Source organism: Epinephelus moara, chromosome 18 (assembly GCF_006386435.1).
Source record: "Epinephelus moara isolate mb chromosome 18, YSFRI_EMoa_1.0, whole genome shotgun sequence".
NCBI lineage: Eukaryota > Metazoa > Chordata > Actinopteri > Perciformes > Serranidae > Epinephelus > Epinephelus moara.
This window is the reverse complement of record NC_065523.1, coordinates 31,547,412-31,602,314: the sequence shown is the minus strand read 5'-3', so window position 1 is coordinate 31,602,314 and position 54,903 is coordinate 31,547,412. Positions and strand designations below refer to the sequence as shown.

General features: G+C 43.7%; 1 protein-coding gene across 1 annotated transcript; it reads left to right on the top strand.

Moving 5' to 3' along the window:
* The first annotated feature begins 4,766 nt into the window (after window positions 1-4,766).
* On the top strand, window positions 4,767-42,167 carry prr36b (proline rich 36b). The gene is made up of 5 exons (XM_050068303.1): window positions 4,767-5,032; window positions 21,845-22,574; window positions 23,671-23,749; window positions 37,524-37,750; window positions 37,957-42,167. Exons 2-5 carry the CDS (start codon window positions 21,947-21,949, stop codon window positions 41,079-41,081), a joined length of 4,059 nt encoding a protein of 1,352 aa, XP_049924260.1. The 5' UTR covers window positions 4,767-5,032; window positions 21,845-21,946; the 3' UTR covers window positions 41,082-42,167.
* The last annotated feature ends 12,736 nt before the right edge of the window (window positions 42,168-54,903 follow it).

Sequence of the window (54,903 nt, the reverse complement as noted above, 5' to 3'; positions counted from 1 at the left end):
CATGTTTTTATGCAGTCAGGTGCATAGTTTTGGTTTTGTGCCACACATTTCCACCCCGAGCTCAAACAAATCTCCCCTCTCCAGAACTTGGAAAGAGAAGAGTGCACCACGGGCTCGACATGAAAAGAAGCCCATCCACAACAGACCAGTGCACAAAAGCCTGGCTCATGTAGACAAGGGCAGGCGGCTGCTGGGAGCTGAGCAGCAGCGCAGCAGACAGACAGACAGGCAGACAGGCGGCATGCCCACCCAGACTGTCTCTGATGAAAAGCCCCGTTCTGTTGAGGAGCACGGCGCGCAGAAACAAAAGCTTGCGAGCCATGAAACAACGCCCTTCGGTGTCTAACTGTGACTGAGGGAAAACATGACCAAAAGGAAGGAATACTGTGTCTGCTGCTCCTCGCTGTCTGTATTTTCTGCTGCCGAGCTCACCTCTTTTCCTCCGATTCCAGCTCTGTTTGCTCAGGATGTGACAGACTGAAATGGCAGACAGGTGCACGTGTTCAGCTGCAGCCAGTTTTGTAGGTCTGTTGCATGAAGGAAATTTGACTTTTCAGACAAAGAAACAAAAAAAGATAGCAAAACCTTAAACTTTGTGTACATATGCAGAGCAGGATTACATCATAATTTGTAAATAACTTCAATACAATCAACAGGTCTGAGATGTGTTCAGGCTTTTAAATTCTTGATGCAACAGTCACATTGAAGGCAGACAATGCTTGCTACTTGATGCATGTGGGGCAGCAGTAATGCACCGTTAAAGTGTGTGCGTGTGTGTGTGTGTGTGTGTGTGCGTGTGTGTGCAGCGGGGCATGGAGAAAGGAAGAAAAGGGTTTGAAGAGGAGAGAGAAAGGGGGAGCAGGGGCCTAAGAGGGAGGAGGGCAACAGACAACTGGGAAGAACTCGGGCAAGAGAGTAGGGTGACTTGCAAGAGGTGACATCATCCTTAATTTGAATAATCCCCCAGCCTGGGTGGTGATTGGCCGTGCTTAGAGAAAGCAGAGTTCCCCTGCTATTCGCTATTCACCCCTTTCAATTTCAGCATGGCGCGCTGTCGTGGTGAATGCTGCATTCAAGGGCCCGGAGAAGCCTCCTGTTTCTGAGATGGGGAGTTGTAAAAAGAAATGTTTTTTCCTGATTCTGATATAAAACAAATTTGCTTTTCATTATGTAATTCACGTCGTTACACCAGAAATAATAAGCTAAACAAAACAACACAGGGAAGGGAGTAGGACCCACCCTTTATTAAAATATTGCACATGATAGGAGTGTATGCACATTTAACAGGACTAACAAAATTTGTTTTGATATCCCTCTGATGAAATTTATGACTGACCGGCTTGGCAGGGTGGATCCCGACTCTTTACAAAGACATCTTTAATGGAAATTAAGGCTTGTCAAACAGGTGTAATAACTATTTAATAGCCTTCTATTTATGTATGACAATACCTGTGGGCATCCTGCTATGGACGCCCAGTGATTAACACCCTGTCCTTACACTCTGTGCTTTACTGTAGTATACACACGGCATCTTCACCATACTTTCCTAAAGCTCCAGATACCAGCTGGCTACTCCAAGCAGTGGTGATCCTAGACTCTGGGGGGGCCTCGGGCAAAGAAGCCCATCAAGGTCCCCAACACCCCCCAGTGTCATGTTCCCCTCACTTCAGAAAGGTATGCTTGTTTCATTGTGCTAAAAGTTAAATGAGACTTCTGTGTCAAATCGATGCTGTACCTACACCATAGCCTGACGTGCACCTCCCCAGAAATATAACTACACATTGCGGCAACGCAGAAGTCCTGCCTATTTTTGTGAGCTGAAACCATTTCCTTTGGTGGAAACAAAGCTTTTATTTCACAGATAAGAAATAATAAATTGTGAAGACAATAAAGCCTCCACAAAATAGCATTTTAAGTCTTGTGTGTGAAATCTCCGCTAGTTGCTAGGGTAATTTATACAATGTAAAATGCCATAGGCTTGTGCTAATAACGTTAGCATGTTATATTTGTTTGGAAAACATGTTTAGTATAAGACAGTTGTTTTGTCAGTGAACCTTGTGAGTTGTAATGGAGCCGAATTTTGTAACATTACCTTTGTTAAATGTTGCTGTTGTCCCTGGCTTTATATGAGTAGAAGAAAAGTCAGCTAGCCACTAGGCTAATTTCTACAATGTAAAATGCCATAGGCTTCTGCTAAAAACATTAGCATGTTGTATTGTGTGTTTGTCTGTGAATGCTGTGAGTTATAGTGAAGCCAGTGTGTGTACTTGTGTTTAAATTGTCATTATAGTTAGCATATAATAGCACATATTTTTTATATCTTTATGTATTTCTCATTTTTACAGTTCTTATTTTTACTTTCTTATAATTCTTTATGCTAAATATCAAAGCAACTGTGACATATCACACTTTGCACCTGGGGATCAATAAAGTATTTCTAATTTCTCATGAGATGATTAGTGATACTTTACTGTATGAACTGGCATGTGTTTCCACCAGCAGTATGTTTGTATGAGTACATATGTGACTTACTGTTTATTCTATAATGTTTTTGTTGTTTTTCTGCTTCTTTAAAATATAAAGTATAAAGAAGATGCTAGAGAATAATGAAAATAGGCTGTTTCTTGGCCAGGACCAGTAACTTCCTGCAGTCTCCTTTGGTTACTTAGCAACTGCTCCCAGCCAGGAAATAGTCCGGAACAAAAACCCTCATAAAACGGCAAATTGTGGCTTTTGATTAAACGCATAATTGTTAATTACTGAGCTTTAGAGGTGCTGGCAGGTTGATTTGGTTACTTTTGGACAGGGCTAACTGTTTCAGTCACTGTCAGTGTTAGGGAGTCACTAGCGAGGCTACATGTCACATTAAGTAATTTACAAAATAAATGTATTTGTTATCAGATACAGTTACTGAGAAAAATGTGTATTAAATTACAGTTACTAATCAAATTGTTGGTGATTACAAAGGAGTTACATTATTATGCTAGGCTAATTTAACTGGCTAAGGCTGTAACGTCATATGTAGCTTAGGTTATTACTGTGACATCGGTATCAGTCTTCTTAGCTTTAACTCTGCAAGAAGACAAATAGACATATTTCTCTGAATGTTGAGCTATTCCATTACATTATTTATCAAGTGTCAAGTTATTCTGCTTCTTTTTCTGTACAACCACAAATTAATTAATTAACACTGACTGTTACGTCTGCAACTGACACAAAGAGAACCAGATCCCACTTTAGCTGTAGGACCCTGCTTTTGTGCATCCTCATTCATTTTTTCTTCTTCTTTTAAACAGCTCAAAATGATTACTGGTAGAAGAAATGCACTTTAAAATTTGGAATAATATTTACTCATCCAATGAACTGCTGAGACTGAGACTTAATGTTGATCACAATAACTGCATCTTTTGTGACACTGAAACTGAAACCACCAGTCATCTGTTTTTCCACTGTACAGCCTATACACTGAGGCATTCTGGGTAGGATTTACAGGACTGGTTGTCAACCAGAAACCAACTACTTGCTCCTCTCACAAAAGAAAATATTTGAGGACTCTGAGAGTAACCATCCATTTTATTTATTTCATTGTACTTTATGTTATGTTGTGTTAGGATTTTAATGTAATTCCTTACCTAATGTGCCTTATATGTGGACATGTGCTCTCTGTGGTTATGGTTTCTATGCCTATGCCTGACTAATTTTGAATAATAGAAAGAGATAACTGGATTCATACACAGATACTGGTCATTTCGAACACTGACTTATCATTAGATCCATTGTTTTTTTTTCATTTTAAGAGCAATCCCTGATGGAGCAATGGATAAGAACAATACTTACTAGCTGCATATTCTTACTCTATCTTAGCTGAAGCTAGCTAGCTGCCTCCCACCCACCCTGAAAGTGTAGTCAATGGAAATAATAACAGCATGTAAAGATGGATCGGTTTTTGAGTCTATGGGCTCCTGTAATTACCAATGTGATAAGGTGCTGGACTGATTTTATTGTGAAATTGCCCAAAACTGATATTGACTGGGCACCTGGTGGTTTAGTGGGGGCTTGGTGGGTAGCTCTCCCGTTTTCATGTTTAGACTAGGCACTTTAAAAAAAAAGAAAACAAAAAAAAAAAAACGAAATGCATCATACAAATTAAATAAAAGTAAACAATAAAGGTTATAAAAATGTTTTTTAAATGTAAATAAATAAATGAAATAAAAAATAAGGCAAAAGACAAAAAATAATCAAATAAAATAATAAAAAAACAACAACAGATATTGACTTATTTTAATTTTTATTTTATTTTATTTCATTTTATTTTTTTTATTTTATTTCATTTTATTTTATCTTAACTTATTTTATTTTGTTTTGCTTTGTTTAGTTTTATTTTATTTTAATTTAATTTAAGGTTGTTGTTTTTTTATATATTTATTTATAACTGTGTTTATAAATGTTTTTTCTTTCTGTTTCCTGACGTAGTAGCAGTGTATAATTCAAATTTGAATAAACATTTAAAATAAATCAATAAATAAAACAAGATTATCGGTATTTTATATGTAAACCTTTCGTTATTCCGACATTTCCTGTAGCACCTGAAGGCAGCAGCTCTCCTCTCCTCCGCCTGTCCATCCATCCGTTCACCGGTTTACTATCGTGTGTGTGTGTGTGTGTGTGTGTGTGTGTGTGTGTGTGTGTAACAGTGTGGGTTTAGCAGAGAGTGTCTATGTGTGTGTGTGTGTGTGTGTGTGTGTGTGTGTGTGTGTAACAGAGAGTGTGTGTGTGAGCAGACTGGAGCGTCATTCTCCTCCTTTCTTCCTTTCAGTGAACGCGCATCACTTGTGAGGAGAAACGGCGCTCGAGACCCAGAAGTTTCTTGTCTGTCGGCTCGTTTCGCGCAGCTCCGGTGATTTTCCTCCCGGTTTTTCATTCTTATCCTCCTTTTTTCCCTCTGACTCCAGGAGCCAGTCGGGGTTGTGCGGTACTGCAAACACTGGGCGTAGCTGGAGAGGATCTTGCTAGCTCGCCGCTGCACCGACTGGTAAGGGCGAGATTGTTTTAGCTGTTAGCTAGCATGCTAACTACTGTCAAGCTAATTAACGTCTATCGGAACCGAACCTTTAAAATGAACGTTAGGTCTGTTGGCCGTTACAGCCGTTGGAGTCATAACGTGTACTTAGCGTGTTATTACTTGTGTTTCCACATTTTTATTACCAAACAGTGTATCTGAATAAAGGTGGCTCTTTGTGTGAATGAATATTTGTGTTAAATTCGCAGTTAAAAACGTTTAAAATGTTGTGTTTCGGTGTCAGTTGGTGTTTCAGTCGATGAGCCGCTGTGCTTCAGATTCCTGTTGAAAGGGGCTGATGGGGCGGTGGCAGGCTGCATGGTCGCTGGAAGTGCTCAACAGATCTGTTAGGCAAACCTAAACCACATATATTGTTTTAATTTTTCCTCTTTTCCATTATCATGAATGCTTCTTTGTGTATGTGACCATTTTGTCTGCCTTTTCCCTCCCTAAACTTTTTGTTCTCCTCTCCCCTCCTTCTCCATCCTCCATCGCGGATGCCCATTGTTCTGTGATGGGCCAAGTGGTGCGAGTGCTGAGAAATGTTTCAGTCGCCTCTGGGGGAGAAGCCGGCAAATTTAGCGCTAATAATTTAGCAGATGCCCACTCAGTTTTCACGTCAACCAAACCGGATAACTTAGGGGCATTTGTGGCATGTGAAAAGCAACAATTTCCCCAGACCTCGGAGGGAGTGTGTGAAGCTGAAACATCCTCTGAGATGGTTGTGCACGGACTCAAGCTGGCATGTAATCAGAGGTGATTAATGTCACCCCCAAAAGTGATCGGCTATTGTGGTGTGAGAGTTAAGGCTGCAGGGCCCCGTAGCTGCTCCTTCACTGACTCTTTTCGGTGTGAGTGAGTGCAACAAGACAGATTACACTCCCTTTTGTAGAACAATGGGGAGGAGAGAACACTGCCAGCTCCCAAAGCCTGGCCAAAAGCATTTAATAAACTGCAAGCATGCAAGCATTGAAAATCTTTATCCTCAGCCCACAACTCTATTCTCCTCCCCTGATGTGCTGCAGACAGCGACATAAATTGTCTCAAGCTTTGTGGCCACTGTGGGCATGGATCGGTCAGTAATGTGTGGCGATCAACCATGAGGTATTGATGTCATCCTCAGTAAATGGCATCCTGGGGCGACTAATATGAGCACTTTTAAGGCTCTGCCACGCAGGGCTTGGAGACACTCCAGGGCTCTTAAGTCAGAGGTGGGCTAAGCCATCAACTAGTCCACCTCCCCTGGTGCATGGATGAGAGAATGGCTGACTCACAGTGTTGGTGGATGAGGCAGGGAAATGGAGGACAGACAGGCGGCCTAATGCAATCATGTGAAAATTAAATTTAGCTGCCATTATAAACCACACTCTGTTTTTATGAAGTTATTTAACATGGTCTTAAAAAGATTATTGGAGGATGTAGATGGAGGATGTGGATTAGTGCCTGGGGCGCTTTGTTTGTGGGAAGAAAACAGAAACTATACTGTTTAATAAATAAAGCAGATTATTGTATAATTGCAAAAGCAAAACACACACACATACGCACGTACACACATATATATTTAAAAAAAATTGAGCACAATTTTCTTGCCATTATCGAGTAGACCATTGTTACATCTTTCTCAATCCTAGTTAGTTTATTTATTTTAATTGGGTGCATTACTTTGTCTCTTGCAGCAGATCTGTGCTCTGTTGGATGAGACACAAAGGTGTGAGTGTCTACAGTGTTAGCTACCCATAGCAATAAGAATAAGAGTGCGTAACCAGTGTCTGAAACAATTCACAGAGCTGGAATGATAAATTGATTAGTTGTTAAAGTAATATCCAACTTATTTAATGATCAATTTATCGGTTTGAGTAATTTTTTTAAAGAAAAAAAGTCAAAATGCTCTGATTCCAGCTTCATAGATGTGAATATTTTCTTGTTTCTTTAGTCCTCTATGACGTCAAACTGAATCTCTTTGTGTTGTGGACAAAACAAGACACTTGAGGACGCCATCTTGACATTTTTCCACATTTTATAGACCAAATAACTAGTTGATTAATTGAGAAAATGATCGGCAGATTAATCGGCAGTAAAAAAAAAAATCATGAGCTGAAGCCTGATCCTCCATACGCAGAGGGAGCAGACATTTGAAAATATGGCTGCTTATTATGAAATGTCTATTGAATTAATTAATGAGCGGCTTGACAACCTATTAAATAGTTGTTATTTTGATAATGATTAATAATCGGTTAATTAGTAAATGTAAATCAAAGTGAAAATATTTGCTGTGGGTCTGCTTACAGGTTCACAAATGCAAAAATATGTTTTCTTTTAATTTTTATGTGTATATTTCCAAGGAGGTACTTCAGCTGTGTTAAGCCATTGGTTTGGGCATTATTTGTTAACATTTTCAAATAATTTATTGATTCAGCTAGAGATGAAACAGTTAGCCAGTTAACCAGCTTATCAATCAAAAGAGAAATGATCACCAACAATTTAATAATTGTTTAAGTTAGGGATGTTCTGATACCGATACCAGTATCTGAAATGTCTCAAATACTGCCTCAAATGTTGTATTCGGTGTAGAGGAGTACGTGAGTCTGGGCACATACTCCATACCACGTAATTTATTGATGAACTTTTAAGTAATTTCACCCGTTTATAAAATGGCAGTTTTCACAGAAATCAATTCGTCATCGCTCTGAAACAGTAACATATTTGAAGAGTTGCGCTGTGCAGCCACTGGCAACTATCGGAACATCTCTAGTTTCAGTAATTTCTTATTTCCAGAAAATGCCAAACATCCACTGGTTCCAGCCTATAAAGTATTTACTGCTTTTCTTTGTCGTTTGATAGTAACCTGACTATCTTTGCAATTTGAATTTGCCACCTTGGATTCTGGAAAGTTATTATGGGAATTTTTCACAATTTTCTGACATTTTATAGACAAAATGATAAATGAAGTAAATGAGAAAATGGTTTGCAGATGAATAGATAATTAAAATGTGTTTTAATTGGCCCCTAAACTCACTTAATTGATAATGATAATGACACTTGTTAGTTGTATTTCTAACAGCAACATGAGACTGAGAGCCACTTAACAACCCAGAGAAAAATCTTAGTGCACCATTGATGTGACTCTTCTGATGAGATTATTCTTTGCAAAACATAATGAAAAATGGTCACAGAAAATTTTCACATTGGATGTCTTTCATGAGCTTGTATTTTAGGAGAATTTAAATTCTAATAACCTATTTTGCCCCCAGCTGGCCTCCTGACCTGTGCCTCCATCCTGAGAGGGTTGTCGCATTAATAGACCAATGTGTCGGCTTGCCCTTAGCCTAAGGACTGGTGTTTGGTGGGTGTGTGACTCAAATTGAACCCCCCCAGCTCTGAACTTCTCAATTGTGACAAGGGCAAGCCTGTGCCTCTAGTCATCAGGTTTTTTTCAGACTGAACCCGTGACCCTTGCACTTTTTTTTGCATCTTTAAAAATGACCACCATCACCTCCAGCCCTGTTTTATCCATGGCAACAACAGCACAATAGTTTCTTGTTTCGAGATTATCAAAACACCAACAGACACTGTGTTTCCCTCTGTGTTTTCGGGGTGATTGAGGCTCGAGGAAACTGCCATGGGCTCTGCAGTGAATTTGTGCTGTGAAGATAAAGTGGAGATAAACGCTGCTGTCGTCTGTGCTCCCAGTCATGATAGCAGCCTTGGTTGTCACAGTTGTCAGGGCATGCAGTTGGCAACTGCCGGTGCGGTTTTGAGGCTGTATTTGCCAGCAGCTGCAGTAATTTGCTGTGTTTGGACGCTCTGAATTCCTCTGGTGGGAGGATGGATAATAGACGTGGTTCACAGCCTTGTTGCTAGGCTTCAAGACCAAATTTTTCATGGCCCAATGTGTGAGTGGCGCCTGGTTGCTTGGTGTGATTCAGCATTGGACATGTTAAAAATGGGGCCAAAACGGTGGTTGCTCTGTCAGTCACTATGCTGCTCTGCTACCTGTGGCTGTGGCAGATATTTGTGTCAGTGGGTCCCTCTTTACATCGACATTGCTGTATGTGTGCTTCTCTGGCTGAGTGCCTGATGTGGTCAAGGTTATGTCAGAGGCTACCCAGCCTGCCCTCAACATCGCCACCACGTGTGGAATGATAGGCATTTGTGCCAGGCACTGGTGCTGACAGAATGATTTACTCCCTTTACCATAGGCAGCTGTAGGGGCCCATTTATTTCTCTGTCATATCAGTTTCTCCTGGTGACACTTAAATCTGGCTATGCCCTGTCTCAGTGTATTAGTTAACTGCTGTAAAGTTACATCATCAACTCTGTGAAGTGCTTAACGTATGTTTATGGGTGTTGTGGATGTGGTAAAAACAGTGTATGGCAGTAGGTTGGCAGATGTTGTGGTATTTCGAGTCCATTTGTGTGGTGGATGTTTTGTTCTTAGAAAGCTGTAGTTAGCAGGCACTGATCTGGTCAACCGTCCAACCTGTCCGCCATCCTGCGAGGGATCAGATTCCATCTGGAACGTGCCTTGTTCCACTTCAAACAGGAGGACATAATCCTCTTATGGACACGGTCGTTCCACTTGTACTTTGCGTGCGTGTGTCCGTGTCCCTGGGCGAAACCTCCAGAGAACGCCAAAGCCTCTCGGGCATGTTTCTGCCATCCTGTCCAGATGCCTCGGTTCTGCCCTCTTCCTCCATCTCTATATCTGTTCTATCTGGTGTCATTGATCCAAGCCACCAGCTGGTCCCAGGCTGGCCTGATCTCATTTACCCCCAAAGAGGAGCTTGTTTGTGGGCAGACGGCCCATTATGGAGATGATCCAGCAGCTCTTCAAGTTACAAATTAGCCTTAGTTTCTCTGTTGCCTCTCAGTTGGGTCCTCAGTCTCTCTCCTCGCGTTCCTGTTTCTTTCTTGCCCACACTCCCTCTGTCCCTTTTTACCCCCCACCACCAATCCCTCCTTTTATTGTCCTCTCTTAAAACCCTTGTCACTGCTATCCCTCTTATCTCCCAGGGGAGAGAGCTAACAGCATCAGAGGAACCTAATGCACTTCCTCTGTCTGTCTCCGTCTCTTTCTCCGGCCTTCCCATCTGTGGAGCTGCTAGCGTGGCTCCCCATTTCTCCTGTGTGATCAATATCCACACAGTCGAGCTCTGTGCTGCCCTGCTGGTCGTCCCTGCAGGCGGTGGAGCTCAGCCAGGCTGTAGTAGGGCCCTCACCGTTGTTTGCAGTCGGGCTCTGTCTCTGCCCCTTTTTGTTTTAGGGCTGACGGACCCTCTAGCCCTGCCTCCCCACAGTATTGTCTAGTTTCTGGGACATACTGAGGCCTCTGTTACTGCTGCGTATCCCTCCCTCGTTCTTTCTCATCTTTCTTGGGCTTCCCTCTGTCCCTCTCTCTCACTTTCCCCGTAGCTGTGTCTGTGTACTGTTTTAGGACAGTCGAGGCCGACTGTACAAGATTAGCATCTCTCTTTGTCCAGGGTTAACAAGCTCTGTCATGTGTTAATCTGCCCGTCCCCAGGGGGCCGAGTTTCTCCAAGCCTGAACGCACCATGGGAAGGACAGGGTTCGAGTGTTTGTATGTGTGTTTTGTGTGCATCAGCTTGTTTGGTGTTCGTAGGAGGGAGGGGGGTGGTGTGAACATACACAATGTACAGCCCTAAACTGTGACGACAACGGTATTCTCTGCCATTTGTGGCAGTTATACTCGCCTTGATGCTGATTTGCTGTATTGTTTTATTACAGTTAGATGTTTTTTTATAGTCCTGTAATCCCTTAAATGCAGTTAAGTTTTCACTTGAGGACAGTTTGAAATCTTAGTGCGACTCTCCACAGAGTCCTCAGGATTAGTGCCACCCTTTCCGGTCACATGTTTCTGTGATCCAGGTGTCTGTCGCACAATCTGCTGCTCTATCTCACACACGCTAGCAGCAGCCAAGTAAACAAGGAGACAGAAAAAAAACTTGTTCCTTCCTCCCAGCAAGGCCTTTGTTCTGGCTCAGTTGGTCTTATTGAGCATCGCAGCAGCTCTTTGACTCACTGGAAATCAATTGATGGGAACGACTGTGCTGTACGCCTTTAAGGAGCTCACTTGACCAATCAGCAGGGGAGGAGACTGGTGTGTTTGTTTGTTGTGGCTCTGCCGCTGTGTGCAAGAGGTAGGTCTGGTTAACTAATGGCATCAGACACATTTGTCCTCACAGCTTTACTTTGTTGTCTACATCCATAAGTAGCTGTTCATCCACATGTTTTTATGTGTATTTTGAATTAGCACATAAAGAAAAAATGCTGTCCAGCTTCTGGGGTTCAGATGATAGAAGATCTGAGTTGATAAAAATATTGATCTGAGTTGCCTTCAATTATCACCGCATGCTGACAGCAATCAATAAGCAGCAGTGAGCGCTTTTGCTCCTGGCTTTGCCTCCAAGGCTACATACAGGTTGCCCTACCTTATTGGTGAAGGTTGATGGGGGCCTAAAGAGAAGACTCGCAGACGGTAGTTGAAAGAAGGTTCCCTGCGCATCATCCAACACCATGCGGCCAAATCAGGTGCCTCTCAGGACTTGCAGACACTACTTGGGGCTGACAAAAGTACCTTCCCTTCTCTATTTGTCTTGTGGGAAAAAAATAATAATCTGTGTGATGTCAGACTATGTATTACAGTTAATAGACTCCTAAAAAGACGTTAGATGAGAACAAGGTAGTAAAACAAAAGGCTGTTTAATAAAGATGCAAATACAACATTATATATCATAAATCACTGTCAAGAAACTATACATGATTTTAAGTAGGGTTTGTGCATTAAAAATGAACACCATTAAAAACACAATAGCCTATTTCAATGTAACTGCAACTAAAAATACAGGTAAAATAATGTATTTCTTTACCCTAAACATGCAGAAAAAAGTGCAGAGATTAACAATAATGTACCATGATGTTACAGAAAAGTTAGGACAAAACAAAACTTGCATCAATAACAGTGTTGTGAAGACATTTGGTTGCATAATTTGCCTGATTTTTTTTCTTACTCACGCTTTTCACAACATTTTGATGGAAGCCTACCCTCTGTCTGTCTCTCCCCCTCCATGTTGCTTCCTCCCTTTCTCCCTCCTCCCTGCCTGCTCAGCCCTCCCACAGTCTTTGGGGAATGCCATGCAGAGCAGCGTGCTTTGTTTGGAGTTTATTTGTGTGCAGGACAGAGGCGGTTTCCTGACCTCAGGTCGGGGGTGTTTGGGGAATGTGTGAGTTGTGATTAGTATCAAGTTGATGGAGGCAGTGGCAGCACCCGTCACCTGACTCCCCCACCTATAGTTTCTATTCGTCCATCCCTGTGCACATCCTCATCAGGGATGTGTTTGGTAATAATCAGCCTCTTGTCTCATGGATGCGTTTGGTGTCCTCCGGAGATCTGCAGCAAGCTGTAGTGATGTGTGCTGAAGCTGAGAACGAGGCGGTGACATGCACAGAAACCATCCCACTAAGTGTCATGAGATGGAGAGTCAGCGGTTGCAGTGATGGTGGGTAGAAGTGGCTTTGAAAGGTTTTGCTGTGATCCTGGACCGCTGTTACATAACTCCTTGACAAAGATGAGTCCTAAAGCGAGAGTTTATTTTATAGGCAGGATGGGATTATCTGACAGTTTAATATAAATGGGTTCATTGACTGTGGAGGTAACTCTTTATTTCTTGTGCTCTACCTGTACAAACAGTGTTAGCCTGTGACTGATGAGAGCTGTTGCAGCTGTTAGTCTGTTACTAGTGTTCTGCCAAGATTTGGCTGAGAGTAAATGAAAGATTCAGTGGCTGGGCATCTTTGCTTAGGATTTTTACTTTGATTCAGTTCAAGTTAAGATGGATCTCTCTCCATGTCACTCCCCTGCAGCACTCATCTTCTTTTCGTTACCATTTTTCCGTTATCCATCAATAATTTTCTTAAATTAATTGATCAGTGGCAGATCTCCTGGCACAACTTCTGTTCAAAACAAGCATCCGTTTTGTTATCCTCTTTTTCTACTTCATGGCAAACCAGTTTAAGGTGCATACATCACCAACACTACTGGAGTGTGGAATAAGAGATTATATTGTGTAACTGGAGCATGCACAGTCACCACGCTTGCTATGCGTACAGTTTATGCGGTCACAAAAAATGGACTGCATGCGGACATCCACATGGGGTTTGCTTGGACCTTTGCTGGCATGGTGGGATGATACCATTTACGTCACACTAGGGCTGCGCAATTGGTCAAATATTAATCAAGATCACGATTTTGGCTTCCCACAATAAAATGAACATGATCGACTATGATATTGACATTTAAAATGCGTGCTGTGCTCATAGAAAACTCTTTCCTGAATGTTGATGCAGAGATTAGTGAATTAGCAGAATGTAGCACAGCATGGAAGTCAAAGCACTGCTCTGTTTATTTAAATGTGAAAATGCAGTAAAATGTTTTGTCCCTAAAACAATGAATAATGGTGATAAATAATCGTGATCTCAATATTGATCAGAATAATCCAGATTATCATTTTGAACATCATCATGCAGCCCTACATCACACAAACCAAAGAGGACCCCTGCAGACATGCCGACACAGAAAGAATAAAGCAGGCTTAAGTTGCCCTAAATGGTAAGAAGTGTTGACTGAGACTACTGTTGTGATTTGGAGTAGGTTGAATGGACAATCTCAGGCCCCATGCCAGTGTGTGGCGTCTTGATTCTGACATTCTCCCCCTTGCAAAAAGGAGGAGTGATACACACACTCACATTCCACCTTATTTGGTAACTTTTGGCCACAGTCACAAGTAAAACAGCGTCAAATCAGAGGCCACTTGCATCAGCCTGCTCGCCTATGTGCAGCAGCACTGTAAGCAAAAGAGCAGTAAATTATTGAAGCAGAGCTGCTTACGGTAGATCGAAATCCTGCAGAGTTGAGCTCCTCGAAGAGACAAGTTTGGAGCTGTTGTTTGTAGCTGGTAGCAAGAAAGGAAGAAGTAAAAGGGTAAACTGATGTCCAGTATATGGATATGTATGATATTAATGAGAGACATTTTGACGTATTTTTAAAAGAAACTGAATATCAAGACATGTTTTTGTTCATTGTCCTCCAAATAAAGACTGAAAAAGATGAATTTCTTACAAACTATTATTGATGTGAAGAGCATTTCAAAAATCAGTGCTCACAATTTCTTACATCGACATTTGTGATTTGACGAGATGTGCTTTGTAAATGCTACCGTGGCTGTGTCAGAGGAAATAGGATGGTTTATTAGCAGTGTCAAAGAGCAAGCATAGCACTTAAGTATCTTCTGTTTGCTGCTTGTTGAGATAAAAGCATGTCAATTACAGGGTCAGAGGCCGCTGACTGCTCGTTAAAAATGCCTTCAAAAACCAGACCCGACCCACTGACATCCTCTCCCTCACCGCTGATGTCTTTCCTTCAACCCTCTATCTTCTTATGGAGGCAGTAGTTACGCCTTGAAGGATGTTATCAAGCTTGCACGAGTTTGTGTCGGCGTTAGCGGCGTGTTACATCGGCCACAAAAGCTCACTTTCTTTTTGCATCTTCTCTACCGTCTCCGCCACCCCACCCCCACCACCGCTGCCTCCTTCCCCCACAATCCCTCTCTTTGACTACTATTTAGAGTAGGCCCCGGGGATAGAAGAAGGCTCACAGAATACATGTGTGTGTGTGTACACAGTTGTGTACTGTGAAGCACAGCCGACTTTCTACCACGGCGATTCATGCACAGATACATGCTGGGATGGTTGGTTGGCTAAAGAGAGTGAATGAGCAGGGGACTGTGATTTTGGCCTTTGTGTGGAGAAGACGAAGAGCCCCGTGTTTCTCAGCGACAGTGGATGTGATTAGACATGAACACGCACCGCAGCCAGAGAGCAGATTTGACATTAACTTAACATTTAGCTTACTAACCCTGCAGCTTCCTAATTTGAATGTGCATAATGAATCACAGCTACCCTTAGCACTACTTTCTTTTTCCAGATTCAGAAATGTATTTTTCTGTCAGTGGGTCTTTGAATGTAACCTTCAGCTGTATTTTAAACAGGCATGTATAGTGCATGCACACGCCCCCCTCCCTCCTCCCATGCACACAGTAGTAGATTGTACTTGAAGCAAAAAGGGGGTCAAAGTACCAGTTTACTGTTAAAATATGCTGATGACCTGATTATTCAAGAAGAGTTTATGTCTAGACAGTCAGAAAAGCTTAGATCCCTCAGCGGAGCTGGATGCCTTCCAGATATTGACAGTATAGGCCCGAACACTGTTATGTGTCAGGGATACACACAAGAGTGTGAGCACACACACACGTTTTGTTTGTGTCCCAGTGTGGGTATTAGGAAGGGATGATGCCTAGGAGGATGATCTCACCTTGCAGAGCTGGCTTGCCCATCATTAGCTTAGTGCTTGAGGCCTATTAAGTGCAATAATAATGACAACAACAGAAATAAAACAATGTTTGCCTAAAAGCAAATTTTACACAATGTCATACAAAATCCTTTTAAAAATAATGATGTAAAAACAAGGAAGGGGCTGTGTATGAGATAAAATTAAAACTTCATGTATTAAAACATGTAAAGTGCAGTTATACTTAAACAATATCCACTGTTATATACTGTGTCTACTTACAGTGTGCACAAATGCAAATGTAATAACGAGATAGATAGACTTGCGCACAAAAGCTGTTACACTGAAGCTAGTCGATAAAAGTGCATTTAAGACATTAGAGAAGAGCTGGTTGATGATCAGACCAAGCATGTGACTCATTCATCATAATACAAAGAATGTAAACAGTGTGTTTTTTGTGGAGGGTGAGGATGGGCTAAAAGCAGTCCTTCACTGGTCTTTTCTGATCCTCTGCTTCGACCAGTACTGCTTTTGGTGTGGGTTTCCTTTGTTCTCGGTTTCTGGAGCTCATCATTGAGGCTTGCAGGGAATTTGGAGTGGGATGCTGCTTGGAAGCTGCAACCACATGATTTAGACACATTGTGAAGGCCAACAAACACATTTTTGCAAAGTCAACTACATTCAGAAGTTTACAGTCAAAAATCTGCCAAATCCAGAGGATACCAGCGCGAGACTCCCACTTCACTTTTAGTTCTGTCTCCAGCTATTGTTGTTAGCTGAATACCAAGAACAACAACCACAGCCTGTTGAAGTAGTTCTTCTCCTACAGATCCTTTGTGTGTCGCTCAGGCCACAGGAGGTCAGGACAGCTGACCGGCTGTCCGGTTAATAATATCTTGAACAGCGATTCTCTTCAGATTAAGCCATTTTATGTTCTAAGTGTTTCACATGGTGCACTGTTCCTAAATGTTTTGAAATGGACCCAGTGTAGCTGACATAGCCATCTGTCTGGAATCAGCTGCTGGAAATGTGCTCTAACTGACAAGCCATTATGTTTCAGGTCATTGAATACATTCTGTCCCTTATGGGTTTAAAATGCCAGCTTGTGTGTTACAGCCCAGGTTGTAGCCTTGGCGGGACTGAAGATGCTGTTAGAGAGCAGCCAGTCTGGGTTTTCTTTGGTTCTTGGAGGAATGCCTAATAATAATATAAGTGTTAAGACAGTTGGAATATGATCCAACTTTATTCACATCTTATTAGTAGACTACAGGTAAAACAGAGACTTTTGAAAATGCTGCTGACCTCGTTTAAGTTGGAAAACTTGTTACAGTCTGGAGGGTGAGAAACTTTTGGAAACAATGACGCAGGCACCTACACCTCTGGTGGTCCAAGCAAATAAATCTCTAGTCCTACTTTTCACCATCTTTGTAGTATTTTCTGTAACAAAGCCACCAACCATAGAGTGGACTATCTGCTTCCTGTTTGCATCCTGCATGTGCATGCTCAGTGTACATGAATGGTATTACAATATGGGTTTGCAGGTATGCACGTATGGACAGAGATTATTTCTGAAATGATGCCAAAATACTCATGTGGACGGAGGTTGTATTAGTTTTAAAAACAAAAACATATTAGTGTGGATGTGGGCTGAATCGATACCCCAGTCCATATTATAATTGGAGAGAGAACTTAAGCAATGTAACCCCAGTGAAATATTGTGTAATGCAATGTATGGTAATGTTATCTCACCGTAACCCATTTGAGCAACGAAAATCCACCATCAGCAGCAGCTCTGGTAGAAGTGCCAGTCAACCAGCAACGCATTTAATCCCCAGTTCCTGTAGTGAAGCTGCTTAGTCGTAAATGGAGAAAGCTAGAGTATGCCACAAAGTGCCCCAGTCCTAATATGTGTTGTATGAATGTGAAGCAGGAGGTTGTAGAAAGAAGGATTTCTTAGCAAAACCGCTCATTGATAAATAGAATTAAACGATTACTGAGACATTTAACTTGCTCATTTAGATGTTTGTAACCAGCTGTTTGAAGCCATGGTTGAACTTTACCTCATTTCCTTACATTACCATCTAAGCAAACATTTTACAGCTTCTGCATAGGCTCTCACCAGATGTGTTCCCTTGTAACAAAAGCTCACTCAGTCCGTTTGAAAGGCAATAACTCTCCACAATCTAATTAGGTTTAATGAAAACCCGTAATAGCCTTAATGGGTTCGATGTTTCAGTTGGGAGTGCTGCAGTAGTTAGGGCTGAAATTCAAGATAATATAAAGCTGTCGCAGCACATTGACGAAACAATTACATGTCAGTCCAAAGTCTTACAAATGGAAAAATACGCACTTATAAATGAGTTCAGATTTCCGCATGGTGGTCACAGTTACTGAAGTCTGAACGTTTAGTAGGGAATTGGTGAGGAGGATGCTGTAAGAAAGGTAGAATCATGAGAAATTTAATTACAGTGGGGTGTAAAGAGGCGAGAGCCAGGGTGGGATAACTGTCATCTCTGTTTATTTGGCTGCTGACATAGTGAAAGTGTCGTGATGTGTCTTAAATCCCTCCGTACCTCCAGTTTCTGTGGAGAGTAGATAAAAAGTCTGTTTCTGAAGTGTGTTCCTGCCCTAGTTGCTAACCTGTTTATGCTTCCCGCTGACTGATGGTCCTAATGACGTAAGGCCAGGCGAGTGAGCAATAGAGCCAGAGAGAGAAGTGCAATATCACAGCTGTCTGGAGACTTGCAGGAGAAAGAGAAATGTTCCTCTGGCTGTGGCCGTGCAATGAGGATTTATCACTCTCTCTCACACACACACACACACACACACACACACACACACACACACACACACCAGCAGTGTAGGGTAGCAGTGAAATGCACAGCCAGGCCAGATGCTTTAGTTTACTGTGGGAAGAGCAGAACACCAAAGTCTGACATAGAGAGGAGGGATTGGTGATTGGACACAGTCTTATTTCCTGGTTCACTGCTTGGTCGAATTAGGTCACAGTGTTGATAGATATGCCACGTCTTAGTCAAACTTTGTTTCTCACAGGTCTGAAATATACTTGTGGTTATGATGTAGTTAGCCCCAGTGCTGGATACTGTCAGACATTGGTTAGTCCTAGTCCTTAAAATATTTTCTTTTGTAATGTTATGTTTCCATGCCTTCTACATACATCGTCAGCTGGTGAGGATGCTGACTTTGTGCCTGGGACACAAAATCATTTGACTCGATAGCATGAATGTAACCGTCAAGTGCATATGAGACCCCTTTTACAGGGCTCTTATAATTTTAAAACGAGTCAGCTAAAAACATTAAAACGTTAGCCAGTGACGGCATTTTTGGAGCTAACATTAGCTTAATCAACATCAGCAGCAGTTGACGTTTCAGCCAAGAGGCAACTTCCAGGGTTGAAAAGTGAAGCCAACCCAGAAGTGCCAAAACTCCCAATTCATTTAATGGCTACTTGAGGCTGACTCCAAGAGTGAGTCAGTCCCCACAGACTCCCATGTTAAAGTGCCCAACTTTATTTAATAATTGACAACAGCCTTGATAGCAGCGTCTATAGCGCTAGCCATTGTTGTTATCACTCTTCATTGGTTATCACTGCTTGACAACGACATTAGTCCCATCGGTTGTTTTTTATTTCAACTGAGAAACAGCTGTTTCATGTCAAGATGCAAGATGAATCAGAACCTCAAACTCTGTGGAGTGGGTGGATTCAAAGATCTGGATCCTTGCAATTAGCCACCTCAAAGTTAAGTCAAATATGAGTGCAGGTTAGAAATAAAAGACAGTCTGAACCACAGGTTCTGAAACAAAAATGAAAACAGTCTGGGATTTAAATGTCTTTATTCCCCCTCACTCACTCCCACCAGTGTCCACCCTCTCTCCTAAAAGCTGCGACTGGTTGTAGTTAGTCACATAATTAAGCCAGCTGTCCACATTTTGGAGCCTCACTGGCATTTAAAAACCCCTGTGACAGAAGGGTGTGGCATGACTGGTTCTTCGCTACTACCCGTCGTCTCCCTCTCAGCCTCTTCGGTTGTTTTGGGTGGCGGCCTGTTGCACTAGCTGTGTGTATCTCTTCTTATGTGTTGTTTGGGATACATGGATATTTTTTTCTCAGTTTCTCCCCCTCTGGCCCTGCTCAGCTGCTCCGGCCATCTGTGCAAAGGCAAACAGAGAACAGAGGGATGGAAGGAGAGCGGTAGTGGTGGGGGAGGAAAGAAATCGAGGAGGGGAAAATGTTTGAGAGAAAAGGAGGATCATTGGAGAATGAAAGAAGGCCTTTTTTGACATGTGAGATTTAGTTTAGAAGATGAGTAAAGGATGACGGAAGAGGGAAAGAAAGACGAGGAAGAGTGTGCGGGAATTGTTTCCAGGAAGCTCGCGGCATAAAGATGATGTCTGTCCTCTAGAAATAGGACAGTGAGTGTGTGCACGTTTAGGTCAGTGGAAACTGGGATGACTAGTGTTGTCTGGATTTTAGAGTTGGACCAGCAAATATCAGCCAATAGTGAGCTCATTTTACATCTTGTTTTTCCCCTGTCTCTTTTCTCCCTCCGTCCCACCTTCTCTGACTGTTCCCATGCTCCACAGGCCAAGCCTCTTCCTCTGGGCCGGCCTCTGTGTTGCCTCAGAGTTTGTCTCACCACTTAGCCTCCTGCGCAGCCGGCTCCTCGCTCTGTTTGTAAACTTTGACAAGCCAGTTTCCTGCCGCTACTCCCCCCCTCACTTCCCTCACTGCTTCTCTCAGACTTGTAAAAACCTTTCCGTTTCCTCTCATCCTTCCATTTGCAAGTAGCTGAGGAAACCAAATAAGAGACAGTTGTTTAATATTGATGCAGACAATGTATGACAGCTCGTATTACAGATGGTTGCCCTTCATCAGGCCTCATATGCTTCACGTCCCACTTCTTGTCCTCAGTTGCTCATGTCGCTGACTGCTCCGTTTGCAGCCCATGAGTCAAACTCTCTGCCTATCTTTGGGTTTATTGTACATGCCTTGACCCACTTAGCAAATACACTCCAGCCTTTTTCCCACCTCAGCCTACTTTTCTTTTTATAACCATTTTAACCTAATAGTGTGAAGCAGGCTGTCTTAGCTTTTCTCATGCATGTGCAGATTCCAAACATGCGTGTCTTAACATTACTACAGGTGGCATATACATGTGTGTGTGTGTGTGTGTCCAGTTTGCGTGCTAAAGCTTTTTGCGCTCCCTTAAGTGTACTATCCCGTAAAACTAGTCTTCCACACTAGTGACTCTGATGCCATTTTGTACCAAGGAAAAAAAAGAAGCCAACCCGTAGCAGCCACCCTGGCCAAGTGTGTCACTGAGCTTTTTAGTGGCACAGAGGGGACCATTTGCCTCTGCACTGCAGTTGGCATGAACTTAATTAAGGCTATTTGTAGAATGTGTTGTTTTTGCAGTAGCAGACATATTCTCCTCTGCTCCTCCTCCTGTGGTCCCTGAGACAGAAAACATAACATGAAATGTGTTGATCTAATTGCTTCCCTCCGAGCACGACTTATGAAGCTGTGATTTGTTTTTGTATGACCGCCTTTTTTGTGCTTGTGTCTTTCTCTGTGTATTGCATTGTCCTAGCTAGGCTTCAGTCCTCTCCTGGATGATGCAACAGTTCAATTTTCAATAAATTATAATGGCATGTCGTGTTCCATTTATGTCCTACAGTCACTTTGCCTGCTAACTAGGGTTGGGTACCTTTCACTTTTGAACTGATACGGTACCATTTCTTGTACCTGTAATCCGATACTTGTACCCAGTGACCCCTTTTTACTTGGCTTTCTACTACTTGTGTGCTCCTCTAGCAGTGACACAAGCCTATAGCTAAAATAATTCGGAAAACAAAATAGACAAGATGTCGAAAATATTGCTGCAGATCAGTAGTTTTAGTTGCTAGGAAGCTGACGGATGAGCAGTGGAGCGCTGTGGCTGGCTTCCCAGCTTTGGGGGGCTTCTGTTTCCTGGCTGAAGTTGACCCCTGCAGCTCTGCAGAGCTTCCTTGTTCATAGCCGGCTTAGGGGCGCTTTGCAGCACTTCCATCTCTTATCTAAATCCGTGCTTTCACCCAGATGTGCTTTCAGGTACCAAAATTTGGCACAGATGGATTTAACGAGAATCAGTACTCTGTTGTACTTCTGTAATTTGGTCGGTACTTTTAGAAGTACGAAGTTCGGTACCCAACCGTACTTCTAGCACTTGGACACTTGTATAAAAATATTTCTGTGTGTGTGTGATGCTGAAGCTGTAAGGAGATACAGTCCATCTCTTTATCTGATTCCTGGAGCTGACAACATTCCTGGTGCTCTGTGTACTGATAGTAGAGACAACACACTGCTTTTCATGTCTGGTCTTGCTGTTGACTGTGTTGTACTGTATTCTGTCTCTTCATAGACCAGACCGTGCTGTCTCAGAAAGCCTGTAGACCTGTGGCCATCCTGTGAGATCTAAGTCAGCCCTGCCCTGCAGAGACGGACCACTACCACTCAAGGGGAGATGAAGCCGGATGGGGTTGCCACGGCGGCGCTGGAGCCAATGGAAACATTGGAATCCAACCCAGTAAATGAGGCAGCACCAGCCGCGGGACTGGAGCCCAACGAGGCAGCCAGTCCGGCGGAGGAGGAGATGCCACAGCAACCTGCAGGAGAAACAGGCCAGGAGGAACCCCAGCCAGACCAGGCCAAGGAAACTCCAGCTGATAAGCCCAGCAATAAGACTTCAGGAGACTCCAAAGCCAAGGCTGCCAACAAGACCACAACCAAGACGAAACCTGGCGCCACCAGCGCAACCAAGACCACATCTGGGTCACGGCCCAACGCATCCCAGAGCCGCCTGTCGAATGGCGTGTCTAAGCCCCAGACCAATGGAGTGGCTAAGAAGACAGCACCTGCTGCGGCCAAAAAGACCACCCCTACCCCAGCTCCCTCCAAAAAACCAACAGCTCCGGCCGCAGCCCCAGCCTCCAAGAGCAAAGTGGGTGAGAAGAAAGCCACAGGGCCTGCCCCTGCCACCAATGGCGCAAAGTCGATGACCGGAACGACAGCAGCCAAAAAGACACCATCCACAACAACTGCTAATGGTGTCAAAACCAGCACCACTGCAGCTGCTGCTAAAAAGCCCCCAGGTTGGTGAAAATGTCATCACAAAACATAAAGTTGCAAAGTGTGATTCAGAATGTAGGCTATGAGGGAAAAAACACATCCACAGGAAGTGTAGCATGAAATGTTTTCTCAGCTCTGCTCTAATGAGGAGTGTTGACTGTAATGTGATGACACGCGGATACATGCACATAGGATGGATTGAGCACACATATTACACATGCCACAGTGACTGCTGGTAATCTAGAAATGCATTTGCCCCAGATCCTTATGACATGACCTATATCTGTGATATATGTTACTATATATACTGTCATATACAATACTGCTCTGATGGGTCTGATGTTTCTTTACTTTCTCCTCTCCTCTCCTCTCCTCTCCTCTCCTCTCCTCTCCTCTCCTCTCCTCTCCTCTCCTCTCCTCTCCTCTCCTCTCCTTCCTTGTTTCCTCCCCTCTCTTCTTTACTCTTACCTTGCCTCCTCTCCTCTCCTTCCTTGTTTCCTCTTCTCTCTTCTCCCTTGTTTCCTCTCCTCTCTTCTATCCTACCTTGCCTCCTCTCCTCTTCACTCCTCCCTTGTTTCCTCTTCTCTCTTCACTCCTCCCTTGTTTCCGCTCATCTCCTCTTCTCTCCTACCTTGCCTCATCTTCACTCCTCCCTTGTTTCCTCTCCTCTCCTCTCTCCTCCCTTGTTTCCTCTCCTCTCCTCTTCTCTCCTACCTTGCCTCCTCTCCTCTCCACTCCTCCCTTGTTTCTTCTTCTGTCTTCTCTTCTCCATTGTTTCCTCTCTCTTCTCCTACCTTGCCTCCTCTTATCTACACTCCTCCCTTGTTTCCTCTCCTCTCTTCTCTCCTCCCTTGTTTCCTCTCCTCTCTTCTCTCCTCCCTTGTTTCCTCTCCTCTTCTTTCCTACCTTTCTTCTTCTTTTGTCTCCTCTCCTCTCCTCCCTTGTTTTCCTCTGCTCCTCCTCTCTCCTCCTCTCTCCTCCCTCATCTCGTCTTGTCTCATCTCGTCTCCTTTCCTCTCCTCTCTCCATTTTTCTTTCTTCTTCTCTACCCCCTTGTTTCCTCTTCTCTTCTCTACTCCATTGTTTCCTCTCCTCTCTTACTCCTCTTCACTTCACCAGCTTCCAAGACTGCGTCTGCAACTCCCACCAAGCCTAGCTCTACTGCCTCACCCAAGCCCCCTGTTTCCAAGACAACCAGGTAGGTGTGACATTTGTGTAGAATCGAAGCGTCACTTTGCTGGAGTGTGTGTCTGAAAGAGATTTTCTGTGTGTCTTTAGACAGCACAGACAGCCGTCTATAATTGGTCCTCTTCTCAGGCATCCTTCAGGCTAAAATTTTCTGAGCAGGCTCCTTTTGTTAAAAGCCTTTCCAGTGATTTGCTAGCACATAAGCAAATTTGCTCCATGAGATAAATCTGAATAAGTTGCCAAATAGATAAGAATTGCTGGAGACTAAATTCAGCATTATAAATCTGCTCAGTGCCAAGAAGAGGAGCCGTTGGTTCAAAAGGCTTCACTTGGCTGCAGGTTCAAAGGAGACCCTGTTAAAGAAAAAACACCCTGGAGGAATGAGGGACAATGATCCCCCACATAGAGGCTTGGAAGGGCCGGGTATAAGTAGGCCAGCAACCAGCCAATGTCAGAACAAGCCTTAGAGGAATGCCTCGCAGGGATTCACCAGAGCAAGCATTATACAGCAGCATTATTAATAAACCAAGTTTTGGGGAGGAGTGGGGTTCGGAGCAGGGAGGGGGGGGCAGTTGGAAGAATAAATTGAGAACAAGAGAAAGCTCCTAATGTTTCTTTAGAGTGAGCGTTTGCGTGCGTTTTTGTACATAAGCGTGTGTTGCGAGTGTTTGTGTTCATTCAGGTCAGCATGTGTTCCTCACCTGAGTCACACTGTGTGCATGGTGTTGGGTCCGGAGGTGACTTGGCGACAGACCAGGAGACGAGACTGAAGGAGTCCTTTGTCTGAGACAGTGATGATCGTGATCAGATAGAGCCTGTGGGAGTCTGTTCTTTTTATTTCTTTTTTTTTTTACAGCGGCTCATCCCGCTGCCTTCACTTCTTGTTTGTTTGTTTCTTAGAGCAATGGCGTCTTTCTTCCTCACTATTAAGCCACCATGGTGTGCGGTATGATGTGTTATGTCACCATGTCGGTACGTCTGTGAAGACACATTGTTTAGTCTGAAACTCTTGCGTCAAACAGACTTGACCACTTGTAGAAAACCTATTGTAATATATAGAAACCGGAAAACAACCACACACTGCAAGCAAGATGCTTAAAGGGATAGTTTAGTTTTCAACCATCTTTGTTTCACAACAGTGTGGGTAGTATGTGTAAATGGACTGTGGTGAACTTCCTTTATCTTACCAGTGCCCAGATCTCCCTTCTCATCTCTTAGCTCAATCTGCTGGATGATTTAAGATGGCTCTGGGGCTGTTGCTCAAATTACAGATTGTACTTCCACTTATTCGTATGCCCTTCCTGTCACCACGGACACAAAGAGTCTCTTTCTCTCAAACTCAGACTAAACTCAGATTAAACAGTAAAACATGCAGTGCTGATAAAAGATAACCAAGATTCTGTTACTTTATTGCCTGTTTCTCACCCTAAATGTTTTCTGAAACATATTTTTGTACACTGTGTAGTTGTAATATGAAAGTTTGTGAACAGGAATATGGCGCCATACTCTTTGCTGCATGAAAATGGAGGCTGATTATACTGTGATTAAACTAAATCTAAGCAGTGCTGTTCAAATATGAACCAAGATTCTGTGACTGTGTTGCCAATTTCTCTCCTGAAATATTTTCAGAAACATATTTTAGTGTATTTTTTAACGTTAATACAAGATTGTCTGTCACTAGCATACCGTTATATTGTCAGAACAGCCAAGCTTGCATTATGTCACCCAGTAGCGGGAGCATTTATTGGTCCGATGTGGTGCAGTGCATTTTTCTACCTCTTGAGCAAAAGCAAATGCTACTGCCCTTTTTTTTGTTTCCTCTGGTCCTGTAGCACCTATTTCAAAAGTATCTATATTTCTACTGCATAGACAGCGTGTTTTGGTAGCATGTTGAACAACCAACATATGTACATAACACAGCTCCGACTGCACAGGGAGCAGCTCCGGTCTCCTTCTCATCTGTCTGTGGCACGGTAGCCTTCAGGTTTGATAGGATATGACTCATGACGAGTAACCTATTAGATAGTGCTGTGGGTGAGACATTAAGCAAAGCTACAGAGCGGGAGATGGCAGAGAGGGGGGCTGCATCAGAGCCAAAGAACTGCATTTTTAATACATTTATTATATCAGCTCAAAGTGGTTATGACGGTGATAACCTCATCACTGGGTAGTATCACTTGATAATGCTGGTAATGCTGTTCTTGTCACAGCTGTATTTGACATTTTCGGAAATACTCTAATTACTCTAGTTACCTGTTTTTAGGGGAAAAAAATATATCTGCTGAAATTTTGTCAAATATGATAATTGATGTTGGCTTCAGAAATCCAATAGAGCAGATGACAGCTCTGATCGAGGTGCGGAATACGTACATAACACAAAAGATGCGATCACAAGTGCAATTAATTTCTCTTCTCTATTTAGTCAGTGCCAACAGACTCACATGACCTATACCTACACGCTAAGTTGCCAGGCACTTCCTTCCACCTGACAGCAAGGTGTTTCACATGAAAATCCCTGAGGTCACCACACACACACACACACACACACACACACACACACACACACACACACACACACACACACCACGTGCTTTGGGTAGCAGTTGGATTGCTGAGATTACACTCAGATTAAAGCTTGATGTGCAAACATCTAATTAAAAAGTATTACACAAGGGCATGTTGGTAATCACCACTGTGGTACAGAACGCTCATTGTGCGACCTTTGTGAACTTTCAGGGTGGTTTTGTTCAAAACTACTGACACACTAAATGCTCACCCAGTTCTCTGTGGATTGAGTAATTATTAATCTATCATAACATTTACATTTCACACTCCTCAACACCTTTGTGTGAAATGAGTCTCTCACAATATTTTTTCATGGCCTATAGACACAGGCATGAAGTGGTGAATGGAATGAAAGATGTGACTAAAGTTGCAAAAATATGCGTGATCTCTTTCACACCTGTCCTCTACCTTTGGATATGTTTCATACAGCAGGGCTTTAGGGAGATGAACCTTGTGTAGGACCCTGAACTGGATGAGTCTAAAGCCCCGTTTCCACCAAACACTTTCAGTACGGTACCTTTGGAACTAAAAGTAACCCTTCAGACATGGTACCTAGAACCTAGCGTTTCCACTGCAAACAGCACTCTTAAATGTTGGTTGTTGTCACTCACTGCTTCGTCCAGCACTCACTGTATTTCCTCCTTTATCAGTCTGCACCTCGTTTATCGTCCACAGAACGAGGCTGCATGCCGACATTTTCAGAACAAAGTAAAACAGGCTGCAGTGAGAGTCTCTCTCCATGGGATATTTAAAAATGTTGGGTTTGTGCATTTAGTCCTTCTCAGGCAAGCTCAGGGGTTTAGTGTTGCTGCAACCCACAGCAACAACGCTCTGTGACCCTTTTTTTTCTCTGAATGAGGATTAGAATATATGCAGTTCACATAAGCCAGTCGAAATTAATACATATAATCCTCCATGCACATATAAAGATCCACTTATTATTATAAGTGTATATCATATAAAAACTAAATTAATGGTCAAAGTTAATGTTAGTTAATGTTCCAACTTAAGAGTTGGCGGCAGTCAGCGTGGTGAATTAAGTTATTTTTCTCCAGCTGCTGTGAGAGGCAGCAAAACATCCTTTCATTTTATAGTTACAGTTCACTAATAAAACTCTCCACAGTATGAACAGTGGTTACATGAGCCTCAAAACCAGTCACAACTCAGCCCTGAGCAGAGTGACCGTCCTCTATTGACCAATCAGACTGCAGTGTTCACAGCTCCACCTTTTAGTACCAGATCTGTGTGCTAGGTACCCCAACAGAGGGGGGACCAAACATGGGGACGGCACAGAACAGCTCTATTGGTACCATCCACAACTTTTCACAGTGGAAATGGAAGAAAAGTGACCAAGCAGTGTTGTACCTTACAATACTGCTTGGTGGAAACAGAGCTTAAGTCCAGCATTTGAGGAGCTTGTATGGTTCCTATCAATCGCCCCTTTTCACCCCTCATCAGCAAAGTCAATACCCAGCTTGTGCTCCCACGCAGCCATTGTTTTACTCATAGAACAGTCATCAAGTGACAGGCTGGGCTTTTAAATAACAAGACTAATGAGAGACTGAGCTGAAATCTAGCCGAGGCTAATGTTGGAATCAGGTTAATATTGGATTAATAGTGTGTATTTAAGTGCGCTTTAGATGCAGTATTTTCTGCTGTTAGTGTATGAGTGAGTAAAGTGTGTACACACAGTAGATGTGTAGCCCAAAGAAGGATTTATCTGCAGTAGACCTACATATGAATCCCCATGAGAGAGGTATAACCATTACTGATGATGGGCTCTTCTGACAGCACCACGTACCCTTGTAGGCAAAGTGTGTGTGCGTGTGACTGTGCACGTCAGCATTTGTATGTATGATGTGCTTCGACAGGGCCATAAATTTCTGCTTTAATTATATTTTGCCCTTTTCTAACCTCACTCAATCCTTTACTCAGACCTGCTATCAGCAGAGTGGTGGAGAGAGACGGACACATTAATTGCTACATCAGACACACCCTGCCTCTGCTGTCACGCACACACACCGGCAGTGGTTCTCTCAACTTACTCAGTGTTACTCTCCAGGCTCAATTGATTTAATTCAATCTGCAGCAGGTTCCAGTTATCAGATAAATAAGAGTGCAGAGCAAATGCAGGTTCACTAAGTGACATCAGTCTGATTTAAGGCCACTCAAGTGTTTGATCCTCCTGCTCAGCTGGAGGTTTTAGCAAAATTAAATTAGGTTCTTTAGCTGTTGATGCGGATGACTCTTAATTACGGCGCAATCTTTGTCTGGTTGTTTTTGTGACACAGTAAACCTTTTAAAACTTTTGACTCATTTGAAAGCTCATGTAAATAAAAAAAGTTTTAGTTATCCACTTTTAGTTGTAAGAAAGGTAGCCTTTCTGTATAGATGAGTCCAAACGTCACAGCATTTCAGTAGCTAAGAAACGAACGTGAGCTTGCCAACCCCTCACAACGAGCCAAGAAGCTTGCCATTTGTAGTTTTACCCTTAAACAACTTCCTCTTCCACTCCGTAAATCCACCAGCAAACCACCTGACTTACAGGCCATCCACACCTGGGAGCTAACTGCAGCACACCAACTGGATTATGGGCCTAACTGCGGTGTTCCTGGAGCTTTGTTAAAGTGGTCTATTAATTGCAAAAGGCATCACATGGTTTTGTTGGACAAATTTTAAGTCCCAAACTGAGAAATGTATATAATTTTATATGTATTTTTTTGTAAATATTGATTGATTTTTTTCACATCCCAGTTTCGTTGACTGAATATTCTTCATAATTAAAAGTTTATTGCTCTTTGAAAGGCTGCACTTGCATTATTATGTTATTATATTACATCAGTGACATAAAATGGTCTTAATAAAATCCTTTATTGTCCAACATAGGTAGTTACCGTGACACGCATAATTGTTTATGCATCATATGTTATGATTGATGTGTGTATAAAAACTGAGTCAAGATTTTGGTGTGTGTCTGTGTTGAATGTGAGTGTACGTGCATGTGTGTGTGCATACACCTGCTGTTTGAAGCTGATTGCCCGCAGCACGCCGCTTCTGGCAGTGTGAGTCTGATTAGTGTGCAAATGGAGAAAGTAGAAATCATTATGAGCTGTTTGAACATCATGTGTATGTGTGCTAACAGCTTATGTTTCAGCTTGTGTGCATGAATATTAACCAATTTCTGTCTTTCTCGGGCTGAGGAGTGATTTGTGTCCAGTTTATGACTGATCTTATAGGTGTTTACATGTATATATGTATACAGTATGAAGGCATCCTTGGTAGGAGCAGCATGTAATTAGGATGCGGAGCATGTGTTCATTTGCTGGTGTATTACTCAATGTGATGTGGAGGTAAAGGGGGAAGGGAGGCATACATGCTGGCTTGCTGAACACGTGGTACGTGCGCACGTGCCTCTGAGCTGCTTTCTCCTGCCTGCCCTGCTGTCTGCGGATGCAGTAGAGTGAAGAGAAACAAAAATGGTGGCAGTTCAGTATGGAGGCTACATGGCTGAATAAGTCATGTGTCCCTGCTGAGCTCCCATCACTGCTGCCAAAGATACATACAGAGTGTGAAGGCTGTGCATGCAGAGAGTGCGAGTTGTGTGCATGTGTGTGTGTGTGTGTGTGTGTGTGTGTGTGTCTGTGTGTCTGTGTGTCTGTGTGTGTGTGTGTGTGTCTGTGTGTGGAGGCAGAGGTGGAAGAAAGAAGCCGAGGACCAGAGGGTATCTCTGTGTGAAGCAGAGGGGAATTTTACCCTATAGTAGACTAGAGGACAGAGGAAGGGTATTCAGTCCATATTATACAAACCCAGAGGAGGAAATGGGACGAGCTCACTGACGGGCGATCAGGTGGTTTTCCATTTTTGCCGTCTCTATCCTGCCATCCTCTCAGCCACCCATGTTCCCACATTAGTCATGCTGTTTTCCTCATTGATGGTCCCTCAGGGATGATAAATTTTTATTGCAGTGAGTGAATTGAATGCAACCCTCCTCATGATCTAACAAATTACTGCTGATGTAATGGTCCAGCACTGGTGTGTGTGTGTGTGTGTGTGGTGAGCAGCCGTCAGGGTCCGTACCCCAGACACCGTTCTACTGTCCAGCATGAAACAGACGACATGTTGTGCAGCCTGTAAATCCTCCGTCCTGCCATGGGTGTGGCAGATGACTCTGTGATGCAGTCTTCCGCTGCCATGATGGCATAGAGGCGCAGCCGCAGAGCCAATTACCAAATGGATTTAGTGGGAATGAGTCGGAGAGAGGGAAGGAAAGACGGGCAGAAGGAGGCGTGCGTGTTTGAGTGTGAGACAAAGGTTTGAGTGTGCAAGGGTGTGTTTGTAGATGTGTTCACTCATGCAGCAGACATGTGATAGATGTATCAGATATAGCAGAAAACTGTTTTTTTCTGTGTACCAGACCCACATATCAGTCGCTCTACTTTTAAGCATAAGCTGAATATATATATATATATATATATGTATGTATGTATATATATATGTATATATATATACACACATATATGTATATAAATATTTTGATCTTTTTGAACATTCCCTATTTAAATTGTCTCATCTCTTTCTTCTCCATCTAATTTACTTCATTGAAAAAATTCACCTTTGTGATTGATGTAGATTTAATGAAACATTAATAAGAGATATTGGCTGCATCTAGACTGACATCATTAATATTTTGTAGAGTCGTTAGAGATGGCCGTGCTGATACTACGACCTTCTTTTCTCCTTTATTCTACCAGAAACACTTGAATATTAAAAGGACAGAGAATATCGGAGAGCTTTATAGTTCAGAGTACTTTCAACTTTTTTGTTAAATTAAAACTGGATTCTGTTATATACAAATTTTTCTTTGGTAATGGAGTGACAGAAATGATACATGCCTGAGTCCAGACCTTTCAATCACTTACTCCAGTAAACACTGAAAAAGTGGTTTCCCAGTTAATTAATAACAGACAAATGAGCACCGCAGGGGGACTCGATTAGCCAGTTAGCGCCTTGGGCGGGACTAACTAACATCCAGGTAGTCTTCTCAACATTACCCAACATCACAGTGTGTTTGACTTCACTCCGCTTCACTTTTAACAGGTATGATGGCATGACTATGCATCAGTGTGGACTAAAAATGACATTAGATTAGATGGCCTCTAATAATTGGTTAAGGAAAATCAAATCCCCCTTCCCCACAGAAATCAGTTGGAGTGGACGCAGTGTCAGATTGAAGATGGAAACAGAGTTCACAGTTAACTAACAAGTCAACAATTGTGTCTAATATCAGACAGATAGAGAGATGTTGAATTTGAACCCAGAGTATCTTATATTGTATTTGGGCTACACTCGGATTCTGCACAGTACAGTACATGAACTGTTGATCAGGTTTAGGTGGATTTTATCTATACACAGAGAGCAGGGAGCAGCTTCCTGCTTTGCTGCGGCTGCAGAAGAGGCAGACACCACTGTGGCTTAGTCCACCACAGTGAGTGCCAACTGGCTCCTATTGTCCCATAAAGATTCATTACAAAAGCGTCGGTCCCATTTAGAGAGGAGAGCTCTGATCAGGCTCATTTAACAGTAAAATTCCCAAAGTGCCCTCAGTCACATGATTGTGGCCACGTAAACCAGGGTGAAGATCCTGCCTCCATATTTCTGGTGCTTAATTAACACAGCATCATCTTTAATTTGCTTTTTGTCTTGAGAGGAGGGAGGTCCTTCCTCCACGGTTTCTCGCCTCTCCTGCAGGGAACATGTCTGCCTGCCTGCATGCTTGCTTAGCTCCTGCTTACTCATTTGCCCCTTTCATGGTGCATCTCATTATTTAAATCATAGCCTGACTCTTGTTGTATCACAGCAAAGCAGCACCAGCAGGCAACCGTTCACACAAGTGTGTAGTTGCAATAAATCTAGAATGTTATTAATGATCCTCAGGCCACCAAGGCGAACTTTAGTTTTTTTCTGTGTGCCTCAGTGCGCCTGCAGCATCTAACTGTCAGTCATCCCATTTTTCAGCTCCAGTGCATTTCTGGGCTTTCTGTCCAACATTTGCCTTAACCCCGATTCATGGTGTTGTTTCTCTCCTCGAGGCCTGTGGTGAGATGTGAACAATGAACACAGCTTCTTACAAGCTGCCCATTCAGTTAAAATAGAATCATTTAAAGAGTACAATAACTCTTACAGGCCTCTCTGTCATTCAGCTGACAGTGAGCATAATTACAGAATGAATGGACGCTTAAAATTATTCAGGCATCAATGCATCACTGTATCCAGGCATTGTCACCACGGCCAAGTGTTGTTAAACAACTTCTGATCTCACAACAACACAAGACCTTATTTTGCTGTGGCCTGGTCTCTTAAATACTGTAACGGGTTTATGTCTGTATTCTGTGATAAGGAAGAAGAAGACATTGATAGAAGATAATGTTTAATCGGATGAGTATTATCTGGCCCCTCCGTCCCATCTCTTTCTCTCTGTCTTGGTCTCTATCTCACTCCTCCCTCTTTCTCTCTCTCAGTGGCCTGGTTCATTTCGAGCACTCTCTGAAGTCGTCCTGCCCTTTTGGATTATCCATATTCCTTTTATCAGACAGATTATTGTGAATGCTCTCTCTGAATATCCCCTCAGCATACTTCATCTCTAATGCCAGGTCCTCTATCTTTTAATTCTCTCCTTCCCCTGTAATTCTTTTCTTATCTTTTACTCTCTAACTCAGGCACCACAGACTCAAACATCCTTTTTCAAGAGCTTATTCTCATTTCACCTTTTAACATCTTGTCCACTGGTGAACAATGTCAAGCTTAAAATCTTAACATCTCATTCAGCGTTTCTTAATTTAAGTTAAGGACGCAAAACTTTGTGGTAGGGCTGGGACCATATGCTTATCTCACGATTCATTACTATCACGATACTTGGGTACTGATTTGATATGTATTTTGATATTTAAGTGTTGCCATTCATTGTTACGATTTATTGTGAATTTTGTTTACTTTTTGAAGACTAGACCATTGGAAAAAGATGAATCATACTCTTTTAAGGCTGTATATCATGAGACATATTTCCAAAAACAGCACACATCTAAGTCGGTCAGTCTCTTATTTTTAAATTGCAAATAAACTGCTATTGCTAATAAACTAACTGTTTTTATGGTCCTATTTTTAACAGTTTTACCGCAGTTAAACCTCACTCTATCAAAGGTGCTGTATTAAATTTACATTACTTACCTACTTACTAAAACGTACATGCAAAAAAGAAAAAAATAATTATATACATTTTGAAGTTATCTTAAACGGCTACATTTAGCTGTCCCTGCAGTGTTCCCCATACATTGATTCATCTGTGGAGACTGCCATAATATCAATGCTGACCGGCACTTATTGATTATGTACTAGAGCTGTGCACAGCGCATTGATTTGCTCAGCTCCGTCTCCCACTCTCACTCCCTCTCAGCCCACAAATGACACAAGATCTAGTCAACCCACAGCATCTCCACTTCTCCCCGCTGTTAGGAGAGTATTCCCTGAGAGGAGAGCAAGCCTTAGCTCTGGAGACACACCTTCAGTTGCAGTGCAAACCCCAGCACCGGGGTCAGAGCAGACTGGTTCTAATCTGTGTAACGGCAGCAACAGAAAGTTTACTGATCTGGTTGGGAGTTTGCGCTGGGCTGGCTGAATTTGAGTTGCTGTAACTACTAGGGTTGGGTCGGTTCTCGGTAATACCAATTCGGTCCGGTACTCCGTCTTGGACTGGGTTTTATTTTTTGAGACCAACCGGACCGCATCTCGGGCAGAACGTACACGGAGCGGACGCCGCGGAGGTCCGCCCGGTAAAAGTGGACGTCCACAAGCCCTGTGCGCGCAAAGCACGACCGCGCGGACTTCGCTCCGCGCACCAGTGTCACACAAAAGACTGTTCTGCATGGATTTTTCACATCGCGGGGATTTTTCACGGACATTTTTACACGTAGTCCGCTCCGCTTATAGTAAGCCCGAGTCTGTGAGCACCTGTGTCTGCCTCTTCACCAAGCGCACAGCAAGCAGGAGAGAGAGGGGGGTGGGGCGGGGATTGAGCTAGGAGGTGCAAGTGCGCATGCGCCTCTACTGTAGCCTGGAGTTTGTTTAATAGTGACGGGGAGCCGATAATGGCGGACAATTTAGTCTTGACGAAATCAAGGAATGCGCCACTATGGCAACACTTTGGCTTTGAGCCAGACAAAGGAGGCAACCCTTGTTTGCACTGATTGAGTAAGCTGCAAAATTTATTTGTAAGGAATAAAAGAAACAACCTGTTACTGTCACTCTGTTGTCCTAAGGTCGTTTTTTATTTTAAATGAGTCAATTGCGCCTCCAAGTGGCGAAAATCCGGTATTACAGACTTGATGCGGTTTTTTACAAAAACTGGACAAAAACTGAAAAAAGTTTTTTTTTTTTTTCTCATACCGACCCAACCCTAGTAACTACTGGTGAACCAGGTGAAAGTGGAATCAAACGGAGACAGTTCAAGTAAAATAACAACAGGAATGAATGTAATTTAAAAAAAAAAAAACTTAAGAAACTTGAGCTGTGACAGTTGCTATTCGTGCAGCTGAAGGTCCATCCTTCGTCCGACGTCATGTTACTCATGGATTACCACAATAAACAAGGCAACTTCTTTCCAGCTCCGCATTTGAATTACATAAATTCAGACTTTATAAAACTGAACGAAACACCGTAAAATGTAAAATTGCGATACTTAAGTGAATCTTTTTTCCCCACCACTTTTTGGACCACCCGTCAGCTTCCCAGTAGAGAATGTATTTTAGATAGAATTTATTTGCTCAGACTAAACTGTCTGATTAAAAGAATAGATTTGTTGTTAAAACAGTTTTCCCTTAGCTAGCGCTACAGCCAACATTTCACCACTGTGCTACCTGATAGACATTTTCATCATATCTGTTCCAAGGTTCTGAGAGGGTTTTGTTTGGCTACAAGAACACTAACACATTTATTAGCAAATGTCTTCATCAGCATTTTGCTGATTTTCCAGTCAGGTCCAAACACAGAACATCAGTGCGTCACAGATGAGTGTGTTAGTGTTTTTTTATATCAGTAAAACTGCATCAACATGATCCGACAGCCTCAGTATCAGTAACATACCTTTCACTACCCCAAAGCTAATTCTAAACGACGAGGATCAGCTGTAAGAGCTTGTTTGAACTTCTGATGTGACCACACCCCGATTGTGTTGCCACCCATTGCTCCCTGGCTTTAATCTTATTTCATGTTACCAAAACTGTGTTCAGCACCTTTGCCAGGTTGTGGAGAGCACGCACCTCTTCACTGCCCTTGTACAATGAGTGTGCTGCTTTCACCACAGTCCAGGGCTCCAGCTGGGGGATTTTGAGAAGTTATTTTTGTTCTCCTTTCAGTATTAAAGATTAACATGGTCCCAGACATCTTCACTCTCTCCCACTACCTCCCCGTTCTCTTTCTGCCAGCACTAGCTCAATTCTTTATTTAGAAACAGGCAGTTAGTGTAGCGTGGGCCCACGAGATTGCACACCACAGTCTTGTCAGGACTACTAGATGTAGGTTACTTCGCTCAAATGTGACATAGAAGCCAGCTTTTGGGCCAGGCCGGCCGCCAAAGCAGGCAGGCTGATGCACACCACCCCAAGTGTCATTCCCTCGTGGGCAGTGGGTATAGACGAGGGATCAGGGACAGGGTTGACTCGGGTCGGGATGCCTCTCTGGGGTCCATTGTGACTCACCGTCCAGACTGCCTCACTTCATAGCCCCTCGGGGGAGTTTGTCATGAGCCTGTGGAAGCGTGAGCTTGGCCTCAGATGCTGCTACACTGAAGATACGGTCGATTTATTATTTAGTCAATGCAGATTCCTCACATCATGCTGTTTGCTCATAGTCTTCTATAATCAATCAATCTGTCAAACTTTAATTGTATAGCTGCCTTCATACAGGTTAGAGCAATATAGTATGCTTAACAGATGACTGAACAAGCTGATAATAAGACAACGACAAATATAAACAATTTGAGACTGACACAAGAAAAAAGTGAAGTAATAAAAATATAAAATAGATCAAAGACAATAAAATACATGGTGCCTAACTAATAGATACAGTCAGTGTCTGGTCATAGTTAGGGGGCGTGGTTAAAGGCTTTCCCCCAGCCTGTAAATGCTGGGAGCTTTTAAATGCACATAATACACATCTATAACATACATAGACAATATTACATTTACTTTAGATGAAATGGATTTTTGGATTGGATGGATTCAACCTGCTGAAAGCTACACAGCGACTCTTCAGCACAGCAGTTGCTTTGTTTCCCCCCTTGGCATGAAAGGATGTGACGTATTGTGGGCTTGCTCATAAATACCAGCTGTATCTTTAGTTCTTTTGCTGCACTTTGGAACAACTTCAAGACTCGTGCCAGAGGGCCTGAGGGGCTGACCTGGTTCATACAATGCAAGCACGTCAGACAAATAGGCAGGTGCAATGAAGTGCCTTAAAAGCAAGTCTAAAATGTTTTTGAGTCAATACAAAAACTGACAGGAAACCAGCGTGAGGACTTTAACATAGCTGTAATGTGTCTCTCATTCTGGTCCTGGTAGAGTTTTAAATCAATAATAATGAGTTGTCAGTCTGCCCTCTTGTCTTTGAAAGTCTTCAGCGGCGAGTTCCTTGTGGAAACATGTTAACAAGTACTCAGTGGAATTAGGCTTCTTATGCCACATCTGTGAAAGTTTTTTAGGTCAGAGCTCTTGGCTGCTTGTGCACCCATTAAAAAAGGCCTCTCCTCTCCTTATCCCTACATGATTTGTTTCTTAGTCTTGCAATCTATGCAAGCAATCTTGCTCATGTGTGCTGTCTTTAGGGCATCCTCTGGCAGTACAAGTGACTAATGAATGACACGACAAAGTCTTGCTCCCTGTCAGAACCATTCTGAGGCACTTATAGTTTAGGGCTGACCAACAGGGATCAGGGAGAAACCTGATGTTTGCCTCCAGCTGTGGCCTGACAGCTCAAATGCCTCAGTCACTTTCAATCAATCATCAGTATTTTTTTGTAAATAAAGAAGTCAACAACATAAATATGCCTGTCTCTTTGGGATATTGAATCATTGTATTCGTAATTTGAAACCAGCATTGTATCTCTGCCTCTGATGTCTGTGCTTAAGAACCTCTCTGTATCTCTCAACCTTCTTTGTCTTGTTTCCTCAGGCCTTCAACTGGCGCGGCAGCATCACCTCGTCCTGCCACAGGCTCAACCCGGCCACCCACTACCAGCACAACCAAGAGCTCCCCAGCTACAGCCAAAACTGCCACCCCTAAAACCCCCTCCTCCACCACTGCCAAGCCTGCTGCCTCCAAACTAACCTCCACTACCCCCTCTGGTGGCAAACCTCCAGCATCACAAACATCCAGGAACACAACCCCTGTGAAAAAAGGTAAAACACAAAACAAAATGGTAATGTCATGAGCAGGGATGCACAAGAAAGGATGTATCTGATCCATTTAAACTTATTGTGCCACATCCTCAGTTTGAGAGAGAAAGCTTCCATATTCAATTGTTTTTTTGTCCATTATAATATGCTGTTGTTTAGTTTAATTATATAATGTTTACCTGTTCCTTGTCCTGTGTTTTCTCCCCCAGATGTTACCAAAACAGCCACTTCAGCATCCAAAAAGCCTGAGTCCCCCCTCACTCGCCCCTCCTCTACAACAAAGCCGGCAAAACCTGAGACCCCCAAAACCGCCTCAAAATCAGACATCACCGCCAAAAAGCCTGCTGCCAGTAAAGCTGCAGACACAAAGACACCCAACCGCTCCAAAGCAGAAAGTAAGCCCACACCTAGCAAGGATGCTTCCAAGACCCCTGCATCCAAAACCGCTGCAGCCAAGACCTCCACCCCCAAGAAAACGGTGGGCAGCAGCACCCCAACTCCAGTGAAACGTGGCGCCAAAGCTGCAGAAAAGGAACCTGAAAAGGAAATAGCCGCTGCTGTAGCTGCTGCTGCAGCTATCGCTACGGCGGCAGCTGCCATCGCCGGGTCGGAGGAACCAGAAGCAGCTGTGGAGCCGTCTGCTGCAGACGCACCGGAACTGACGCCCAGCCAGAACGAAGCAGTGCAAGAAAAAACTTCAGACATCACACCAGAACCAGTGTGTGCACCAGTGTTAGAACCACTGCGAGAACCAACACCAGAGCCAGTACGGGAACCAACACCAGAACCTGTAAGGGAGCCGACACCAGAACCTATACGAGAACCGACACCAGAACCTGTAAGGGAACCGACACCAGAACCTATACGAGAACCGACACCAGAACCTGTAAGGGAACCGACACCAGAACCAATACGAGAACCGACACCAGAACCCATACGAGAACTGACACCGGAACCTGAACGAGAACCATCTCCCGAGCCCCTCCCAGAACCCCTGTCTGTATCAGCAGAGGCAGATGTAAGAGCTGAACCAGTCCAGGAAGCAGCCCCCAGTGTTCAGCCATCAGCTCAGCTGGACCTCTTCAAATTCGAAGAGTCTACCAACGACTCAGTTCCCTCCCTGGGAACCACTGTCATGTCTCCTCCTAGTTCCCCAACAGGTCCTGTTTCTCCTGTCAGAGAGCCGCAGAACGCCTCCTCTCTGCTCGACATGCAGTCTGACCCCTGGGACAGGAACCAGGCTCTATCTGACTTTGCTCCTCAGAGTTTAGTCCAGACAGAAGAGGAAAAGGAGAATGAAGAGGCACAGGAGACAAGGGAGGAGGAAGAGGAGGAGGAGGAGGAGGAGGAGGAGGAAGACAAGGAGAACCTGTTCATGCCTACCTCCATAGCTGCATCTGCAGGGGCCTTCAGCATGACGCCACAACCTCACTTGTTGGGTGTCTCGCCCATGGATGATTTCACCTCCAGGGACCTGATGTCCCCTCATGAAAAGGAGGAGGCAGTGGAAAAGGCTGATGAGGAGATAAATGAGGATGATGATGAAGAGGAGGAGGATGAAGATGAGGAACAGAGGAGACTAGGCCACCAGCCTTCATCCTTGGTCACTGACATGAGCACATCTCAGCCCTCTGAGGAGTTCCAGGTGAGGTCCTCGGCCTTCGGTGGCTCCGCAGGGTGGCACGGTGACGACCAGCTGTCTGGGATGGACTCTGAGGACGTGAGCAGCTGCACCAGCAGTCGGCAGCAGGGAGTCTCCGACCTCAGCAGCACCCAGCACACCGCAATACTGGAGGGCACCCAGAGCTCAGATGCCCTGGTCGACTCAAGCCTCCGCGGCTCTGAAGGAGATGGTAATCTGATGGGTTCTCCCAATGTGGAAACCCTGGCCAATGAGGAGGAGGAAGACGAGGATGAAGAGGATGAGCGGGTGGATGATATGGACCTGAGTTCAGAGAGAGTAGAGGAGCATCACAAAGCTTTCCACCAGCAGGAGCATGATGAAGATGAGGATGAGGATGTAGAGATGCACAGTGAAGGAGTGACAGAGAGCTGTGGGAATGTAGACGAAGATGACTTTAATGAGGAGGAGCGTTTAGATAACCTAAATCGCTCTGGTCCTCCTCCTTGCGTCCCTCCTACCTCCTCCTGGGGCCAGACCAACCCCTTCTGTGATACCTGGGCTCAACCAGCATCTCTGCTCTCTGTCTCCTCCCCCAGCCCTGTTTCTGACCACGGTGCTGCTGAATCTGAAACACCCATCCTGTCTCCAGCCCAGGCCCGTTTGGACAGCAGCGCTCCTTCCTTTGCTCCTGAGTCAGAGCAGGAGCCCCAGCAGCACCACGAGGAGATGAAGGGCTCAGCAGACGAGGAGGCTCATGCCCTATTTGCTGCCCCAGCTGTGGGCACATCCCAGCCCGGCACTCTGGGCGGCACAGCTCATAGCAGCAGCGAGACGAGCACACCAGAGGAGCTCCGTGACTACGACAGCAGCTCTGGGGTGGAGTCCCGTTCTGACAAACAGCAGACCCCAGTGCCTGCTTCAGTCCAGCCTGACATGGAGCAGGACCTGGGTATTCACTTGGAGAAAGGCGATGGAGAGGAGGAGGAGGCTGAGACACTCCCTGCCGACGAGGTCCTTGGAACAGGACCCCCAACCGCTCCTGCATCCGCCCCGTCCTCCCCATCCACCTCAGGAGACGAGGCAAGCGACACAGAGGGCGAGATGCAAATCAACGACCCTGATGCGCCAGTCATGATGGACGAGAGCGCCGGTTTTGAAAGCCCTCCTCCCACCTGTAATCTGCCAGCTCTTGAGGAGGATGAGGAGGCGGGGGACACACCAGCCGGAGAAGGCGAAGAGGACGGAGGTGGAACCACCCCTCAGTCAGCCAACTCTGTGGCATCTTACGGCTTCGACTGCACCACATCCAACTCCAACGCCCACTCCATGGCTGAGAGCTGCGGAAAGAGCCCAGGGATCTTCTCCTTGGAGAATGAGGAGCAGCTGCCAGAGGAGGCCAAGGACCCCTCCCTCATCAAGGAGCTCACCCTGCCGTCAGCTGCTGCCGCCGCCCAGGCAGACGACCTGTTCGGCAGACCCGTGGACCTGATGCCTTTGGGCCACCCGGGAGTCAACCAGCCTGGCAGTCTAGATGAGCACCACTACATGCTGGGGGGAAAGCTTGCAGCAGACCACCTGGAGGACGTCGACCCGCTGGAGCCCAGTCACCACCTCGGGGCGGAGGATTCCGAAGAAGCCGGCGACAGCCAGCCGCCGTACTACTCCACCATATGTGATAAGACTGATAGTTTTCTGGCAGGTAATGTATAAGTCCCTCCTCTTACCCCTGGAATGCACCTTTTCCCCGCAACCCTCCCCCGTTACCTGTTGTTCGTTTTCTCTCCAGTTGGGTTAGATGGGTTAGAAGAAAAAAGGAGAGCAAGATTGTAGGAAAAGATTTTAAAAAATGAATAAAGAAGATGGAAAAAACATGACTGTAGCAATTTTTAAATGAAGCCTCCCTCTTTCATACTGTTATGGTCATGGTTATGAGTGTACGGCTTAAACTCCTTTATGTACAATAGCTACTACCATTTTCTAGTAGAATGTTCTTTTTAAGTAACACTGCTTATTCTGTAGCCCCTGATGGGGTACTGACTGATTTGGTCCACTGTGACTGAGCTTTTAAACCGAAAAAGAAAAAAAAAACACAGATGGAATGAAATGGACTCATTGTGTATTTATCCTACTGTTTTTACCGAACAAATGTCAATGATTTTTTTTTTTGTTTTGTATTTGCTTATTTGTTGTTTTTTTGTTTTTGTTTTTTTCTGTTGAAACCTGGTCCTCCCTACCCTGTGTACACACGCTTCATGTTCAACAGCACCATAGCAACTAGTCACATTTTAAAAGTTTGTGTTTCAAGACTTTTAGCTATCAAAATAAAGGCTAGATATTAACACGGCAGATTTGTTGAGATAGGTGTGGGAGTATTAGATTGCAGTTGGTGAAGTTTTTAATGTGTGCTTCAAGAGGCTCTACGCTCTTTGCATAGGTTGTTAAGGTATATAACGTGCAGTCACGTACAGTATGTGTTTCAGGCATTTGGTTTTAAGTGGCTAAGCTTCAAGCCTCAGTTAGCTGATCATTTGTGTTCCAGACTAACAACTAGCCTTTTATTTGTGATGAGACCCTGCATTGTCCTACATCGCTCTCACAGTTGAGCTTTACACTCGCTGAAACGTTTTCATAGTGAGCGTTTGGTTTACTATTTCAACAGTATATTGCATGTTTAACTAACATAAAAGACTGTGTACTACCTTGAATTTGAAACAGTTCTACACTAGACATGTTCATCAATGAATGGTTCACACTAGGTTATCTTTCAAAATTCCATTAAAACATCATTGCAAGGCATTTTGTTCCTGTTTCTTATTTTCCCTGTGGATCCAGCATGCCTGAACTTTACTGTCCTCGTGTCCGAGTCGCTGTGTATCTGTGTGTTTACACGACTGATTTCCCATGGCGTCTCAAACTCCTCACCATGGGAATGACCGGTAAACAGGAAGTGATGCAACATTGTACAATGGTGTTGTATCTAAAATGGAATTTTGGTCAAATCAAGGAGGTGATTCTGATGGTGTCCCTGTGCCCTGTTCTCCAGCATGCTGTTGCCCTCATGACATTTACAGACACTACACAGGCTTACCAACATCACATTCAGACCTCGGCAGGTGGTGCTCACTTAGAAGGTGCCCTGTGGAGGTTTAACAAACGTGTTGAATGTATTTACCTTTTCACAAAACACTTAAAAAGCTGAATCTAACTATAAAGCAAGGAATCCGTTCATCCATTCTACTTGACACCTGGCGGGTGAAGTCCTGGGGACCTATGGGTGTTCAGTTGGGTTGGGTATCATTTAAAAATTACAATACCAGTACCCTTAAAGTGATACCAATACCAATAGAGTACTTCATTCGTTACCCATAATATGAATGGAGTGGTCTGTCCTATAGCCATACTTACAAATGTTTTGGTGACATCGAGCTGCCAACTCTGTCGTACACACCGAGCAACCTTAGCACACTATGGAATGTACTGGTTGTAGGTGCAGGAGTGTGAGTTCAGAGCTGGGGACAGTTGTGAGAGTCCACCCAGTCGCACACACCCAGTGACAGGGCTAAGTATTAGCATCAAAGGGTCGAGCCGTTTCGGTGTTGATTTGAGTTTGTTGGGATCGTTTAGCAGCTTGGTGTTGGACGTTAGCATTCGCTGCTGTGTTAGCTTGGACAGCGAGTCTGGAGATGGCAGCATCAGAAAGTTTGGATGGTCCGAGATCAGATCCCTGCGCAAAAAGGATCGAATGCAGATATCGTTTGACTGGAGATTTTTCGATACTACTTGGTACTGGGATATTTAGGTCTTGCTGACACCCAGCACTAAGCCCTAAACTTAAAATAAACACGCAAACATGCAGCAGTGTGGGCGGGGCTTCAGGGCTCTGCCATACTAACTTATAACACTAATAGCCTAACGATATCACCGACAGAATACCTCTGCTAATTTAATCCATGCTATACCTTAAAACCTACCTCTGCTAATTTAATCCATGCTATACCTTAAAACCACGGTGGTTATGTCAAAGCAAGCGACTATTTGGGAAATCACACCTCAGCTAAGTGTATTTCATCAGTGTCGCTGACGATTTAAGGGTTTTTCAGTGGCGGACGTAGTAATTTTGCGGCCCCAGGCAAACACTGTCTCGCTTTCACCCTTTCTTAAACTGAATATTGGTGTTGGCAGTGGTAGCAGAAGAACTTAAAATGTGTCCTGCATTCAAATTTTTAGTTAAAGAGTGAAACACAGGCACTATCAGCACAAGGTACACTTAAGAGTACAGCACTATGGGGGTCTTTCGTACCTTATTTTGGGATACAGTCAGTTAAAATAGCAACATAAACCAATATTTTTCATATCTAAACAAATTAATAAATCTAGCTGTTTGGGGTTCTGGTGTTTTGCTCAGGGGCCAAATGAACGCCCACATACTCAGGGACTTATGAGTTAAACATTGCTCCATATCACGAGCACTGGTCAGAAACTCCACAGGGTACATTTAACGTAAACTGGACAGGAAGTGCATCGACATGGACGTGCTTTAAACATTCAAACAGGGTGAAAACTACTCATGTGTCTGCAACCTCCTGAATGTTTCCCTCACATAGACAAACATACATAAACTCTTTGTACAGGCCACCTGAATGCACCTGAATGTTGAAGCTCAAGAACACTTTCTCCCTTTCATGACTTCTTCCTCTGACCTGCCCGCTCCTTTTGATCAAAATCCTGACATGAAAAACCTCTCTAGACTCTCACGTACCCCTCTGATTGTTTACTGAATTGTTAACATATCGATGAGACTATGCAAGTCCTATTTCAGGTTTGTGTTTTGGGACACCACTGCTTCCCTTGTATAATATACAGTTACATAGGGGCGCTTAAAAAAAGGGATTGAGCTGCGTTTAGCATCATTTCATGACAAATACATTCAATCAATTCAGTCAGTTTCTGTGATGTTTTTGTCGATACGTCCCCCATGTTGTCATCTGTCTCTTCAAATACCTGTTGTCTGTACTGTACTGTGTACACGACTGCTGTCTTGCATGATAAAGTGTGTTCAAAGAGGACAAAGCAGCAGATGTGAGTGTGGTGCGCAAGGAGAAAATATGGTTATTTGAAAGACAACTTAAGAGAGAAAACATCATGCAGTAACTACCTTATGATTTGTTCGTAGATACAGTGTATTTATTCCTGTGTCATGGATGTCACTTTATTTTCGGAGCCCCTTTATTTTTTTTCCGTTACACCTTCGCCCTCTTGTCAAATCTCTCCTGAACCCTCCTGTTGTTGTACCACCCGTTCTGTTTGATGCATGCATCTCTAATGGATGCACCAAGTGATCTTGACTGTCTCACAGGAGACGAGAAGACACGTGAAGCGGACGAAGGTCACAAGTGGCAAACACACTCACGGGAAGACAACCGGAACCAGAACCACACTTCTGCTGTCCCTATAGCCAATGGCCACTACCTGGCAATGGTCCCAGGCAACAGGAGGCCCATTGATCCGACTGTCGCGGCGCATTTCGCCAAGATAGCACCCCCGCCTCCTTTGATAGAGACCAGCGTTGACGGTCGCATGGGTGGAGAGCAGTTAAGGAGGCTGGAGCAGCACCAGGAGAAGCTGAGGGAGATGCAGCACCGTCAGGAGCAGGAGAGGCAGAAGAGGCAGTGGCTGGAGGAGGAGCGGCTGAGGCTGGAGCAGCAGAAGCAGCTGGAGAAGCAGCGCAGGGAGCTCCTCCAGCTGCAGCTACAGCAGCAGCAACAGGAGCACCGGCACCGCAGGCAGGTTCTGCAGTGGCAGCTGGAGCTGGAGCAGCAGTACCGCATGCAGCAGAAACAAATCCAACAACAGCAGCAGCTGAGGAGGAGCCCCACTGGAGTCATGTTGTCCCCGTCCACGGGGCTCTGCACCATCTACGAAGCCATGGAAACCAGTGACGAGGAGGACGAGGCCAGAGGTGAACACAACAGGAACATGCAGGTGGTGGGGAGGAGGGTGCTGTACCCCCAGAGCGTCACGCAGGATTTCCACAGGCAGCTGCGTCCAGTGCCTCCACAGGAACTGGAATGGAACAAGAAGGTGGACATGGTCCAGCAGCTCATCAACCAGACCCTGATGCTGTCTGGAGATGGAGGCTGCCCTCCGCTCCTCCTCCTCCCTGTGGGGACTGGGGGCACCTTAAGCCCCTTGGAGAGCAGCATGTGGCCCAACCTGCTGCCTCAGGTCAGCCCTCCTGCCGCCACAGTCACCTCCGTCAGCAGCTACTCCCCAGACAGCCGGGGCAGCTCTCCACCTGGAGACTGGACTGTGGTGGAGGTGGAGACTCAGCACTGATGACAACTGATCAACAAGCTGATCTAACGATGAACAGGTCAATACATTAAGTAAAGGGACAGTTCACCCCCAAATCAAAATCGGCTACTCAAGATAATCCACAGACCTTGTTGTGAGCAGTTTGATGTACGACCTATTTTCTTTCTACCAAACTACACACACCATGTAGAAGGAAGAGTGCATCTACTGCTAGCTCACCTAGCACCACTGAGCTAGCTCAGCTGGGAGACGCCATTAATGTTTACGTCATGCTGTCAGGAGCTCTAACTTCTCATCCATGAATACATTTATGCTTCTTCCTGCGTGGTGAAAGGGTTAGTTAGGAGGCATGTGTTTACTAATTTAGGAGAGGTTCGAGACAATGCCAGATGTAAACATTAAAGGCGTCCTCCTCGGCTGAGCTTTAATGTTGGCTAGCTCAGTGATGCTAGGTGAGCTAGCAGTAGATGCACGCCTCCTTCTGCGCAGTGATGCGATTGGCGGGTGTCGGTCGGTAAAGAGAAAATAATCCCAACATGAAACTGCTCACAACAAGGTCTGTGGATTATCTTGAGTAACTGGGTCGTGATTTCTGGAAAGAGACATTGCTGTTGAGTCTTTCAAATGTATTTTTTGGCACTTTGAGCACCACAAGCTGAGTGTCATCTAGTTCCATCATATTGGAGAGAGGACATACATCTCTACAGCTGATATCTCCAACACTCTGCAACCCACACCAAAACAATTTAGACTATAAAATAGTACTACAGGTAAGAGGAAACATATGCATTTTTGATTTGGGGGTGAACTGTCTCTTTATAGGAATAGTTTGACATTTTGGGAAATACTTGCTTTCTGGCCGAGAGAGGAATGGTATCACTCTCATGTCTATACAGCCGGCAGCCAGTTAGCTTAGCTTAGCACAAAGACTGGAAACAAGGAAACGGCTTACCTGGCGCTGTCTGAAAATAAGAACTGTCATGTTTCGGTTACCTTAGTCCATGGAGTCCGCTGTTGCACCACCATGTTTCTACAGTAGTCCAGAACGAACAAACACTGGCTCTAGATGGGGCCATTAGCTTTTTTGCGTCGATCACTGTACTAAGCGGACCCTCTGAGACAGGCAGTATTGGAAAAACACTGATTTTTCTAACATAAAACTGCTTTATTTAGCTATTTAACCAGTTAAAATCAATGGGGAAGAGACCTCTACAAATAATTAAGCTCCCTACGTCTGGATCTTTAGTTATCTGGGCTAGCAGCCCATCTGCGACTAACCAAACAGCGTTGGAGAAACACTGATTTGTAACGTCAAACTGCTTTATTCAGTCTTTTTACCGGTTTAAATCACCCGGTCCATATGTTTTGTGGTGGGTGAGACCTCTGCAGATAATTCAGTTCCCCATACAAACCACCTAAACAATGAACACTGAAGGAATTCTAACCAGGAGTTCACCTTTGGCACATGGGAGAAGTTTCAGCTGGTTTCAGTCTACAATCCTCACCACTAGATGCTTCTAAATCTCACACACTGTTCCTTTAATTAGGGAGTTCAGCAGTGGGAGTCGCTGCCACTGGACAGAGCAAAGCTATCTCCCCTTTGTTTCCAGACTTTATGCTAAGCTAAGCTAACTGGATGTAGCTTTATGTTTAACAGACGGAAAGTGAGTGAGCTTATTTCCCAAAATGTCAAACCTTTCTTTTAACCATGCCTATGCAGAGCATCCGAACTTAGAGGCAGATTTGTATTTATATTGTATGAAAAGCCATAGCCATACAGAGAGACGTCATCACTTCAAAAGGTTTTTCATCCCATCACAAGTCACATGTCATATGACCACACAAAATCAATTTCAGGTCAACATCCTTATTCTTATAAGACCAAACACACACTGTAGCTGCACCGTGTCACTGATTCCTGTTCCCTAGACATGCATATCACACTGTAACCTCGCATTAGAGCATGTTTCCTTACCAAAAGCTCTTAACAGCACTCCTCAGATGTCTTACTCTGAAATGCACTGTAAAGTTTTAGTCATGTGTTGTGTGGGGCGGCGCTCCACTGTGTATTCTCTTCTATATATGTGTCACAACCAGAGACCAAACACTGGTCACGCTCTCAGATGAGAGACTGAGCTATGACAAATTGCACTTGTTTTTCTTGTTTATTCATTGTGTTGGCCAAAGTATTTACACAGGTAAGTGCCAGTACTGTTAATAGATGTATATGTTGAATCCTTATAGTGAAGTGTGGAGAAAAAATATTTGAAACGGCCCATTGTGTGCGTCCGAAAGGCCTGTTTGTGGACGATGCTGTGATGTAATCCACCAGTCTGTGGTCAGTAAATGTTACTGTGACTTCACTGGACAACCAGGTTTTCATGGACTTAATAGAGTCGTCAGTCATGGAGCACAAGAGAAGAAGGCCCTCCTTGTTGAGCTGCAAGGGGAGGTTAGGAGGGTGCTGGACNTGTCTTCTCTCACATTCCAAAGTTGTAGCCTCATTTCCTGGGTCGGCCACTATTCAGGGAGTCTCCGAGGTTACCGATGATGTCATGGTGGGAGAGAAAGGAGGAGATGAGACAATGCAGCGCTCTGGCAAGGCGACCAGTGGGAGGCGTGTGTGGAGGGTGGTGGGTGGTGGTGGTGGAGTACCAACACTTGCTCAACATTTATGTTCATTCCAACATAACTGGGTTTTTTTTCCAACATACATTTTGCTGTGTTTTGTGATTCGTGCGACATATCAGAAGCTTTAAAGATATTTTATATCAATAGGTGTGATTTTAAATTTTATATGTCTGGCGTGCAGAGAAAAAGCACCTGTGTCTGTCTCTTTGTGTCTGAGCTGGGAGGTGAGGTCAGTCGGAGAACTTAAAAACAACACTGCCCCCTGTTGGCTGCACGACTGAGACAAACCCAAATATAAATCATTATATCTGTTTTCACCTAAAACCCTTTACTGTTATGCACTGACACTGAATAAAATGCACAATTTTATATGAAATTAAGGAGTTACTTATCAATATCAAATGAATATTTATGACATTTTAAATCAGCGTACGTGTACAGAATATAATTTTATAAACGATATAACTATTTATACTGCAGCTACACTATGCATGTCAAATTATGTTTGTGTAAAAACAGTAGACGTAGCCACTGTGCTGCTATATATTATCATATCTAAGAGTTTTTCTAGTTTATCACAGCTTATATACATACGAGCAAGCACAACTTACAATAATATTGCATGCGTTTATAAGAGTGGACCTATGTGTGCACATAGAGTGCCTCAAGTTCCTTTACACTTGTGTCATTTAATACAGTTTAAGTGTTTACATTTTTAATAGTTTGTTTTGTGAATGTTTATCTTCTTTATTATTGCAGATTTTGTGTTGTTGTGCCAAATAAATTTCAGTATGAAATATGAAAAATCACCGCTCTGAATATGAAATAAAATTGCTTGAATACTGTCTTTGATGTTTGTGTCGTCGTGCTTCTGTCAGACCTTTAATGCTCACGTTATATGGACAAATAAGAGACGAAATAAGAGGCAGGACCCTGAACACATCTTTTCAGTCAACTCATTGGTGAGTATATATATGAGTCCTTTGCAGAGGGGACAGAAGTGAGAGAGTGGTAGTCATAGAGTAGTCCTTCTGCTGCATACAATAATATTAAATAGACTAATATTGATCCATTGATTCAGTCTTCTACAGGCACTTCGTGACTCCAAGAGGGTCTTCAGAGTTACTGCAGGGAGGCTGCCAAATTATTGTTTGATAATGTTTTTTTAGTTTTTTCTCTGAAAATGAACGTGTTTCTCAAAGTCAAGGATGCATCCTTGGTAGGATGAGTCCTTCCAAGGGAGGATCCTGCAGAGGCAAGGCAGAAGTCCTTCCTATTATTCAGTGGACACACATTGGAACAGGCTAACAAGTGTCCCCAGGTGATTTTCATTAACCCTCAGCAGACTGAGGGGGTTTCAGGATACTGCGGTAATTTTGGCACTCTGATGTTGCTGTACGGTTTGAACAAATGTAAGCTTTTAGGGAGAATATATTTATGGATCATACTTAAAAAGCAAACAGGTAGGCTAAAGTTGTCGGTGAAGATTCTCCTCCAGGTCATGGTAATCTATATCGTAGGCAACTGGAATCCAATATCTGTTCCGTCTTGGATTTAAGTGCATCGATGGTGAAGTGAATCTGTCTCACTCTCTCATTGAGTAGCTGGTTCTGGGCCCTCTGAAGCATAGTTGCAGCCTTGTATCCTTCCACAATGGAATCCAAGCCTAGGCTGTTAGGGCCTGCATCTCAGGTTGAAATGTAGGTGGTTCCTGTAGTCAGCCAGCTTCCTAGATGTTCTTTCAAATTCCTGTACCAGTTGAAGGGCATTCTTCCCAAATTGAATGGCAACTTGTCGGTGAAGATTCTCAGTCATCGAGGATGGAGCCGTGGAGGATCCACACGTGCATCCTTTGAATTTCTCTGAAACTATGACTCAGTCCTCCGTGAAACTCGGAAGGATCCTTGAGGATCCTTCCTTGACATTGAGAAACACCTAGTGTCTTCACTTCCAGCAAATCATGCGCAGAGAATTGTGGGTACTTTATACCTGCTAAGGATACACGCATTTGCATCTCTTAAAATTCTCTGAATGAAGGACTCTATCGTCAGTAAAATCTGAAGAAACTTTGCAACATTGGAGCAGTCCTTAGGCGGGATTTGATGACGTAGCCTCCTTGAGATTCAGCCATTTAAGGTTCCTTCCTTGACTTTGAGAAACACCCACAGGTCAAGATGGCAGCCTGAGTTTGATGCCTGACAACCTCCATCCGCCCTGTGACGCCCCCTCCATCATCTTAGAGGATGTTCCAGCTGACCTCATCAGGTAGGTGGCTGACATGGGAGGCTCACTGCCTTGATTACACTCACCTGGGCTTTCAAGCTATAAAAGCTGACCTAAACGTTCCTGACCTACACACTCCATTTGTTCATTTAAGTTAATCTTAGTTTAATAATTCATGGTTGTTTAACTAAATCTTTCGTGTGGACTCCAAGCTTGTGACATATATTGAGCCACTTTGTGACAAATGGGGGCTCGTCCGGGATCAGATCCGTCAGGTAAGGTTAAATCTAGCCTTATTGTGACAAAGTAGGCTTGATCTGGTTTGTGACTCTTGTGGTGTGTGAATGCTAAATTGAGGTTAATTAAGCACTTTATCAGGAGTACAGATTAAAGTGCTTTTGGTGTTGCGACAGAGATCTCTGGGAGTACCATGCAAGGATTTTTGTTGGATTATTTTTGTGTGGTCAAATTTTGTGGGTGTTGGAAGGGAGCAGCATTTGTCCCCACCTTGTTTGAAATGCAAACCAAATAATGTGAATATAGCCACAGTAGAGTGAAGAAGCCATGCATCCCCTCTGTAGGCTGAAGTGGTCGCTCTCAACAGGAGACCAACCAGTTTGTTGTTTTCACTGAGTGTGGCGGAGCATGTGGGTGAAGACAATGTCTTGGGAGCTTTTCCCTGGTTTCCTGATGGTCGCCAGTTCCTGGTTGTCTTCAATACCCACCACCAGTATCTGTCCGAAGACTAGGGTTCAGATTAATTAGCTAGTGAGCGTGACCATTTAGTCAGGGCTGGGGAGCTTGAGCTCTGTGGGCGTTCTTTGATTTCACCACTGCAGTTCAGCCCGTGTCGAACCAATCGAGGTTGGGTGCCGCAGATTCGCTGGCCAGTCATTGCGTCGAACCCTCAAACTCCTTGGAGTAGTGCAAAAGAGCCATCAAAAAAATCGGGCTGGGTCGCCTGGGCGAGGGTGTCTGAAGATTAAAGACCCGAAACACCCCGTGACCTTGGGTTCATTACTGAGGATGTGTCCAAGTAGCACCAGTAGGTGTATTCTAGAACTTGTTGCCCCACAACAAGAGTGGGGTGATCCTTGACTTTGAGAAACACCTAGGGTCAGAGAACAGTGACAGAACCACCAGACCAGTGCTAAACTCCAGATGTGTGGACCATACAGTATGGGTGTCTGATATGGAGGAGCTGTCTAGGAAATCTTCTAAGGGACTGTGATTCCCCTGCATCCTATATTATACTTCACTTCTCCCCCTCCCATCAAAACTAATGTCATATTAGGATACTGCTTTCCTGGCCTCATGTTGCAGCCAGTTTAGACGGACTCTACTGGATGTTTATTCGGGCTCAGGAGATGGTATAGACTAAGTAAAGGGCTCCCTCTAGTGCCTGCAACATAAAATACAAAGATTTTGTGGGTGGTCGGTTAAGATTTTATATTCTAACTGGTTTAAAGCATTTCCCCACAATAGTTAATGATAAAAAAAGGCAACAACACAAATACATCTATATAAAAACAAACAACAAAATAAATAGTCCAACAATAATAACAGGTTCCCCATATAGTTTCAGTTTTCATTATGTGATACAACAAACAATAACGATTAAAAAAAAAATCTAAAAGTTAAGAGTAGGGAAGGTAATTTAGTTTTGTCCCCATATTTTCAGGAATGTGTGGCCTTAGTGGTGTGTCAGTGTGTTGATTTTTTTATATAACATAATACAACATATTATAGTAAGAGAGCAGCAATTGCAGATATGACCACAAATATTGATTCAACAAATAAAAAGCCAGCTTTGGAGGAATATTTACAACCAAGTAAAACCTTTTAGACATCTGTTTTTGATCCGCAAGACCAATGCTTTTATTTTGAAACGACACGCAGGAAGTTATCTGATGCATCGGCGGAACGCGGAAAACTTGAATTCAGTTGACAGGAAGACGACCATACTGCTAGCTGACAGACAAGGTGAGTGAATGACAGTTTTTTATTATTATTTTAGTGACAACCAAGCAGCCCACTGTAAGTTAAAGTTTAAGGAGAAGTTCAGTAACGTTAATGTTAGAAGCTTTAGCTGTGACACAATGGGCTGAAAGCTACTGGCTAATCATGCATGATGTGAACTCTTTAAGTCAGTGACATGCTCATGCTCTTCTCTGTCTCCTTTAACTTTAGCTCATATTGGAGTTATGATATGTAGCATGTGAAATAGAGTATGGTGAATGTGCTAGGAAAGGTAGTCAGCACTGTCTCTACCTGGAGCTCGCATAAACGGAGCCTGGGTTTGGTTGAAGGTGGCGGTGCTGTTTGGGCTGAGAAAGCCATGTGTAAGTAAGGTAAAGGAGGTTGTTGGGTTGGTGCGGGGAGCAGTGAGACCTGGCATTAGGGGAGTGTCTCTGGGACGCCAGAGATCACTGTGTAGCCTCCTGGAGGTGTCGTGGGACCAAGTAGACGAAACACTGGTGAAAGGAGGTTCCCACCCGATGACCCCCAAAGCCTTGCCATAATAGCTTATCATAGGGCTTAGGAGGTTATTCACTGAGTGCTGATCCTTTCTCTAGAGCACAAACTTCTTGTGTGTATTTGAAGTCAAACCCTTCATTCCAAATTATCTTCAAGCATTATAATGTAATATAATCAATAAGCAATAAGGTCTAAGCATATATTTTTTTAGTCAAATAATGTGAACATTTTCTGTGTTTTCTTTTACTTTTCATCAGCTACTTAGAGTAAATTTTGCTGATAATATGTAAATTAGGCTGACCTGTTCTCCTCTTTTGCCTGGACATGTCTATTTTTCATGTCCTGTCCAGGGCGTGTTCATAAATTGATGATAATGTCCGTTTTTCCTTGTGTGTGTGTGTGTGTGTGTTAGAGTGCGCCACGGGCCGCATATTTCTGTCCGAACCCGACAGTCATTCTGTTTTGTTATGTCCGAAACCGAACCAAGCCCGACATTATTTAATGACTAAAGCACTGAGTTTGTGTCACACAGCTGTTATGGTTACAGGCTATTTAACAGGCCGGCGTGCACCGTGGGTGCTCAGCGGAGAGGGAGACCTCCGTGTTTGAGACGGGAGCGGGTGGCGGGAGGTCCAAGGCTTCCAGCGAGGGGAGAGGGATAAATATAACAAAATAAGATAAAATAGGAAAACTTGTCTCCCTCTTTTATTTAATTTTCAGCGTTTAATCAAGGCGGAGGCTGGCGGCAGAAGGTCCGAGGCTTCCAGAGAGGGGAGAGTTAGAAACAAACAGCCAATGTGTGTGTGTGTGTTCTGTTCAGGTGTTGTCACGTAAATAACAGTGCCCAAGCAATAAACAGGACAGACAATAGGATTTTATTTATTTTTACACTACATTTNAATATGGTCACCCCAAAAATACCTTTACTCAAATGCACTATTAAATGCAGGACTTTTACCTGGTGCTACTTCAAGAATGCAAGTTAAATTTTACCAGTTACTCTCTGTTTTTTCTTCTTTCTTCTTCTGGAAAGAAAAAAAAAAACATTTAAAAGGTTTTCCATTCTCCACTGCTACCACACGGTGGCAGTGTAGCACTGGTTGAGTTTTGTGTCGGTTAGAAGCAGCTCTTTGGTGTCACTTTTCATGCCTCACAAGCCGCTCTAAACAGTGTATAGTGCTTAAAAACATCCCCGTCTAGGTTCTGAGAAGCCACTGGATATACTGCAATGACTTGATAAATCTCAAGTAGTGTTGATTGTTGGTCTTGTACAGGGGGCTGCAGTGGTCTGCAGCTTAGCAAGCGTCTCACCTAGGTGTCATGCCATCCACCAACCCATCAACCTCCCAGTGATAAAGTCAGCTTGTATATTATGTCCCTTTTGAAACCAAGATATAATACATATGAAACGTACAAATGTAACATATCAATGGTTTGCACAAACAGTGCTTAAATATTAGGAGAAAGACTGGATTACAGTCCCTCTCACACACACACACACACACACACACACTGCTATAGAGATTGTTTATTGTTTATTAAATGAGTCCCCATTAGCTGACGCCTTGGCGACCGCTAGTCTTCCTGGAGTTCATAAAAGACATAAAACATAACAGACATAAATGTAATGGACTAAAACATAATACAAAATACAAACAGACATAAAACTAATACATACAGTCATGTAAAAACCTTGCACGAGTCATGCTATTAAAATGATACATTCATGTATACCATGTATAGTTATACAGTCAAGATAGCAAATTCAGATAAGTATTTTATAGCAAATTAATTTAATTATGGCATCGATGCCAACAGTATACATTTATATTTAATCATTTCATTGGAAAGAGATCTATTGTACTACTTAAGGAAAGATCAACCA

Bases quoted from the DNA above. Each gene is read 5' to 3' on its own strand.
- prr36b (XM_050068303.1), top strand. From the start codon at position 21,947: ATGAAGCCGGATGGGGTTGCCACGGCGGCGCTGGAGCCAATGGAAACA. The intron at 23,750-37,523 runs GTAGGTGTGACA...TTGTTTCCTCAG, and splicing joins CCTGTTTCCAAGACAACCAG to GCCTTCAACTGGCGCGGCAG. The intron at 37,751-37,956 runs GTAAAACACAAA...TTTCTCCCCCAG, and splicing joins CACAACCCCTGTGAAAAAAG to ATGTTACCAAAACAGCCACT.